Source organism: Spodoptera frugiperda, chromosome 25 (genome assembly GCF_023101765.2).
Source record: "Spodoptera frugiperda isolate SF20-4 chromosome 25, AGI-APGP_CSIRO_Sfru_2.0, whole genome shotgun sequence".
Classification (NCBI taxonomy): Eukaryota; Metazoa; Arthropoda; class Insecta; order Lepidoptera; family Noctuidae; genus Spodoptera; species Spodoptera frugiperda.
Window position 1 is genome coordinate 7,505,908 of NC_064236.1, and position 60,948 is coordinate 7,566,855.

Consider the following 60,948-nt stretch of genomic DNA (forward strand, 5'->3'; position numbering starts at 1 on the left):
GAAACTCTTTCATTCTTTGTAAAGTTATTTACAGTTTGCACATTCTGACGTATCGAAGCTTTTAATGTTGTTAAAATATTATGTTCTAAAGTTTTCAAATACATAAATAACAAAAAAAAAATACCTGTTCTGTTTTTCTATCACATTTTTGTTATATAAAAAATAATCCTGCAAATTAACAACGATAATGCTAACAATTACCTGTTTTTTTTATATATTTTTGTTCCACTCATACAAAACCTACATTGGTTTTGTATGAGTGGAAGCCTCCGCTTACGGTACCCTAATATTAAGTAGGCACAGCCGATAACTTCTACCTGAGCCGCAGTTTTTTGGTTGCCTTATTCCTGGCTACAATATTAATGTTGTTTATATTTCGGTAACAAAGATTCGTTCATGAGTCGATAATTATTATTTAATTGTCACCTGCCCTTACTGAAGCCTTTTAAAAGTATATCGTATATGCCAAAAAAGTATGTTAATACATAACTACCTACTTATTAAAATAATATTAAGTTACTGATGATATTAAGACACAGTTTTATTTCTGAGTATTAAAAGAGAATGTAAATGTCGTTTGCTACGTTTATGTGCATTTTAATAGGTCGAATATTTTTAAAACAATAGTTTTAATTATGATAGGGTTTTTAAGGGGGGAAAATCATCCAATGACTTCTCTCGGCAGGGCGAGGCGAAAAGGAGTGTCAGACTCTTACTGACTAAAAACCACCGCGTTTCTACTCCTGCTTTTCGAGCCGGAGCCCCGGTACCCCCACTAAGTAGTCCGCAGCTCCGGTAATTATGATACCCTATCATAGACGACAATTTTTTACAACCTACAAGACGGACTTGTAGGTTTTTTTAACATACTAGACACGTGTTTTTAAGTCTCTTACGGACACAATTACTCGTCGAATCCAGGTACATTTTAAACGTAAAAAACAGCGTAATTGCTCCCAATGCTTAACTTTGATTCGTGGTATCTAAGAATAGTTATTTTTTCATTACCTAACTGACGGACTAAATAGATTTTAATTTCCATACCCTGTCATCATTCTCATAGTGGTTATTACGTCCCTACTTTAATTTCTATCACAGCTCCTCAGCAGAACTTGCTGTGCTACAACGAGTGCAGATAAAAATACAGGAACGGGATAATTACGGAGCTCCATGTAATTAAACCATAAAAGTTATACGTGGCAGTAATTAACATAGAGCTAAAACTATTAAGAAAACTCTTATATTACTGCATTACATCTATGTGTCTTCTAATAGTGGCCATACACGTTAGGTTTTGCATGACGGGTTCGCCCTTACATGTAAAAGTGTGCATGCAAACCCTAGAGGGTATGGGGGAAAACTGAACAAAATAGGTCGGTTATGCCTGTAGAGTATTGCATGTAGGGGCAAAAGCATGCAAAACCACTATTACAACAAGAAACCTTTTAATCTGCACTCACTAATTTGACACCCATTTTTCGTTAGTTGTGTTTAGCATCCATGTAAGAGACGGAGCCTATTGCAATACGTGAGCATTAATTCCAAACACCGTACTTAATATATTAATGCAAAAAAATCTTAAGTCACATAATCTTAACTAGGATAGAATTTGTAAACCCTTGCGCAGCATACTCGGCGACACCGCATTAGAGCTTACTATCAATCGACGACGCTATTTTTTGAGGTGGTATAATCATCTTATGACTACCTACTTGTACGTTGGGTGCGGCGAGAGGGAGAGTTTAAATGTATGTCGTTCACTATCTGTTCGGATAATTAAAAAATAAACTTCAAAATAAATTTGAATCAAAAGGAACATATTGCATCAAGCAAACTAGTTTGTAGCCACCTTGACGGGACGGAGTGTCGACAAATCCGAGCTCTGTATAGACACAACTGTTTGACGGCGGCGGGGTGGGAGTGGTGAGCGTCCGGCGGGGTGCGCGAGCGCATATGCCGCGCCGCATCTGTCCTATCTCGTGCACGGTACCATAGTACCGCACGGGCCGACCCTACAGGCTGTTACACTTTCGTTGTTATAGCACGTGGTGATTTTATATTTACCTGGCGTCACCTTTCGTTATAAACCTTGAGATCGAGATTTTATGTGCTTTACTGATACTTTTATTTTTACAGTGACTCTTACTTAGTCTTCAAAATATTTAAATAGGATAATTACTGAATGCTCCGGTTTTGATTTGATTTTAATATCTATCAATAACAGCAAGTAACATGAGAGTAATAAGATTACATATAATAACAAGTCAAGAAAGACGATCAATCTAAATCAACCTGTATATCGATATCGGCTGAGATCGCGGGGACACCTGCGCGCGCACCTGCTCGCCTCTGATTCGCCAAAAACGAACACGACGCATCACCTGCTGCGGCTCATCGATACTCCTGCGCAACCACTATCGATACTTTACATTCTTATTTCAAATATTAAATGAGGTTTTTAAAAAAACATGCACATGTTAATTGCCTAAATACGCAATTTTCTGATATAAAATCATTCATCTGTTCCAAATGAGTAATATAAGTTCATCAAATAATACTACTGACTGCCGTTTTGGTGGAGTGGTTAGAGTTCTCGATTGATCACTTGTTAGCGCAAGATTGTTATAATTTTTATCGATTTTTAAATTAAATATCTGTCCATAATATTCTAATGTGTTTGGCAAAAGGGTTGGCCGATCGCGATGTTGCAATGTGTTGTCCATAAGTATTATTAGTTATTGCATTCACAGATAAAACATTATAATAGCTATTTATTTATCTTCCGGACCTACGGACTACCTAGCGGGATTACCGGGGCTCCGCCTCGAAAAGCAGGAGTAGGAACGGGGTGGTTTTTAGTCAGTAAGAGTGTGACACACTCCTTCACGCCTCGCCCAAGGCGGGAGAAGTGATTGGATAATGTTCCACCTTAAAAAAAAGGTACCGTATCGATTTATTTAGGTAAACTTCTGCCTTTTTCCCTTAGCCAAAAGGACCAACGTAGAAAGTCAGGCAGAATATTAATTTGGTACTAAATTATTTTGAACGGTCAAATAAATATAATTGTTATGTCAACACCTCAATCATCATTTATTTGTAGCTGAAGCACAATAAAAGTATGCAGATGCTTTTATAATTAAATAAAATTGTATTACTGAAATGATAAATCACCTTTACATGTATTCTTATGCCATAATTTTAGGTCGCTGGGCCGTAATTTAATAATTTTATAAATTGTCTTTAGCCGGAATGCCAAAATATTTTTTCCTTATATTTAGCCATTGGGTTTTAGGATAGGCAGTTGTAGAATAGATCATTTAAAATTATAAATAAAAGCTTTTTTGGCTAAATATAGGTATTTCGTGTCATGGTCAATTAAGTCCAATTCGATTATTTTTAAAGGATTATATAAGTTTTTTTATTTTATTTTGGATGAGGTTATCAAAAATCCTAGGTTTAGGTTTCCCAGTAGGCACTAATGCCTACAACATTATTATATTACCACTTACATATAATAAGCATAGTTTATCAACATAATTCGAACTTGAATGGTTTATTATTAATCGTTATTCCAGATGCGTTTGCCGTGAGAACGATGACCTAAAAAAAGAACAAGTCACTACCAGGGCAAACGGGTCTAGTCCACTTGGTACCACTTGGTCCTTCAACTGCGTCAGCGGTCCATCTGGCATAGCAGATAAGTATTTACGAGTGTCCAGTAATTGAATATATAATTTCAAAATTGATATTAAAGTTTCCAAAGGGGCATATTTTCATTAAAAATAGCCACATGCTGTATAAGTGTATTTTTTTTTGCTATAATTTTTTTATTCTTCTCGTATTCATCTGCAAATGTAAATTTTGTTAAAGATAAATAAATATGTCCGTAGGTACTGCCTTTTTAGGTGCAGTTAGATGTATATTAAAAACTGTTAATTATGAAAGATCAAGTAAAATAGAGTAAAAAACCTAACCATCTTGGCAAAATGAACCCCGAAGGGCCGACAAGATAATTTATTTCGTGGTGACTACCACATTTCAACAGTTCTCATATACCTAGCTCTCTTGTCAAATAATATAAAAACACTATTATTTACCTTTAGGCGACCATATAATTTTTATAGTAATAATTTCATGAAATATGAGAGACCAACTTAATGAAATAAAAAATAATTAACACAACCATTATCAGATGTTATTTCCAGTAGCAAAACGAATGAAAGTTACAACTTTTCAGGGATCAGGGGGCCTACTCTAATTCAACGAACGAACGAAAAAACTTCGCAGATTGCATACTACAATTCTATTTATTGCGAACTTTCGTGAATAAAAATTAACGAATTAAATGAAGATAAATAAATAGGTTTTGATATGAAATTAAAAATAAAACGTTATTTCAAGTAATTCTATTAGTAAATCAATAAAACCTACGGCCGAAGATTAAACGAAACTTCGGATTCCAGAACCTAAGTAGGCCCCCAGGTTGCTACTGGTTAGTAACACAGATCCATTGCTAACATAATTACACCTTTATACAATAACAATGTTCAAGTAATTACTAATACAAGGTTGAGCAAGCGAACTGTGTGTTTCAATATAATAATCCTAGCAGCTACCCAAACACAACTAACTAGTAACTATGTACAATAGACCAAAACTAGAATAAATAGTAGGTAACTGCTTTCGATAACTGATATTAGGTATACTAATCTGTGTTTGATTGACTAAGAGGTAATTTGCATATTGCTTAGCATTCGGTTTCTGATTAGCTATAAAGGTTAAAGTATCACATCTAAACACACACATATCAACAGCCTATAAGTGACCAAAGACTCTTCTCGCACGGAGAGCATTAGGTAATCACCACACTTGGAAGGCAATTTGCAAGTTGACTTGTACCTAATTAGAAATTATAATCCTAGGTTTCCTCGTGACGTTTTTCCCTTCACTGGTTATTATCAGTGGTGTCTTATTTAGGCATCTTAGAAAGTATATTTCGTAAAATGTAATATTTGTTTTGTACAAGCTTAAAGTTATATAAATAAACAAACATTACATACTTACATGCATACGGTCCCTACCTATATTAGGTAGGTACAAGGTTATTTTGACAAAAATCTTTATTGCACTCTTACTGGTTATAAGCTGCAATGCAAGCGATAAAAAGATGTCATTTAGATAGTAGCAGTGGCGTAGCGTGAGTGTCGGCCGCCCGGGGCGGAAGACAATTTTGCCGCCCTCTTTATAGGTATTTTAATTGAATGTATACTATACATTCATCATCATCAGCCGAGAGACGTCCACTGCTGAACGAAGGCCTCCCCTTAGTCCTCCACGTAGAGCGACAAGCCGCCACCTGCATCCACTGGCTCCCCGCCACTCTGACGATGTCGTCGGTCCACCTAGTGGGAGGTCTGCCCACGCTGCGTCTTCCGGTCCGCGGTCGCCACTCAGTCACCTTCCTGGCCCAGCGGCCATCAGTCCTCCGAGCGACGTGGCCTGCCCATTGCCACTTCAGCCTGCATATTTTGAGAGCTATGTCTGAAACTCTTGTTCTTTGGCGAATTTCCATATTTCGGATTTTGTCGCGCAAAGATACTCCGAGCATAGCTCTCTCCATCGCGCGCTGGGCGACTCTGAGCCTTTCTAAAAGGCCAGCAGTTAGGGACCATGTCTCGGTACCGTACGTCATCACTGGCAACACACACTGGTTGTACATCCTGGTCTTCAGACACTGCGGGATTTTTGATGAGAAGACTTCATGTAACTTCCCAAACGCTGCCCATCCGAGTTGGATTCTTCGGGCGACCTCTTTCTCGAAGTTGGACCTACCTAGCTGGATGATCTGACCCAGGTATGTGTAGTGGTCTACAACTTCGAGTATATCGTTCCCAACGATAACCGGTACAGGTGCATCATGGACATTTGACATGATTTTTGTCTTGTCTATGTTCCTTTTAAGGCCCACCTGTTGGGAAACGGTATTGAGGTCGCTGAGCATGGTGTTCAGGTCTTCCAGCGACTCTGCCATTACGACTATCTCATCGGCGAAACGGAGATGAGTGATGTATTAATGTTGATGCCGTGTCCGCTCCAGTTCAAGTACTTAAAAACGTCCTCCAGTGCGTTCGTGAACAGTTTCGGAGATATCACGTCTCCCTGTCTCACGCCCTTCCGCAACTGGATTGGCCCCGTAGTCTCTTCCTGGAGTCGGATACGGATTCATAATAGAGACCTTTTCGGCAAGAACAGTCATAAATCAGAGCACTCCCTGTGATATAGGTGATAGAAAATGCACAACGAAGCTACATATCTACGCATTGCCAAAGTGTTAAGTCGGTTTTAAATTTCCTGACACTCAACAATCCGATTCGCACGCCGCTGAACGCGGTCCAGAAGATGAACCTGGTACTGGGGTGCCCTCGCCCACAGATGAGTAGTATTCCATATGGGGCCGAATATAATGTGATAGGTGTGGGACTTCTAACCCGTTAAGGCTGAGTACTACATCTAATTTTATCGACAAAAATAATAATTTGGGGGTTGAACCCCTAATTGAAAATATTGAAAAATAGTGATTTTTTCGGTAAAAATAATTCACAAATGATTTTTTTTCTCACCAAAACATTATCAAACATATGAAAAAAGTAATGAATTTGTTAGCCAAGGTTAATTAGCTACCGTTTGTCGTTTTTTTTTTGTTCTACGACGCATACAACCTTTGATATCAAAAAAAGTAAAAAAAATATTTAGCCATAATTTTTAGGGGGAGGGGATTCGACCCATTCGACTCCCGACTTTTGTCCATAAAATTAGATGTAGTACTCAGCCTTAACGGGTTAGAAGTCTCACCCCTATCACCTTGTATAGAAGCAGGCGATGGGCTGGAGCGAAATACTGCCTTGATCCGTTGAGCACACCAAGCTTTTTCGAGGCTAATTTAACCTTATCCGCTAGATGGCCACGGAACTGGACGTCGCTCTAAATGTTGATGCCAAGTATCCCAAATATCCGGCTCGAAAAGCAGGAGTAGAAACGGGGTGGTTTTTAGTCAGTAGGTAAGAGTCTGACACTCCCTCTCGCCTCGCCAAAGGCGGGAAAAGTCATAGGACGATTTCCAATACCGGCTCAAGTCAGGGGAGTACTTTGAAACTGATGAGACGACCAACGGCAGTTTACCGGCAGTCTTAACGGTAAATTAAAAATTAATACAATAAAAATTTAAGTTCACCCCAATCTGAGATTCTCCGCAAAGAAGTCTCGATTTCAGACACAAGTCTGTTTCGGTTCTCGTTGAATTTCTCGGGTAGCCTATAGGAAGAAAGCTTCGAAAGAAACGCTATATGCCAAACCCGGGCGAAGGCTTTCGCCACGTCCAAGCTTCCCCCTTAGATTCGATCGCCTGTGCCCAACGGTGTGTTAGGTAAACCAGAAGATCCCCAGCCCATCGACCTTTACGAAAACCGTGTTGTTGGTCACTGAGTAGCTGGTGATCCTCTAGGTACCGCAAGAGCTGGCAGTTAATAATGGACTCCATTATTTTCGAGAAGAGGGAAGTTATGGCTATCGGATTTGTTCGATCGCCTTTTTTAGGAACCAAGGCTCGACTCTGTCTAGAAGTTCTCGGGGCAGGACCACTCGTTTAAGGTTCCATCCCCACTATCACCACTTTCTCCGATCTGTAGTTGCGAAAAAAATATAAAATGGTTGAAATATTTACAAAAAAAAATATATTTATTGTTTAATTTTGCCGCCCCCTTAAAAGTGCCGCCCGGGGCGGGCCCTGCCGCCCTACTACGCTACGCCACTGGATAGTAGGCAAGCTCTGCCAAAGACTAAGTGCAGACTACACGATTAAAAAGAATGGGTCAGAAAACAAGAATCGACCTTTGAAACAACAGATCACTGCTAACTTCCTACGGCTTTCTATCGTTTTCAGTAGACGACGGAACAAGATGAATAGCTAATATGTAAACTACTTATTAAATTTTATAATGAAAAACTTGCCATCATCGAAAATAAAAAAAATGTTAAAGGGTACTTGTATTCTTCCATCGAATGATATAATTATTATTTAATTAATTTTAATATGACATTAAATTATTAATACTAAAAGCCCTTCCTCTCTCCTACGAATTTAATATTTTGCTGTGCCCGACAGGGTCCATAATTGTGACTAAATACTGTATTTTCTAATAATTCAAGTAAGTATTTATTGCATCCATAATGTACAGAGACATTATGGATGCAATAAATACTTGAATACTTGATACAGAAATTTTTCGACGAAAATGAAGTTGCCTAAAAGAGAATCCTTGTTGCTTATAATACAGATTTTGTGAATACCTAGGTACTTGAGATTTCATACAAATCATAGTCGCCATCGAAAACAATAGAGCTTCAAATCCTGGATCCTTGTCCAATTACTATTCGTTATTTCCACATTCATCAAACTCTTGGTGCAATAATCAATAGCAAATGAGTACATAGGTACCTAACTAGTTCCTAATTTGATCTTTTGTCCAAATACAATAGAAGCTCAACCACTCATAACCAGAAATAAAATATGACGAATCTATAAAGGGTTCGGTTTTGTGCCATTCGGTTTTTGGCTACGGAACCCTAAAAATGATAACAAGTTTCGATATGAGAGGATTCAACCGATTATAAGCACATTAATATTGTCGATAGAGTTGAAATTCCTAGATGAGTATAGTTGTGACTTCGCTGCTATTGTTATTGCAATTAGCAATGGTCATAATATGCTTGAAGTTATGTATAGAACAGCCAGTCTTAACTAGGTAGCTGTAAAATCAACCTATACATTTATAAGTTAGGTAAGATCTAAATATGTTGTGCATTATAGGATTAGCATATTCTCTTCTATTTTTTTTTCTTTGTACTATATTTTTATTTGATTTAAAAATTATCGATCCTAGCCTATTACATAAATGTGTTAGATATTATCTACGTGTGGTGTGTATTATGATGTCTAATGTGGCACTACTTACTTAATCATTTTGTGTTATTTTTTTATATGACCCGGTAAACGAGCAAAGCAATCCCGATAATATCACCTGATGGTAAGTTATTAGCTCCACTCATAGACTCCCGAAACACCATAGGTACGAGCCTAGTTGGCCTTTTAGAGTGGGGTTAGGAATTTAATGATCACAAGAGAGATTGCAAAATAGGTACGGTTTCGAGAGAGTTTCTGGGAGAGAATACCCTAACAATTTGGGGATTTTTCACAAACTATCGGTAGTAGAATAAAGGTATATGTAATGTATAAGATACATAGGGTATGGCAATATATACAAGTGAAACGGTAACGCTGTGATATGTGTGAAAAATCAATAGCCAAAAATATAATGTAGTATTAATATTCTGTTACATATCTTACGCTCTATTTACCTACCGTTGAAAGCGAACTTAAGTTAAACAACTCTCATACGTGTCTCGATACCTAAGTTCTAAGAAGTAATTTTAGTTAGGCTAGGTACCTACTTTACTTGAAGTAAGTAGGTGGAGCTACCTACTTATGTATGGCAAAAGGGAACACGATGTTAAATTAGGATTTTCTAGAAACTCACACGTAGCCTTAGCCTTTACTGAATTTCGGGGAATCGGAGTTAGATAAAGTTATAAAATTGATATGAAATTGTTTAACCCATTCTCGATTGATGTGCCAATTTGAGGCCCCTGATAATTTAGGGTAGAAACGTTGTATTCTATAGTATATAAATAAACACATGTAAAGACAAAACATTTTCTTCTTTTTGGCCATTAATGGGTTAAAATGCTTTTATGTAACTTATTGAGCCAAGCCAGGGTGGGTACAACAAGTACTCTTAGAGTAGGACTTTGCTTTACGTTTTAAGAAATCGAAACTCTCGTTTCAATTAAGTACTTTAAACGTAAAGCAAACTCGCACTAATGGTACTGAATATTATAATTATTTACTTAAATTCTTAAGAAAAATTACGTAATATATATGTATTACGTAATTTTTCTATATTTATTGGAATAGATTCAAGCCCAGCCAAAATAAACATGTTGACTTTGCCTCTCCTCTCTCCTAGTATTATTTTGACTAACAGCACTTCCTAGTAATGTATTTTCTACCTAATTATGTATTTACTAATGTTGTCAATCATTCAATTTGAATATTATATTACTTAACTCATGAATGCCTCTCTTAAAACATACCTAATGTACAATTATGAATTATTAATTCCTTACTCAGTAGCTAGTAATGTTACACATTAGTTTCATAAACAGTCCGTTGTCGAATACAATAATGGAATACTTATATAAAATGCATGTGTTTTAAACAATTACAGGCCTGAGTAATATTGAATTTACACAGGAATTGTAATTATGAGGTTTTGTTTGCGAGTTGTTCGGAACATTTTAGGTCTCTTTTATGAACGAATGTGATGACATATTCCCAAGTAGGCCTTAGACTGGAATAACCAAGGTAAAAGGAAGCGTGGTCGTCCTCGACAAATCTGACGGCGTACAGTGATAGCAGAACCGGCGGGCATCGGCAAACTCAAGACTGATCGAGATGGAGAACCTCTGTGGACGCCCTCTGCCCCATCTAGGGGACATAGACATAGGACTTCAAGTCAAGTCAAGTTTATGAACTCGTTGAAGAGCGGCGCGTTTCAACTCTCTCTGCCATAGACTGAGAATCATCTCTGGGCTTTACGAAGGCATTAACAATGTGTCAAGCTGCAGTGTACAATCTCTTTTTTCCTGAATAGATTTAACACACGTTAGGGGAGGGAGGAGGTCGACGAAGTGTCACTTTATGAGACAAGGGGGTGGGAGAGGTCTTGCATTTTGTGACGTCATATTTTAATTATTAAAATTTAATTGTTATATTATGTTAATTATACAGAAAAATATTTTAAATTCAAATAAAAACAACTTCGGAACAGCTGTTACTGTACTGTACTGTACTGTGTAAAATTATAAAATGTGACGTTACACTAGGGAGGGGGTGGTCTCAGAAATTTGACCAATTGTGACAAGGACGGGGTAGAGGGGTCAAAAATCATGAAGTTAGTGTGACGTAATTTATGGATGGCCCCGTAGGCCTCTTGGGCTGCCCGCAGGCTTCGTAAACGGGTGTGCACGCCGCTCGCCACGGGGTTCGTAAATGAGGCCTTAATTAAGTACCTATATTGCTTCACATATACAATACAGTTACATAATTTGTATTGCAAGTATGTATATCTATATATTTTTTTTAAATATTCAACAAGGTACCTACATTAAAGTTGATACATACCTACACTAAGACTGGAGTAGTATAAATAGATAAATATGTATCGTAGATACGAATGTAGCAACCTATAATAAACTAAGATTTGTTTTAACTTAAAGAGATTCAAAAGCCTTCAGTGGCTAGGGTACCTAGGGGGTGTTGAGGATTAGCGATCAAAAAATGCACGCGTAGCTACCTAACCCTATTTAAAAGGTGCGGCAAGCATGAGGTCTCTAGAGAACATTACCTTTTTTTTTGTTGACGGGGGGATACCTTAAAAAGGCGCCTAGCTTTTTGGGGACAAAACTAGGGAGTGTGGGATTTTTACCGCACTAAAACCTCCCCGGTGGCCACCATCTGCACCTAAGGAAGGCGCCAGGCCCTCTTAGTAGACCAACCCCATAGAGAACATTACCTACAATAACTAGAGGCACCTATAGACGGCAAAATACTACTGGCTGATCTATTCAACGGCGTACGTAACAAAGTGCACGTGTAACCATTTTTAGAAGTTGCAGAAAGCATGAAAGTAGCAAGGTGGTACATCAACTATACACGCACATAGACGCCTGTAAGCGACACGTAGCGAAAAAGTTGCGTCTATTTCTAATACATAGTTTGCTTCCCTCCCGAAGAGTCAATCTAGAGTAGGTACTACTCGACGGAGCTGCGGACTACCTGGCGGGTTTACCGAAGCTCTGGCTCGACAAGCAGGAGTAGGAACGGGGTGGTTTTTAGTCAGTAAGAGTCTGACATCGCTCTCACCTCGCCCAGGGTGGGAGAAATCATTGGATGACTTTCTCTCCTCAAAAAAAAAGTACTACCCGAGTTTAGACTCATTTTGCGATCAGATATCCACTAAGTATTTAGATAGAACACCAGTTTCAAGTAAATAATATTATTTCTCGAGCTGTATTAGCCTATGTCGGATACCTAGTAATAGTATGTATTTTGTAAGTTAGTAATTAAAACATTATATTTACATTAAGAAAGTAAACTTTACGAGTTAGTTACGATTAGAACGGACCAATATAAAAAAGGGACTGCGAGCGCCATCTAGTTTGCTTTTCACACAATAACGTAGCTCGATGTTAGGCTACATTGAATGGTTTGAAATTGGAACAACATAGAGGTAAGTATTGTTTAATTACTGTAATTTTATTCAATACTAGTGGTCGCCTAGTGGTTGAAATTCAACCATATACAATACCACTTAACATACGTTCAAGGATAATTTTTATTTAACTCAAACTCAAACAAACTCTTTTATAAAACTCTATTCATATGAGACGTCAATATCATCGCAATGTCTATCGATTTTGACGTTTTGTCAAATACGATCAGATACTATGCATGTGTGTGTAATGTTTTATTTATTGATTTAATGTACTTTATAAGCATTATTTTTAAAAAATATTAGCGTGCTGCACTTCTCCTACACATAAACTATAAGTGTACCAAATTTTATGCTCCTACGTCCGCGCAATTTTCGTAAAAAGTGGTCCAAAGTTTTTGCATCACGTATTAATATATAGATAAATAATTAATTTTTAAAACAACTGCCTATTGATTCTTGACACAAAAATCTATTGTAATGGGCTGCTCTCATTCAAAGAGTTAATTGACAAAAGGTGGGTGCATAATAATTAGTACCTATACCTCTACCAACGTCACGTGGGAACAACAGGAATCGACACTATTGTCACAAAATATTCGAAGAGAACAAAGCAACTGCTTCCTATTGTCACATATTTACTTTTTTGTGCATAAATACTCGCGGTACCTAGCTCTGAATACAAGTCACGAATCTTGAATACTACCTATAATTTTCTCGAAGGAGACATACTGAGTATTACAAAGCACTAATTACCTCAGGCTATAAGAACAGGTATGACATATGGCAGTTTCCTTACAAAAAAAAAAACAAACTGCTCTGCTCGCAAGATGCATAACAGGTGTCATTACCACAGGTTGGCAGGTTGCTTTTAAACTGAAATCAGTGCTTGGGGGGTTATAAAATAAACGATTGTTGATATTTACATTTCTTTATTTTATTCTACAGGCGTTGGGACCATTTCATTTATCACAAAATAATGTCTTCAATTCAATAACGCTATCGTTACAAAGAGATCATTTACTTAAGTATAGGTTATACTAAAATAACATTAACTCTATTCATATTAACATAAAACTAACCCATAAATTATTTACAACTTAAACCTAAATTCAAAAAACAAACACTATTTGCTTAATTTTACCTTTATTGGTAGTTTTGTATAATATTCTAATTATAATATTACTCAAGCTTAACCGCTTATAAGACAAGAGAACATAAGCCTAAAAGACTGGCAGCATTGCCACGTTGAATAACAGGTTGACATTTTTGTATTTATATGGGAAATTATACAGGTGATTTTTATTAAAGCAAAACCTCGTATGAAATGTGAACATAGAACAAATAATTTCCAACATCTTAGTCGTACGAAGGGATAGGCGGAAACTAGTACATATTAAATATTTTATTATCTAGCTTTAATACAATAATTTCTTATGACATTATGAACACTAGATCAACTAGAACTATTTAAAATACTAAGGTACGTTATCTTAGATTGTAGTCTGTTAATATAAATTGTCAAAATACATTTAATGTTATTAATAGGTACATGAAGTTTATTCACGCAATGGACGGAGCAACTATCACATTTGATTTTACATTCCTTGTATTTACCATAAACGACAAATACGTTATAATCGAAAAACAACAATATCTACACTTACAAATAAAATAAAAATTAACATTTATCTTAAAAATACATATTAAAATTATTATTTATAAGTACATAAAGGTAAGGTTTCGTGACAGTCGCTAGAATTCCATCGGTAGTATTCGGTCTATCACTAATGCCTTGTTCGTATTACACTAGTATTTTACTCAAGTAGCGAAGTATAGTAGCTCTCTCTCTCTCATTTCTGTCCCTAAATCGAAGCATGAGAGAGATACTAAATACTCGCTACTTGACTAAAATACTAGCGTAGTGCGAACAAGCCATAACATCGACACAATAAAATTACGAATGGCAAGGTTGTGGAAATTACCATTACCCAAATGAACCTATACTGAATTTATTAGTACAATGTAAAAAACACTATAAAGATCTGGAATCTTAACCTCGAGGGCCTTTATGCCCACAATTAAGTCGGAGACTGTAATGTAATTATGTCTACGAAGAAGTTGGCCTGTTTCAAACAATTAGTGTAGTCAAAACAAATTATATTTCAATGGAAATTTTCGCAGTCGTACGCTCACGCTCAACTTGATACTATTTATAAATTAAGTCTATTAGAACGTAGACAAAACATCGAAATTGTTTAATGAAGAAAAGCAACGTGTTAAATAAGGAAATATGTTTATTAGCTTTGTGACAAAAATACACATGAAAATAATATAATAATAATTAGCTTATAATAGCAATTTTGAGAGGCCGTTAACTGCTTAAATGCATTAATCGTTACGGGGGTCACTAGTAACCGACTTCAGCGGAGGGTTTGCCTTCAACAGTTTTCTATTGACAGTCACAGGCGCCACGCACCGGCAGCGTCTGCGCAACCACGGCCAAAAAGTAAAAAACTAGTATAATCTCTATTTAAAAACGTTTGCAAACGAGTAGACAAGTCACCGAATGGTAAGCGATCAGGCCCATGGACACCCGCAACACCAGAGGAGTCACAGGTGCGTTGCCGGCATTTTATAAAGGAGTATGTTTCTTGAATGTTTGAAGATCGACACGTCACCGCCCAACTCAACCATATTGCAGGAAACCGAGCGATTCAATTAATTTATTTATATATTATGTTAACACACAACCAATTTCATTAACACATGCAAAATAAAGAATTATAAAATCGGAAAATCAAAAACAATCAACTATATACAACATTACACAATACACAGACGTAGAGCAACAAAAAGAAAGAATATTTATACAGACTAGAGGCTTATATACAAGCTTAGGTAAGGGCAAATAGCTTTAAGCTTTTAAAATATATTTATTAATAATAGATTATTATAATAGAGTCATATCTTAGGTTGAGGTTACCAAGCCACTCGTCGCGTTTAGCCTAGTGCCTACTACCTAGTGGGCTATTACTAAAGATAATATTAGAACAGAGCAGAGTGGTCACCGGGGTAGTTGAATGGGGTAAGACTCTCCCACAGTGAACTTTTCTCCTCATCAATTAATACATAAAAAATATATTTTTATGCTAAATGGTTTTAGTGAACTATTCTCCCGATCAAAATACAAAAAATACAAAATATTTATTGCTTTATCAGGTTTATATAAGAAACATAGTGTTTGGAGCTTCCCTTTAAGCAAATACTTACATGCCTGTGTTGGGAAGCACATCAGGCCCTTTCATTTGATATCCATAATGAAGCATGTGCCAAAATTTACTCGATCTGTCGTCAAAACGACGACAAGGGAGGTAAGGGGAGAACGGAATATGACATCTGTCCGACCCTAATGTCAATCTCAGCCGGCTCCGATGTCAGCCTCACCAGCTCGCGCTGTCAATTCTTTAGAAATTGACTAGCGGCGCCAGCGCACCGTGTAGTCGCGGTGTGCAGTCCAGCAGGGGGCTGGATAACGAACGAGACTCCAGCGACCGAGCAGTGGCATTACACACCCATCCAGGAAACTGGATGGAAGAGAATTCAGTAACCTAAACTTTTAAAAGGTCTGGTGCTGAAAAAATTCACTGCACTATTATTCCCTAGTAGTCAACTTCATTGAAAACCAAGGCCCTGATTTCCTAGCGTCCCTTCCGCACAGGGGAGAAAATACTTAGAAGACGTACTAAGAAAAAGCGCAAGGTAGAATATCTTCTTCTCTATCACGCACAGAGACATGACAAACACATGCTGCTTCGTCTAATAAATCTTTAAAAGATCTGGTGCAGAAGGCAACGTGAAACCACTGCACATTATTCCCTAGTAGTCAACTTCATTGAAGAAGTCCATGAAAACCAGGGCCCCGACTTCCCAGCGTCCCTTCCGCACAGGGGAGAAAACACATTGAATACGTACAAGGAAAAGCGCAAGATAGAATATCTTCTATCTCTATCACGCACAGAGACATGCTGCTTCATCTTATAATGCTGGGAAAGGTGGAAGGCAAGCAGCTCTGGGCGAAGGAAAATGGAACAAAATGCAAGACAGAAGATATGCAAGATAGAATATCTTCTATCTCTATCACGCACAGAGACATGACAAACACATGCTGCTTCGTCTTCTAATGGTAGGAAAGGTGGAAGGTAAGAAGCTCTAAACAAAAACTCGTGGCTACGCAATATTCGGGAGTGGACCGGTATCAACTGGGACTTGGTACCCTACACTTAGCATTGTTGGCTATCAACGTCGCAACACCGAATATGATGCTTTGCCATTATGTGGATGAGAGTCCGTGCGGTGAGCTAATCTTGGTGTTCACGAATCAGTTGTACGTTGGTAATTTTTTACCCATGTTAATTTACTACACCTACTTATTCGATATAAGTCGCAAACTATATTCATTTGTATTTGGGTCACCACAACGCCTTTGACGTGTGGTGCTTAAAAATGCTGTTACAAAGACTTATATCTGCAAATAAACATTAACTTGCACTACTTATAAGGCGAGGTGTAACACTACACTGAATACCGTACTCAAAATCGCGAGTTTTTTTTAATATAAATTAATCTCCACGGACTCGAGTCCGTGCCCTTGTTATTATAAAATAAATAATCGCGAGAGTTTAAACACGCATGACTGACACTATAGTTTTACTAGGGATAGCTAGCATTCCCAAGCCGCTTCTTGTCCATCGACTGGAGAGATGGCACCGCATGTAGGTATTCATATAGTCGCACTTACAACCGACGAGGCAGTCAGAATAACGATGCAGTGATGATTCTGACGGACCCTAGTGGGTTACGAATAGCATTATAGAATCCTCAACTCAAGGCAAGTAGTGCAATTTTGACCTGTGATATTGTGAATTCAAGGACCAGGTGCAACATCATTTGTATTACACCCGGTGTGCGAATAGTTAAAACTACTTAATCGATTTGATTTAATTTGAACAAATATAAAATCAATCAACCAATCCATCAAATCAACAACAATCAATGGTCGTGTTTCCGAGAAATAAGGGATAAGAATAAAACAAGGAGTTCGAAGCAATAAGGGCGGTACTCGTTGTGCACTCATCTTGATAGCTTTGAGTGCAGTGCGATGCGCGCTCGAGCACCGACGTGTCGCAGTTGTACGCAAAGGTCGCAGCACAAGTTTCTGCCCCATATTTCGCAATGAGTTCACAACAACGTAGGAGCTACATAAAAGCTATGTAGGAGCAACAAGGGCGGTTGTGCACTCATCTTGATAGCGACTTGCACCGGGACAAATTATGCCTCGACTGCAGTGTTCGTAATCTAGATAAAATTGGTCACCTGGACTTGGACCGCGAGGAAAATAACCGCCCTTGGGTGCATTTCATAGTCCGGCCATTCGTGCAGAAGCATAGCTCTCCCACACTGCTTATCAATTGCACATATGGACATGCTGTACATCACCGACGATAGCAGAGCGCAGCGCACACTGCAATGACAGCTTGAAATTAAGTGACTTGGTAACCGGCCAGTAGCATTTTTAACACTTACAGCCGTACTTAGAAGATGAGACGGCGCAAGCGTGTTTATTGTGTATTTTAGTTTAAGATGACCCACTGACCTAGGTTTTAGCATATAAATGTCTTTAGTAGCCTACCAAAAACTGTTGAAGGCAAATCCTCTACTAGCATCAGTGTGTTAACTAGTCGCGCTACATTTAACGAAAACGCCATAAAATATGGTGTCACAAAACGACTTCTTCGCATACATACTGATGTACAGTTATTATTCAGTAGGTTGAGAACATATTAGACATGTTCTCAGTGTATAAACCAGATAATGATACCAGTTACATTAAAATACTAACAATTGTTTACTACATTCATTGTGACATGTATTACAAAGCCCTAAATACTGATTTACCTTATCAGACTTTCAGACGGTGAATGAAGCATAGGACTTCATTTTAACAACAACCTATCAACATCGTGGTATTTAATACATATTGTATACACACTAATACTATCAACCTATTTCAATTTCTAAAGTTTTGCACAGATTTCCAACCTTATGCCGTTAGACAATAGTTGAAAATCATTTAACAAATTTTCATAGAGATTATTTGAAAATATAACTAAACATATCACCAAGATCCGCGATCATTGCTGGGACTAGTCGGAGTGGGGCTGGAGTCGTTCAGCAACGAGTCTTCGGCTTCTTCTTCATCAGGCCGAGGTTCCTCTGCAGGATGGCGGCAGAACGGGCAATGACCTTTTGTTACCAACTGGATCTCAAAGTCTTCTAAGTAGAACAGCTGTGGACAATATAAAGTGGTAATTAGTTTGTATTCTTTATTAACTCACTGGGAGAGTACGGTTGGTGAAAAATCCACTGTATCGGGTATAGTAATAGGGTGTATAATAAGTTACCTTATGGCAATGCTGACAGGCAGTGGCTTTTTCACTAACCCAATTCTCCCTGGTGAGAAGGGTTAGTGAAAAATCGACTATGCCGCATATAACAATAAGGTGTATAATAAGTTACCTTATGGCAATGCTGACAGGCAGTGGCTGGCAGTTCAGGTAACATGTTGCGGTACATGACGGGTCGTAGTGGCGGCCGGTTGATGACTATCACGCTCGCTGGACTCAGTTGCAGCAACGCTCCTCGACTGCATATAACTACTCCGACATCATCGTCCTGTGAACAATCATTATGTTAAAAATTTGCAGTCAACTAGCTTGACTGTTGAAGTAATAGTTTGACGAAAACATGTCTTAAGATCTTTCTCATAAAATAAATATTATACTTATTCCGAGAAAATGTGATATGATTATGCTACAAGGCGATTCCAATAATTCATAATTCGTTAAAAATATGGGTATGAATAATTTAAGAAAATAAGATTATAGAGCTAAAGCGGTACATTGAAAAATAATTTAAACAAGAGTGTCCACTAATGTATCATGAAATAAATGACAACACACGAATATCGTTCGACCCACCGACAATTCGTCGACCCATAAGGTCCTATAGTTTCGTAAGACATTTAGTACATAATGAAGGTAGAAGTTGTTAGGCTTTACTGAATCAATGAATTTTATGGAGAACAAAGGAAATCCAAAAATAACGAAATTAGTCGGTAGTCTCTGCAAAGCGCAGCAGTATAGGCCTTAATTCGTTATGAAGGTAGTTCTCGGCTGATAATTCCTCGAATTCAAATAATGAACGAAATGGGCGTACACACAAACGCGCATGCGCGATCACCCGGTTTATGCTAAATGCCGATTTCAACAGCCTATTCTAATTAACAATCAAAATATTTCGATCAATCTTGATTTTCGATTTGATTGAAGGAGAAGCAATGTATGTCATATTTAAATAAGTAGGTAGGCAGTGTTAATATTGCCTTCATCGTTCTATTAATGACAAGTAGAAAGAATGAAAAACTTTTTTAACCAGCCCCGAAACATATGTATTTAGCACCAGCCACGGTGCAGCAAAAAGAACGCAATGCCAAAAAAATCAAAAATACACAAAACACAAAATAAAAATGTAAAACAAAAGGAAAATCAACTCATGATGTATATTCGATTGTACTTACCTCATCAACTTTATCTAGGAACGGGTCGGTGCTGTCCACATCATGGTCTATTCGCAGCACTTCAGCTCCGTACTCCGTGTTGTCTGCGAGGGTAGACTCAGGGAGTGGAGCGCGTTCTATGAGATCCAACGCTTCTTCAAAGGTTATCCCTTCCGCAGGCTCGAATTGTACTAGAGGCAGGACTTCTGCAAAAATTAAAAAAAATACTAGTATATATGTCGAAGATACACAAAGGTTTTCCGGCTCGGTGTCCATTACAACAGCGAAAACAGACAAAGCCATGATACTGTCGCACGAATTCCAACAAAATGAGTTTCGTTCACACCGCTACTGATATTTATACAATTCAACTTATGTTTTATACCCCCAACCTTCAAAACAATTTGATGCTTCGTTTAAATTTTAAATTTAAAATAAAGAATAGGCTAGTTTCTAACTAGTCAAATTCAATACTTTTAATGAAAGGTCTAAAACGATATTTTCTGTGAATAATGTAAGAGATCAAGGTTCAAAGTACAAAAAATTATGAAATATAGTAATTCTAAATTCGAAATTACCATTAGAATGAATTTTGAATTTTACATGGTTGCAAAGAAGTAATTTCATATTTATTTTAGTATATTGACTATTTTTTTGTAAGTGCTGATGCCAACAGATGGCACCACTAATAGGATGCACGTAGAATTAAGCTTTATTTAATTAACAAAATAATGTAATAAGTCAGATTAATTCCCATAATTCCTATTTAAATGTTTTCTGCAATAATAATAATATTTAAGCGACAAATTAGTGTTTTTAAATATGTATGAAGTAACACAAATAATATAATCAGATTGTCAAAACAATGTCCATAAAAGACGAGATAAATAAATAAATAACAGATTTGTTATGGCGCATTTACATTAGTCGGTTAGACCGTATTCGGCTGCAGGCCGTATTCGGTCACCAACTAATATAAACAGGTATTCGTTTGGCCGTATTAAGTTTGGCCGTATTAATTCGGTTTCTGTTAAACCGAATGCGGCCGCCGCCTTCGGTGACCGACCTACGACCGACCTAATGTAAACGCGCCATTATTATGGTCTGATCATTTGGGTGGAAATATAAGGATTGTATACTTGCAGATCTCCTCATTTCTGATTCCATCACGAAAACTATAAACAAAGTACTAACCATGTGTAGCGAGTGAGTGGGCAAGCGCATGTCTACAGAAGGGACATCGGGTGGCACAGAGAGGCGGCGTGTGACGTCGACACCGCCAACACAGTGGCGCCACCTCGTCGTCTCGAGACACTCCCCCAGTACTAGCGCGAGTCTTCAAGATTAGTAGCTCTACACTTTCCTATACAAACATGACCAACATACACAATAATCAATGTTTTATATTTTGCTTTCCACGATTAAAGTTATTTAGATTTCACTGTCGTTGGCGCCAGAATGGTGTATGGTATCTTACGACCAAAGATTAAAGACAGTTTATTAAAACGTGTGTTTAGTGTTAGCCAATAGAATGGATTATTATTTATTTATTTACTTAATAAAAGATTCAAGGTATGATATATGATACTTATAAACTAGAGTTATGTCAAATAAAACTAAAACTAAACATAAATATTGTTTGCCTGTTTTATCTTATGCCTTAACACAAAGTTAGATAGCAACAGTAATTAGATAGACAGTAGGACTTTATAACTCAGTGGCGCCTTTTAGAGAGCACTAAAATGGCAATTTACATAAAATTTTATTCAACCTGTGATTCTGGTGTGCATTGATACAAACCTGAAACTTGTGTGGTATCTGCAATCCCAATATTTTGTCCAACATTTGACGAGCCAGCGTGTTCGCGTTCAATGCTTTCGCTTGTTTCGATAGACAAAGATACAAACAACTACATTCGTTGTTAAGGAATATTTATATACATATGACATCTATAATATAAAAATAAGTCGGATTTTCCTTCCTGACGCTATAACTCCAGAACGCACGAACTGATTTACACAGTTTGCATTCGTTGGAAAGGTTCGAGTGGTTTATAGCAAAGAAAATTCAAGGTAATGTTAAAAATAAATGCAGGAAAACAGGGTGAATATCATTCATTGGTGGAGAAACGGAGTTCACCGGGTTTGCTAGTTAATTATAATAATAGTATTGTAGATTGGGGATTGTATCTCCGGTAAAGGACTTTAATCTTTTTCAAAATATTACACTTACTATTCTTATACTAAACTAATTTGACTGACTTAGTGATGCACTCAGAGAAGGCATTTCCAGCAAAATTCACTGGGCAAGTCATGAATTTCTTCAACAGATTTTGAACTTCATCGTTTTGTAAATAAAGTTGAAAATCTGTCAATTGCTTTCATAATAATTTTAGACCTTTAATACCATTAACAAAGGATACAACATAGAAACTCCAGTAGGCGGTTCAACGTCTAATAACGCCAAGATGTACCGCGCCGCGTTCAGTAAAGCTTCTGGTTGGCTTAGAGAAAATGGTTCGTGAACGCAGCGGTGTACGACGTCATATGCGTGGTAGATACGGGCCAGCCGGTCGTTGTGTGCGTAGTCACGCAGCGATCTATTGCGTTCTCTGTGGAAAAAAAGGAATTATATCTTATTAGTCATTTGTGTCTATAAAAGCTTGTTTTAAAATTAATTTACTTTATGCTAGCATTACAGCCTGAAATGTTTAAAAGATTTTTAAATCTTTTATGCATGACTGCACGGTTGGCGTGGTTGGGCTGCCGTACAACGTTTTGCGGGTTCGATTTCCACATGGAACAACTCTTTGTGCGTTCCAAAGATTGTCATTTAAAAGTGAAATTGTACCCGTGGGTGTTGTAAGCTTATTGATAATGAATGCGATTACTTACTTATCAGTAATAGCAGCCGCAGCAGTTTCTAAGCATTGCATAGCCAGTAAGTGGTGAAGGTAGCCTGCATCGGAAAACCGCTCTTCGGCCACAGCGTTACCGACCAGTATCGTGAACACACGCATCGCCGTTGTTGTTTCACCGGCCATGTGGTATGCTGCAATAAACATGCATTCATTTTGCAGAGATATTACAAAACTGATTGTTTTTTTTAATAATATTTTTAGGCGCAACCTATAATAGTATGTACGTACGTATGAATCCAATAGCTGATTGGTTCCGTTATAATTTTAAACATGGAAACAATGTTTATATTCAAACTTATACAAAATTTGATTTTGTCGACAAACTTAAGGTTATGGTTCTCATATAGGTTAAGATTCTCATATAGCATAAGCTTTGTAAGTTTTAAATTAACTTTCAAAATTGTACATCACAATGAAGTTAATTCGAACTTTGAAATATAGAAAGGAGCTGCCATTTCGTGTCTTCATTACCTAAAAGCATTCTCAAGAAACAGAATCTAACCTTTCTGTGCTTCAACGAACTTGTTCTCTTGCGCCATTCTGTGGGCATACGGCAAGTATACTTCGCGTTTACACTCAGCATGCTCCCGCGCCAATGTGAATGCTCGTGACCATTCTCCTGCAGCTACTGCCAACTGCGCCACTTTACTGTGAATTAGCAAAACATATATTCACAAAATAGAAATAACAAGAAATCTACTCTAAGTTGGATGGTGTGTCGTGTTTTCGTATCTCATGACATTTTGATTTTCACCAAATTAGTGGCATCTAACAGTACAGTACCCTTACTATGAGTTTGCTTTCTGATTAGCAGGCTCGAATAAACCAACCTATCAGAGCGCGGAACGCGCTGCACGCTGTCGTTTCGATTACTTTTAACGTAAAGCAAACTCGTACTAAGGGTACAGGTTATACGTTAGTTTTGGTGCTACGTTACACTAAGTCCGTTTTAGTGATGGTTGGTAGAAACGGCTATTATTGCACTATAATAGTATACGAGATGGCGAACCACTGATTGGTAAACAACATTAACAAATATTTTACCAATTTATTTTGGGCACGTCACAGTGATTTAAAACTTGCACTTTTGTAAAAGGTTCACTATCCAGACTGTTGCCTGATATCTATTTATTGATACAAGTATGTGCAAGTACACGAAGATATACGTACGTATAGTCTCCAAGCCGTTGGTACACATCAGCGGCAGTCGCTGGCTCCCCAGCCTTCACTAGCGCCTCGGCCACGTAGCGGAGAGACCCACTCGAACCCTTGTCCAGTTTGCGTGCCAATTCTATTAACCTGTTTTAAAATGAAAGATTTTATTTCCAAGAAAAGCGGATCTTAGTTGTAGCTATACTTAAGTACAAGTAATGGGGATAGGAAGATTAATAGAAGTAATAAAATCGGGGGGGTGTGTTACCAGAGACGGCGCTTTTATAAATACTTTTCATTATTTTACTTCCATCTATCATTTCAAAATGCATATGGCGATCAATTATGAGTGCGGCCATAGATAACACTAGTAACGCGACGATCCGTACTTCGTGTAAGTAAAGTTCGCGCATTAATACCGTTATTATTGATACAAGTTCCCAACGTATAACTGTTAGGCTATAACTTGATAGACGGAGGGCCTTACTAACTTAGGAAACATCACACCCTTTTCCTTTAAATGCTCAAACCATCTTAACATAGCTTTCTTGTTTAATTATTATATGAGTAACTAAACTTTATTCATTAACTAAAAATCACGGTTTACTCAAGTAAATTAACGGTTTACGACGTCACGCAGCCTACAGCCAGTAGACTCTCAGACGTCGCCGCGTCTGCACACGCTAATGATGAAGGCTCCCGTAGTAGAGTTTTTCTCCATTAATTTACGTGAGTAAACCGTGAGTTTTATTTAATTTAGTATGGTCTCACGAATAGTTATTATAAAAATATATTATTATACTACATAATATTTCTCACTTACATGTCTCGTCTACCAGTCTCCGCCATAAGTTCTGCAGCTCGTTTCACGTCACCGGCCGCGAGGTACATCTCAGCGGCCGCTCGGGGCTCGTTCACATGTCTAGCCCACTCGGCTCTACGTCGAGCAAGCGCCGCTAAGCCTTCGCCCTCGCCTACATATTCCTGAGAAGTTTCACAATAATATTGTATTTTGAATGTACCATTGCGGGAGAGCCATGCTTCGGCACGAATTGGCCGGCTTGACCGGAGTGATACCACGGCCTCACCGAAAACCGACGTGAAACAACGCTTGCGTTGTGTTTCGTTGTGTGATTAAGGTTACCGGAAGCCCAATTCCCCCTTCCCAATCTTCCTAATCCCCGATTCTCCAACAACCCTTAAATTCCTAACGCCCAAAAGGCCGGCAACGCACTTGTAACGCCTCTGGTGTTTCAAGTGTCCATGGGCGGCGGCGATTGCTCAGCATTAGGTGGTACGTCTGCTCGTTTACCGGCATTCCAAAAATATATATATAGCACTTTCATGTAAATATATTACCCGAATCTAAGAATCTGATAGTTTTAATTTTATAATTTCAGAAGTTGTAGCATTAACAACGTACAAGGTTACCCCTATAGGTCGTTATTTAATGTATAGGTATATGTTGTTGTTTAATGTATGGTATGAGCTGACTTTTTATATACTTTTTATCCTACAGAAACGCGAGCGAAGCCGCTGGTAGAAGCTAGTATACTCTAAAAATTAACACATACTTGTGCTTTGTTGAACATTCGGAGGTCGACGTATAAGTTGAGTGCCTTCTCATCTCGGCCTACACTTCTGTAAGAGCGCGCTGCATCAGCATACCGGCCTCGGTAAGCCATCACTTCGCCCAGAACCACTGCCCGTTTCTCACCAGCCTCGAACCGTTCCTGTTGGTAAAGAGAGTGATAATGAACCATTACAAATCTATGCTTAATTAATCTTATACTTCACACTAACATTATAAGTGTGAAAGTGTGTTAGGATGTTTGAACGTCAATTACGATGAAACTACTGAACGGATTTTGATGAAATTTAGTATACAGACAGGATATGAGCTGATTTGGGCGGATATGAGCTGATTTGGGCGATAGAACACTTTTTGGAAGGCTTTTCTAGCCACGCGAACGCGGCTCCCAGTCTAATGACGTCACGCCTAGGCACGCTACTGAGTATGCTTCACTGGAATTTAGAGCATAAATTGATAATACTTCTTTGTACAAATGTGAAGTTATTGAGCACAATTTCATTTGTTTTTTAACTATTTATTAGTAGTAAAAAGGTACCGGTAAACTATGGCAACTTTACCGGGCCCTTGGCAACTTTACCATACTATAGGTATTCGGTATAAACTCATTTATCTAAAAATCTACCCACTAGAATTCAGTTTTGTAATAGAAGTATTTTTAAGACATTAAAAGGAAATATTTACTATATTTTGCGTAGACGTAAGACTGCTATTATGCCAGTAATGGCCGTCACAATGTATGCGTGAAAATGAGCTAAAAGTTAGTTGTTCCTAAATTGTGCTTACAGAGCCTTAACTATTTGTCACAGGTGAGTGAAATTTTGATCTTGTATGTATATTATAGTTGGGATTACTGTTGTAATGTCAGCAATTGCTTTTTCTTTAATTTATTGATAAATAATCGCTTCGGTAATGTTGACACAGGTTAGGTAAAGTTGCCACGGCCTGCTTTGTGGCAACTTTACCTACAGTTAGGGTTGGCAATAAATGTTTTTTTCTTGTTTGTGTGTATGTAACCATTTTCGAATACCTAAATTTCACAGCATAATAGTGAATATCCTGGATGATAAGATATAATGTATTTAATAATATCTTTTGTTTTACAGCCAAAATGGCTCCCATGAAACAAAACCGCAGAAAACTCGGAGCTAGACACTATAAAAATTATACGGAAGTGATGTTATAATTAGCTATGGAGATAGTGAAGTCATAAAATTAAAAAGTCAAGGATTAAACATTATTTTGTAGCCTTTTTTACAATTTTAAACATAAATACTTAAAATTTTAGAACTTAATTTAGTTGAAAAGGGAATAATATTTATGTTAGAAATTTGTGCGTTTTTTTACTTTAGGTTTAAGGTTTATTAATTTTTTTTTAAATATACATGTCATAAAAAAGTTCCTCCTTTTTTGACAACCCCGAGCGTAACAAATTATTTGTATGTAAATTACGATGAAACCCGTGGCAACTTTCCCTAATGTCTGTGTAGCCGTTATCTTTATAGATTTCCTCATATTGTTTGCATTATAATACGAAGAGGTCCTAGATGAAGCCCTCTGTACCTCAACAACTCTTTAATATGCAATACACGATGAATACGGCGCGTAGGTAAAGTTGCCAAAAATTTGGTATCTTTACCCATGTTGTTTTTTCTTTACTACGGCTAAAATAAGTATTTGTATTTAATGACGATTACGGTAAAGTGAGCCAGATAGACTACAATTCTAAATATATAGTTTTGGTTTCTATGCGTCTTATGGTTAAAAATATATTTCGTGTTTTGTTCTAAAATATGGTAAAGTTGCCATGTTTTACGGTACCTGAAATTATAATTATGATTTATTTGCCGTAAGTAATATTTTCCAGTGGTCAGCATTCTATGAGATTTAACACTTAAAAGTATGTATTGGATTCAGTGCCTAGTTCTTCAGTGTTCTTATTTCAAATTCAATTTTATTTGTCGTCAGTTACTATTTGCAGCATTAGTCCAGTCATTTGGTAGATAAAAAGGGGGTTGGGGGGGGGTGTATTGATTTATCAATACATAAATTGTAGGAATTTTTTTCTAGTTTAATTTTGTAGATAAATATTTTTTCGTAAAATGCGTCGGAACGGAGATATTAATAAAAAACGTCAGATAGATTCGTCATGTCTGTCTGTCCATCCGTCTGTCCGTATGTCACAGCCATTTATTTCCGAAACTGTTGGGCCTACATATTTGAAACTCTGTAGGTTGATGAATTTCGATAACCGCTATTCGAATTTTGAATAAAAATTATTAAATTTAAAAATTAAAGGGGGGCACATCATACATGGAACTGATTCAAAAAAAATTTTTTTTCAGCTAACATATCCGTTATGGGTGTCTATGGATAGGTCTTTAAAAAAGACATTAAGGTTCCTAAAACTATTTTTCGTCGAAATCAACCGTTTAAAAGTTAGACGCTTCCAAAGAGGAATAACCCCCCCTCTAACTTTTAAAATAAGAGAGTGAGAAAACTAAAAAATATATATGCTGTAGATTTTAATAGAAACTAACAACGAAAATTGGTTTGAACGAGATATCATTATTAGTTTTTAAGAAATAAAACATTTTCATAAACCGCAAATATAACTTTGTCGTTCATACAAACACTATGTAAAACCAAGTTATTTTGTAACTTTTATAATATGTCATCTACTTGCTGTTACTTCATGGGCGAGCCCAACTCGCACTTGGCCGGTTTTTTCAATATGGCGGCGCGAGCGGCGGGTGTACGAGGTGGCAATGTTGAAATTCGAAAAAAGCATACCCAAATCTATAAATTCACCAATTTTCAAAACTCCCGGAAAACTTTCCAGGTAAAACTACCAAATGACTGGACTACATATTGAGCAAAAGATTTATAAATCTTTGGAAGATCTCTATCATTAGTCTGTCTTTGTCAATAAATTATTAAATTTAATCATTTTAAATAATATATTCTTCACAATTTACAAATTTTCTAGCATATTTTAATAATATCCTTTTTGTATATTGGTTTGTTAGATCCTTTTAGTAAACTTTATTGGTTTGTTAGATCCTTTTAGTAAACTTTAGTCATGTGTTAGATCCTTTTACGGCGCATTCCAATAAACTACCGATCGGTAAATTTGCTTACGAGCCGTAGAATTTTGACATAAGCTCCATACAAAATGTGTCAAAATTCTACGGCTCGTAAGCAAATTTACCGATCGGTAGTTTATTGGAATGCGCCGTTAGTAAACTTTATTGGATTGTTAGATCCTTTTAGCAAACTTTAACGACGTGTTGGATCATTTTAGCAAAGTTTTATGATTTGTTGGATCCGTTTAGCAAACTTTATTAACTTGTTGGATGCTTTTAGCAAATTTTAACGACTTGTTAGATCCGTTTAGTAAAGTTAGTGGATTGTTGGATGCTTTTAGTCAACTATGATATATTGAATCCTTTAAGCAAACTTAATGATACGTTGGATCCTTTTAGCAAACTTTATTGAGTTGTTAAATGTTTTTACCAAATTTTAATGATTTTGCTCGATCCTTTTAGTAAGTTTCAATGGTTTGTTAGATATTTTTAGCAAACTTTAACGATTATCTGGGATATTTTACTAAAGCTTAATGCTTTGTTCGATCATTTTAACAAACTTTAATGATTTGCTGGATCCCTTTTAGTAAACTTTAATAATATGTTGGATCAATTCAGTACTTTAACCAGTTGCGCGATTGGCTCCTGCAACAAACTGTCCTATGTACCGACTTCGACAGGGGCTTATAATGACTCGTTGAATCCAGCGGCGTCGATGGGATTCTGATTTCAAAATGATACTTTTTTTGGACGTTATGTAAGACACATAGGAAAATGGTATATGGAATATTCCGGAGAGGGAAGGGTAGGTCTCGAAATAAAACATGAATTAGAAAGCCAAACGTTTATTAAATGCCAAAATGCCAAAATGCTACCACTCGTTGGTCATTGAAATCGTTACACACACAATCAGAAAAATAAAACGATCGCATAGAATTTCAAAGTAAATAAAAGATCAAAACCAATATTTTATATCAATTTTAAAACAAGATTTTCAATCAAAAGCCAATTTTAGAGATACATGTTCACATTTTTGCTTTGCATCATGTTTTCCATAGATCTTTGGACGGTGTACAATTTACTTCGTTTCGAAAGATATCACATTAATCATAATTTTTGATAGAGCCTAATTTAATCTCTTAAAGTCATTTTTGTCGAGTCAGATTACTGTCAGTACACTGGAAAATGGGTTTTGATACCATATACATAGAATACAAGTTGGCCAAACATTCAAACAATTTTATGGTGGTAGACAAAGAAGTCCAAATTATCGTTTCTACAATGACCACTGCGATCGATCCTTACATCTAAAACACTACAAAAGTCAAAAGTCACACGATTACACACACTTAGTCTAAGAGAATAGATATGATGGAAATGTTATACAACGTCGGTCTGCTGGTATGTAAGTGGAAGAGTTGTTTAGATCCCGCAATATTATGAGTGTTAATTCTAAGTAAAACTATGAAAACACACACTTATATACTAATAACTTAGAGAATGGTATCCTCACCTGTTTACATTTGATATTATGTGCCTTATACAATTATCAATAAGAAAGACATCGTACCAGAAAGTCCAGTACAAAACTTACATCTAACACATGTTATTAATTATAATGTGATGAAAGATTATTAGATTGTTTGCCTCTTATCCTAATATTTTTTTCATTTTTATATTTTTTAATTTTTTTTTTAGTTATTTTTATATCTTTTTAATTTTTTATTTATTTTTACATTTTTAATTTTTTTTTTAGTTTTACATTTTTAATTTTTTTTTGTTTTATATTTTTAATTTTTTTTTTGTTTTATATTTTTAATTTTTTTTTTAGTTTTTATATTTTTAATTTTTTTTTTGTTTTTTATTTTTAATTTTTTTTGTTTATTTTTATACTTTTTAATTTTTTTTATTAATTTTTACTTTTTCAATTTTTTTTCATTTTTTATTTCTGTTAATTTTTTTGTTCATTTTTACTTTTTTATTTTTTTTATTCGTTTTTAAATTTTTATTTTTTTATTAGTTTTATATTTTTTATTTTTTTTTATTACATTTTTATGTTTTCTGTTACATACGTTAAAAAATATTGAAAATGTACTTTTTGTCTCTCGGCGTTTATGCCTCGATAAACTTATATCTGACACAATTATTACATTGATTCAAATAGAAACGTCATTGAAGCCTTAACTATCTTACATCTAACACATGAATATATTGTATTTACAAATATAATAGAGCTGATGCCAGGTATTAACTGTTACAATACACGCACAATCCTAACAATTTACAAAAAAATTACATGCAATATGGGTATAACAAGCTGTCGTAGTCTTAAGTGTTTATGATACTAGGTGTCGATATAAAAGGTTGTCCTATTTTATTGAAGGTGGAAAGGTCAGACTGTCTGACTAAAAACCACCCCGTTCCTTTTCCTGTTTAGAGCCGGAACACTATCCTAAGTACATAATGTAACCTCGTGTGTTGCGTACATTATAAGTGCCTTGTATACTAGGTATATTGACTGTAAACACGCCAAGCTACCTCGAACTTGGTAATATGTACATATAAAAATATTACTAAACTATCTCCACTGCCAGTGTTGACTTAAACAAAATACTACATAATATCAAAGTGTAGCGATTACGAATGGGCGACTGTCGGTTGATGATACTATGACTTACGAGCACTCTCAATAACCTATTTAGCTTAGATACTAGAAATAGAACAGCGTAGTTAAATAAATTCTATTCCTAGTAGCTAAACCATCCAAGGGATAGATTATTGTGACTGCTATTACTGATCTTATATCTAACATAAACTTATTATTACTATACATATGTTAAGTGTTGCACGTATTCTTATTAATACGAAAGTAAATGGAAGGATACAATGTATCTTTCGAGTCCGATCCCTGAAATACCGCGTACTGCTCCTGACTTTCCCCCCTGATTCTGATATAGGACGGAAAGTGATGTTATGAAATGACAGTTACATAATTTACCTTATCTTAATAACTTATGCGCAAATAGAGCACAAGAAAAAGTCTATTGTAAAGTCCTCATTCTTGAAATATTTTGTCAATATATCATAATATTTCCTCTAAAAATGTATGATACCTTGACGAATTATAGCATTAATGAAGAAGAGTAAAGCATTTCAGCTGCACTACCTGAAACTATAGACTGTCTCTTTTACTCTTTGTTGGAAAATGTAAATAAATATCTTTAGAAAATTTGCTAAAAAAACTAACGAAGACAATGTTGGTATCTCTGCTGTTGTTCAGTGGGCCAATATGTAAAAAATTTTTTGAAGTTCAAAAATTGAAAATTGGATTTTTTGCATCGAAACTGCCCAACTATTTAAACTAAATATCAATAAACACACTTATCCTATGTATACCTAGGTTATTCCCTGTTCGTACCACGTTGAAAGTTATGATGTTAGCGAAATATTATTATTGTACAAAGCGTTGACTTAAAACCTGTTATTGCTTGGGCCCGCGGAACTATTGTTAAGTATTATTATACGTTTGCAAATGCAAACAATCAGCGATGTCAATCTGTTGTTCTCATTCGTACTATTACGGGTATTTGTAATATTTGATGGATAGGTTGTATTAATAGGCGGAATGGTGGAAAAAGTGTGTTGTGTAGATGTTGTTCAAATTAAGCTTATGTACCTATATCTACCTTAGTTTCCTACGTATTACCGAAAGAATTTAATTTTGTCACAATGGTCGCGTACTTTCTGGTGAAAGGATTTCCAAAATTCATAAAAAAGGGAATTTATTGTTACAAACTATGTTAACCTAACCGTAACCTAACAGCCGTACTCAGAGATATTTAATGATTACTTAAACTATTCCTTAGTAACGCTACTCTACCCTAAAACATGACTAAAGACTGGGTTAAGCAAAATTAAACATCTTTGAGCACGGCGGTTAGTTACAATAGCGTAAAAGCGATAAAATAGCTGTACAAATAAAAAAAATGATGAAAGCTAATATTGGATTGCTAAGGCACAAGGGATGCCATGAGAGAACTTTTAAAATTAAATAAAGTACCTACTAGATATGAAAATTGAACGATACAAAACTTTCTATAGTTTCGAGAGAACAAAATGTGTTTTTGAATTTTAATTAAACTTGGAGTTTTGAAGTCTTTCTTTAATATGCTTTTTGTTATTTTGAGTGTTTTAAAAATCGAGCCAATTCAAATTTGGTTTCGGTGCCGAACTATTATCTTTTTTAATTATTTTGTACGAATATTGAAGCAGAAAAAGCGAAAATAATAAAAATTACCCAAAATGATATATATAATACAATATAATACTTAAATAGCACCATAAAATAATTTTGTTTGAAATTAAATGGGTATTACACAATCGATAGGAAAATATAAGTTTTTAAACTGACATGGTCACTAACACTATTATTAGAACTTATGACGGGATATTTACCATGTTTATTAATTTTCATGAGTTTCCGATATTTCGGCACTGTTGCAAGCGCCATGATCACGGATTGACTGGAGTACGATTTGTCTGCTTGTAAACACCCATCCGCATTTACTCCAGTTAATCCGTGATCATGGCGCTTGCAACAGTGCCGAAATATCGGAAACTCATGAAAATTAATAAACATGGTAAATATCCCGTCATAAGTTCTAATAATAGAGATAGGAAAATGTTTGAATGCGGTAGTTTCCATCTAGTCAAATTCAATACTGAAATGTTTCATTTCTATGAATTTTGTAGGAGATCGCTTACAATGTCATTATTTTTTTTATGTCAAATAGCATACATATTCCTCTAAAGTTTACTATAAATTCTGAAAATATATATATCGTCAAATGAATACATTTTATTTCGATTATTTCGGGATATACGCTCGAGCTACGATTGTATTGGATTGAAAAGGCAAAATAATTTATTTTTGACCTAAGAAACTACCCAATTGGAATTCGGATCTTGTCTATTTTTTGACCTACGCCGACGGCCGGATTGCGTTTATGCCTATTGTTTTTGAGTTCACCAGATGGCGCCAATATAAAGTTAGGTCCTGTTTATCTAATTACAGTGAGTTCAAAACTTAATGTAGAAATACGTCTGTACGACACTGCCAGCTGTAGAGAACATAGTTAACAGAAATCTTTATGCTGAGAAAGCACGTCTTGCTGAAAACTTTATTGGTAGAATATATTGTTCGTAGATATCTCGGTTCAAAGAAAGCGCTGTTGATAGATAGCATTTTTTACATAAAGTTCAAAATCACTTTTTCAGAGTGTTTAGTTCACGGAAAGCGCCATTAATTGAAACAATACACATAAACATTTACCAGACCCAGAAAAGTTATTACAAATGGAATATGTATACATAAAAATTAAGTTCATGTAAAAGATATGGGGATTCTTTGTCCTATTTTTCGGTGCCCAGGATGAAATTTATTTATGCCAGTTTCTGATACAATCGGATCAAGTCCTTCTGGTTCTGGTAAAAGACCATGTGTACTGTTTCTATTGAAGTACTAGTAGTCATCATTTAGTCTGCATCTAGTAGCGTCGCACAAACGTATTACTATATTACGTTCCACAACCAATCACAGTAGCTGCAAAACTGAATGTCGAAATTGATTCAAGAAAATTTTGCCCATTTAAAAATATATGCAGCGGCGAATTTCAAACGGGGATATTAGAAAAGGCTATTACTGTAGTCTTTATATATAAAAAACAATTGCTGTTCTTTAGTCTCGCTAAAACTCGAGAACGGCTGGACCTATTTGGTTAATTTTGGTCTTGAATAATTTGTGGAAGTCTAGGGCAGGTCTAAAGGTTGAGCAAAAAATGTTTGAGGTGGTACGAAATTTGCCGGGTCAGCTAGCATCCAATACGTTTTTTGGCGATTTTGTTTCAAATTTACCTTTCACATTTTCGGTACGAATAATATTTGATTTATAATATAATTTGGTCCTTGTGATTGTGTATAAACACCCGAAAATAATAAAGTGGCAAAAAACATAATAATGTGATAAACGCAAAGCGTAAGTGACATCAGATCTTAAGTTGTTGTTATTTGGCCTGACTGGGTAAAAGCATTGTAGCACCATATGATTCATTAAGGAAATATGTAGTGAAATAAGATTATATCTTAAGATTGAAGCAAGACTAGTCTTGCATATTATGAAGCAAAAATATTAATTGTTTGGAATCTTTTCAATTTTATGGAGCCAAACTATTAATTTATGGGAATCTTTCCACAATATGGAGCGGAAAGTATTAATTTATGGGAATCTTTCCACAATATGGAGCGAATCTATTAATTTATGGGAATCTTTTCATTGTATGAAGCCAAACTATTAATTTATGGGATTTTTTTCATATTTATTTATTTATTTAATTAATTCTTCATGCACATGAGTGTATATATGAGGTGGGCTTCATGCCGTAGGCATTCTCTACCAGCCAAACCTTCAGGTGATGCAATGAAGAACCAATGGTAGGTGCATGGAGCAAGCAAATTAAGAAAAGCTCAATATTATGGGGCAATCCTATTAATTTTTGGGAATCTTTTAGTATCATGGAATGAAACTTTAATTTTATGGGACTTTTTATATTATAGGGCGAAACTATGAATTTTTGGGAATAGTTTTGTATCATGGAGCGAAACTATTATCTTATGGGATTTGTTCATATTATAGGGCGAAACTATAATTTTTTGGGAATCTTTTGTATCTTGGAGCGAAACTATTAATTTTTGGGAATAGTTTTGTATCATGGAGCGAAACTATTAATTTTTGGGAATAGTTTTGTATCAGGAGCGAAACTATTAATTTTTGGGAATATTTTCTATCATGGAGAGAAACTATTAATTTTTGGAAATATTTTGTATCATGGAACGAAACTATAAATTTTTGGGAATAGTTTTGTATCATGGAGCGAAACTATTAATTTTTAGGAATATTTTGTAGCATGGAGCGAACCTATTAATTTTTGGGAATATTTTGTATCATGAAGAGAAACTATTAATTTTGGGTACAGTTTTGTATGATGGAACGAAACTATTAATTTTTGGGAATATTTTGTATCATGGAGAGAAACTATAAATTTTTGGGAATATTTTGTATCATGGAGCGAAACTATTAATTTTTGGGAATATTTTGTATCATGGAGCGAAACTATTAATTTTTGGGAATATTTTGTATCATGGAACGAAACTATTAATTTTGGGTACAGTTTTGTATGATGGAACGAAACTATTAATTTTTGGGAATATTTTGTATCATGGAGCGAAACTATTAATTTTTGGGAATATTTTGTATCATGGAGCGAAACTATTAATTATTGGGAATATTTTGTATCATGGAATAAAACTATTAATTTTTGAGAATATTTTGTATCATGGAACGGAACTATTAATTTTGGGTACAGTTTTGTATGATGGAACGAAACTATTAATTTTTGGGAATCTTTTGTATCATGGAGCGAAACTATTAATTTTGGGTACAGTTTTGTATGATGGAACGAAACTATTAATTTTAGGGAATCTTTTGTATGATGGAGCGAAACTATTAATTTTTGGGAATAGTTTTGTATCATGGAGCGAAACTATAAATTTTTGGGAATAGTTTTGTATCATGGAGCGACACTATTAATTTTTGGGAAAAGATTTGTATCATAGAGAGAAACTATTAATTTTTGGGAATAGTTTTGTATCATAGAGAGAAACTATTAATTTTTGGGAATATTTTGTATCATGAAACGAAACTATTAATTTTGGTTACAGTTTTGTATCATGGAACGAAACTATTAATTTTTGGGAATCTTTTATATCATGGAGCGAAACTATTAATTTTGGGTACAGTTTTGTATGATGGAACGAAACTATTAATTTTAGGGAATCTTTTGTATGATGGAGCGAAACTATTAATTTTTGGGAATAGTTTTGTATCATGGAGCGAAACTATAAATTTTTGGGAATAGTTTTGTATCATGGAGCGACACTATTAATTTTTGGGAAAAGATTTGTATCATGGAGAGAAACTATTAATTTTTGGGAATAGTTTTGTATCATAGAGAGAAACTATTAATTTTTGGGAATATTTTGTATCATGAAACGAAACTACTAATTTTGGTTACAGTTTTGTATGATGGAACGAAACTATTAATTTTTGGGAATAGTTTTGTATCATGGAGCGAAACTATTAATTTTGGTTACAGTTTTGTGTGATGGAACGAAACTATACATTTTTGGTACAGCTTTGTATGATGCAGCGAAACTATTAATTTTTGGGAAAAGATTTGTATCATGGAGAGAAACTATAAATTTTTGGGAACAGTTTTGTATCATGGAGAGAAACTATTAATTTTGGGTACAGTTTTGTATGATGGAACGAAACCATTAATTTTTGGGTATAGTTTTGTATCATGGAGAGAAACTATTAATTTTTGGGAACAGTTTTGTATCATGGAGCGAAACTATTAATTTTTGAGAAAAGATTTGTATCTGGGAGAGAAACTATTAATTTTTGGAAACAGTGTTGTATCATGGAGCGAAACTATTAATTTTAGGGAATATTTTTGTATCATGGAGCGAAACTATAAATTTTTGGGAATAATTTTGTAATATGGAGCGAAACTATTAATTTTTGGGAAAAGATTTGTATCATGAAGAGAAACTATTAATTTTTGAGAACAGTTTTGTATCATGGACCGAAACTATAATTTTTTGGGTTTTTTTTGTATCATGAAACGAAACTATTATTTTATAGGATTTTATCATATAATGGGGCGAAACTACTAATTTATGGGAATCTTGTTATATTATGGAGCAAAACTATTATTTTTTGGGAATCTTTTTGTACCATGGAACGAAACTATTAATTTATGGGAATCTTTCGATATTATCGAGCAAATCTATTAATTTTTAGGATACTTTCCATATTATGGAGCAAACCTATTATTTTTTGGGAATCTTTTTGTATCATGGAATGAAACTATTATTTTATGGATTTTTTCATATTAGTAAAACTATAATTTTTTGGGATTTTTTTGTATCATAGTGCGCACCTATTAATTTTTGGTAATATTTTTGTATCATGGAGCGAATATGAATTTTTGGGAATATTTTTGTTTCATGGAACGAAACTATTAATTAATGGGAATGTTATTAAATCATGGACATGAATGACATATTTCATTTTTCCTGTATGAATATTATTTGTTGAAGAAGGATAATTTGATTTCTGCGCGATATAATAATTATATAAGTATTAAGCTATAAAAAGCATAATATTTATAAACCATGATGCCATGATGGAATTTCTTTATGATTAAGACGCAAGGAAACTGTGTTATAAATCTATTTTTATATTTAGTATTGCATTTACCCGACTTATAATATTAAAATATTATAGAACAGATAGGTATGCGACTTTGTGACCCGTGATGTTAGTCCTACCAATCTAATATATTTATCTCTTTCAAATATGTTAACGTGGTACTTTTTGTAACTTTTTTTAAGAACTAATATGATTCTATTTGTTTGTATTTTTTTGATTTTAAACCAAACTGTCATACCTTCAAGCCTAAAGATGAAAATACTTTGAAAATTTCAATGTGTCCAGAAATATTAATAAGTAAAATTATTTTTTGAACTTTGCGTTTTTTAATAAAATTTGTTCGAATAGTCATTAGTCATTTTAGTCATGTCAGGTCTAAAATTATTGATGGTTGGATTTTAATAATCTGACGTCGAAACAAAAAGAGCGCGTAGCCGAAAATAACGCAAAGCATAAAAAACCGCGAAGCTGCTTAAAAATTAGAGATATTCAGATTGGTTCCCATATTGAACAGTAGCGCAAACGGTATAATGATGGATCGAATTTACATAACATGTATCCTGAGTCGCCAATACAATTTTGAATTCTATTTCTAAGTTTCTATGTGGAACCGGATTGTCTGGATTACAAATCCGCATAATATAAATCCTTATAAAAATACGCATAATTTGCATGAGCATAAAACACTTGGGAAAGTTGGAATACTGAACAACTATAAAATTAGACTTCATAGTCAAAAATACATTTCACGAACAATTACATTTTTGGATTAAAAATGCCGAAAATAGCGCCAAAGATATATTACCAAAAAGACCGAGTCGCATGTCTAGCCAAATATTAAAACACATTTTTATGGAAACTCTATGAAATCTAGAATTACGTAGGAGACAAAATGATGAATTTCTGAAAATTCTATCATTAGAAACTGCAAATGTTATGCACACTTAAATTATACTTAGTCTATTATGCGGATTAATAATTATGACAACGGTTACCTTGAATTTTGGGCCTACGCATGTACATTTTAGCTGTGGTGACTCGGTGGTGGTTCAGCACTGCATACCAGGATCATTTCTTCAGCAGTCAGCAAGCGGCCAGTTTTCATGTTAAGAGGAGTTGAACACCGGAACCAACAGGAATCCGCTCGAACTTTCAAACGTGTAATCTTACATTATCTGTAAAAAAAATAAAAACTTTAGTAAAAATGTCCTAAAAGTACTTACATTTATAGAATATAAACTGTTTTAATTTACAAGGAAAATTGTTTATAGTCATTAACGTACCGTATAATCTAGGCGAGTTGATGTTGAATCGCCTTACTCATTCTCCTCCACGCCACTAATATCGGGCTCTTGCGTCAAAAATACAAAAATCTGCAATGTTCAAACAAATTAGCAACATAGAAAAAATTGACAAAAATATTCCAATACTTCAACAAAGAAAAAAATAAGAAAAAATATATTTTATAAGTTAATTATAAAAAATGTACTTACAAAAAAATATCAGGTACAACGATGTCCGTGTCCGCTGCCATCGTGAAGTTTTATCGGTATTGAAGTCTAGTTACGAAGCAAAAGTAGAAACTATTGTAAACCACTTTGCTTCGAGATAACTTTGGATTAATTTAATGACCAATAGAAACAGTAGTATTTTCCAAATTAACCACTCAATTTTGATTGCAGGAACACGAAATTTATTTAATTCGCGGCCAGTTGAATTTAATGAGAAGAACTTTGAATTAATTTGAAGAACACTGAACTTTAATTTTATTGACTTAGAAAATTTTCCAGGCAACTGGAGAACGCGGAGAATGAACACAACTGACTATGGTGGAACCTCAAGCTACTGTGACCACCGCTCGCCCCGCGCCGGCTTATATACCCACAGCCAAAGCGGAGGGGTCCCAACCCTCGCGGCAACTGCGAAGCAGGACCGGATTACGCCATTCCAATAAGAACAAAAATGTTTTGCAAAATTTTGCAGCTGTAACGGTCCATGTATTGAAAAGATTTGCCAAATAATAGATCAGACTGTATTATTTAAATACGATATTATTGTACGCTGTTGAAACGCAAATTTTATCATTTGCTTTTCAATACAACGAAATACTAGTAATACGGGGTGCTCTCATACACTTATAAGAATACAAAAGAGCTTTTATCCAGACTATTATGGGGGCACAAAATACGAACTGGACCATGGGCTGGATAATGGATATATTATTAACTGGACTGGTTAATGTTCTCATCACATTGATCTGTCGACGGCTTTAAACTGATTTTAAAGGAGCTCACAAAAAACGGCCAATGTAAAGAAGTACAAATGATTTCCCCTTTGCCCTTACAAAGTATAAAATTACAATAGTATATACTGTGCCATTTTAATGCCGTAACCAGTACACGATTTTGTGGTTCCTTAATAATAAATTTATTTCATTTCTTCTATCGTTATCGTTTAAGTTCTTAACGGTGGAAAACACATTTGACTCTAGATTTTTCTTATTAGAATTTCGATGGCACTTCCAACTTGAGCAAAATATAACCAGTCGCTGTGGTAATAATCAATCTAGTAGAATTCAGATCTATGTAGGAGTACTTACTTGAACTTTTTATGGTGAATGTATTGATGAACGGCATGCGAAAGTGGCACGTTGATAGTTTGCATCGAATTAGCTTGCAAGCAAAATACTCGTCCACCCTGAAGACAAATAGACAAATATAATAAAGGCGTCTTTGTACTTACATAGAGAAAAATACATATTATGCGTAGAACTTAAGTCGACTTGACCCATTTTGTGTTAGGAGGGTGCCTTCAATAGCGATTAGGGTCTATCAAGGTCAAGGTTTGAAAATAATAGAAGATAGGGACCTTTGTCCTTGTCTTTGATGGTATTGTATGTGCCTTTTGTATTTGTAGAATTGGGGTATTTTTCCTAAGATTATACTTCCTCATCTAGTACCTATTGCCCATTGTTATTTTTTGCTCAGTAGACCACGTGTTCTGAGGTCACCTTATGTGGGTCGACCTGATTTGGTTCCACGTGTTAGGGGCAAGTAGATGTACATGGGATAACGTAATTTGACCCAATTTCGTTCCACGTGCTCGAAGACACGTGGTATTCTTAATTTGAGTAGTTGACATTGAGTGCCACTCGACCTTTCAGAGAGAAATCTACCTTCTGCTTTATTAACTTTCATTTTATAGGAATCAGCCATACTTTTTTTATTTACAAGATTACTGAGACCGTTGGCTTTACAAGAGAAGATTACACTAGATTATTAAGAATTTAATAAAAAGTCAAACAAAATCTTTTCTAAAACCAAAAGGAGTAGTTATCCATGGCAGTCCATTTCTGTTAGAGATACTATGTAATAGAAGATAAGTATATCGCCATGTACCCAAAGACTTCCAAAGCCTCTTAACAAGATAGAATCCTGCAGATATACGAGATCCCTTGCTCGACAGTCGCATTTGGATCCGTCCGAACGTGAACAGGGCATGCCAGAAGACGACGTCAAACCGACATCAAGTGATCAGTTAAGTTATCAGATTCATCCGATTGTATGAATTATCCGGTGTCGGTTGAACATCGACTCCTGGGACATTCAGTACCTATACAAAATAACATCTTCTCACCTGGAACCCAACAACGGAGCCAGCCAGCGGTTGTGTGGCAGGAGGGAAGTGGCAGGCCTTTATAGAAAGTAGACCACCACCAGATAAACTCAGCAGCTCGTCACACCAGGAGTTCCACGACACTGAGGATATGTTCTCCTCCTGTAATACATTTATTATCGTTATCAGGTGAATGAAAACCGTTGTCGATAGACTTCTACATGGGAAGGGTAGACTTTGAGTCTTAATTTTTGGAGATGTGTAATTCGGACCGAATGAGTACTTCGGAAGCTGGTTGTATTTTAAGAAACAAAGTGTAAAAGACCGGAGTCAACACATTGGTTTATCCTGTATTCATAACTGGATGTTCTGGCTAAAATCCTACCACCCCTTTTGACGACTGCCAAAATGTACATGATATTAAAGCATAACTAGCTTTTTAGTTCGTAGATAGCTAAATGAGAGAACCTATTAAGTAACAACTGTTAGTCTTTGAAGGGCTATCATTATGAATCCCTTATAATAGCGGGTGCCATTGTTGACATATGGCATGCACAGATAGCACGTGCCGAGCCACGTGCTCTTTTACTGCACTAGCGAATAAATATTAAAACTAGGTCTTTTGATCTTTGAGCCTGAAAAGCTGGTCATTATTTTGGGCACTAATTAGTGACATGTATTATGGTCAATATGCTAGTCTCTAGGGTAAATGAGATACTTCCGCAACATAACATTAAGAGATTCATGTTATTCTGAAACTAAAAATGCTGCTCACCGTAAATAGCAGTTCACTGGTAGCTAGTTTATACACTCTGCAGACTGAGGACTCGTCGACGACGGCGAGGTAGGCGCGGGAAGCGCTCACGTCTAGGCATCGCACTGATGCTGGAGTGTGAAGCACCATCTTAGCACTGCCTTGCCAGGGCTCGACCTGCCATATCTGGAATCAAAACAGGGAGTTTTTAAGTCACTAACATAGCATGTCTAACCTCTAATGTTGGCTAACTAAATAGAAACATAATAATATGTTCTTTTCCAATTAGATTTATGGAGTCGGTTTACGGATTGCTCAGTAGACTAAATGTTCTTCTGGGGAAGAATTTTGCACATAAATAGTATCAATCTTCAACAGCCAATCAGATGCACATAAAAGCTACTGTACATGGAGTTTTTTATTCTCAACGGGACCCAAGAAAGGTATATAATTAAGCAGTTGAGTACATAGTCATGATCGAGGGTAGCACAATAAATAGCCACGATTACGGGTACACGTGGACTCTGATTTCTCATGGGAAATGGCTGGACAAAGGACACGTGGCGCTATTCATGCAATCAATGTGTTTTATTTGATCGTCCATTGTATTAAATCTAGATACTGGGCGCCAGCTGCGGACTAGCCCGCACACCTGGACCTCACCAAGGCCAGCAAACAACAGTAGCTAATTGTGACAGACCCCTCGAAATTTCAAGTTCATGCGCGAACAAATCTTTTATTAATCCTCTCTCAATATACTTTGCAAAACTAGATTTCTATCAACATGTAACTGGACGCTGAACGACAGATGTGTCCACAACCCTTCTGCTGGGTCCATCTGGTCAGTTTTCAAGGCTACGCCAGTCAGAATTAGGACCCTTGCAGTTTCCAATCAGATGCATGAGCAACTCTTTTATTACTTAGCCGTATCTCGTTTCATTCCCATTGGACTGTGTTGCTAAATGCAAATACTTGAGGATTTTTATTTGAATATTATTATGTAGCCCAGTGCTTGTGAAGGCAGGAAAGCGTGTTGTGTACCCATTGTGTAGTGTAGCACCAGATGGCAGATGTGAGTACAATTTTAGTTATTGAAATGTCGTACATTATTATGCGGGTACTGTATTTCCATTAAATTACTAGTTACCGATACGAATTGATTGAAGATAAGGTAGTAGGAACATTGGACATAATTGACTTATTTTAATTCAGTACATAATTTAGCATTTGGCGTTCAGTTTGTGGCTGTGTTGAACTAACAAGATTCTGTTACAACATTTAGCCTGTTTTTCCGTCTGTATCTTTTCTATGTAATTGTTTTACCTGTCCATTCATTAATCCTAACAGCAGAACTTCTTCAAAGTATAGCGTGGTCACTTTCACATAACGTATTGGGGCAGGAACGGTCCATGATTTCGGTATTTGTCGCCCAATTATTGACAGTTTGGTATCCTGGAATGAAATAGAATATAATATAGGTGTGTAGTTAGGTAAAAAAGAATTATATGACGCCTATTTCGTGCAGAGAGACAATAGTCAAGCAATTTTATACCTTTTTAGATGGACATAAGGTCGAAATATAAAAAATGTACATAGCAATTTTAAATTACCTGACACAAAAGTAAAGCGTCGCTGGTAGCTACTAGTAGCGAGCACTCCGTCTTCTGAGGCAGTTTCTCTCTTACCCTGTACAGCATACCTTCCACATCACCCTGTTCATATACAACGACGCGTTCTGGTAATTGAACCTGGAATTTACGTAGAGTTTCATTAACTTGAGAACGTATGTGTTTATTATCTGGTATAAGACGTAAGTTAAGTAAGTTTGGAGGCTTACTCTCATAACTGTTTAACAAGGTAACTCAATTGGTTTCAAGCCACGTTTGGGGCTCATAGTTGTGAGCAGTGCGGGAATTGATACTTATAAGCAATGCGGGAATCGAACCCGCTACCCATTGCATGGCAGCAGGTTGCCCAGCTACCGCGTCAACTGTGTAGTGGAATTCATTCATTATAGTCAAAGCAGTAGTGTACATTAAAACAACATTTTTAATTAGTACCAGCCAAGATTTAGGCTTAGATCACCAGTAATTTCTAGAACATACTTACAGCAAGTCTATGTTTGTAAATAGCAATCTTCTGCACTCTATCGTGGCATTTGATGCGCACTTTGTTGCCGGTGGTGAGGTGTTGTATGATGACGTCAGTCATGTTCTCCCTGTAAGCGTACCTCTCGCGGTACAACCCGTGCACCGTGCTGAACACTATTTGATAGCACCATAATGTACCGTCTTGACATGCCACTGCCTAGAATAAGTATTTTATTTTATGTTACTTAAGACTTACATCTATTAATATAGTTTTATGTACTTATTTATTTTCATATCTAAGCTTAGATTGGTAAGAAGCAGTTATGTGTGTTCTAAAAGTACTGTAAATACTTACTTCTCTATGTTAAACTACGATTCTTACTACAGTAGAACTCCAAATATCCGAATTAATGGGGTCCGGGACCCATTCGGATAATCAAATATTCGGATAATCGGATTTTTTTTAAAAAAATTGCCATTGAAGAGAATAAAAGCTACGTTTTGATATTGCACTATTTTTTTATTGAATTAAATTGCGGGGGGAAGTCAGTGTAGGCACAACGGCAAGTTAAGACAAGTCAAGTCAAGACTTGACGCGCAAACACTGGCTTCGCGGGGGGGGGGGAGAATAATAGCGCACTTATACTTTTTTTGGACAATTTTTGTGATTCGGATAGTCGGAGTTCGGATAATTGGAGTTCTACTGTAACAATTTTGTAACCAATAAGATCATCTAAGTACATCCCTGTCCAAAATTCATTTGTACGCTTACCAATATACCTACTTATATGTATAAAAAATGTTTGTCTGCAATCTCACCAGATTATTAAACGTAGGCGAGGGTGCAATAGACCACACCCACTCCTGCGGCGTATTTAGTATTGGGACCCCCTCTGATGTCAATACAGCCCACCCACCGATGCCCCCAACCAGGACCAAAGCACCAAGCATCGTCACAGATAATGCAGATATGCCTGAAAATTTATTGTGTTTTAATTAATATATTGTTGGTATGAATCTTAATGATTTTTCCATCTCCAAGTTTGCGTGGCATACATTACTCTGCTCTTTACCCATACACATAATTTCCCATATAATATACCATCATAGTATTCAATAAACCCATGTATAAAAAGAGGAATCGTTATATTCTTAGATAGCTTAAAACTTATATTAGATGGATAATCCTGGACTAGAATACCAATTGAAGTTCTGAGAATTTGTTGACTATTTCCATTCTATAACAATACAAGTAACTGCATGGTTGGTACGGGGGGTAGGCAACCGGCTGCCAAGCAACTTTTTGACTTGTATGTTTGTAAATGCACCCATGATACAGAAGATAATCCTAGTGTAGGGCAACATAATTTAAGAAAATAAAAACAGTAAGTACAATGTTCTAGACCGACCAACCAGATCACTTTTATTAAATGTTGGTTTAGCAGAAGTTCAAATGTGGGGCTGAGTAGATTTTCTTTTCTAAAAAGGTGCATGATGCTGAGTAAACTTTTAAGTTCTCGATCATAAAACAAAACTGATGCATGTATAAATACATTATTAACATCCTGTGACTGATCTGAGACTTATTTAATCTTAGTCCATAGAACATTCTGGAAGCACGTAGGGTGGTATTGTACATAAGGGTCCTTTTATATAAAGGACTACCGTGTGATGGGGTTGTTATTAATTTTCACAGAGTGAGGGTTGATGCTTTCATTGATTTTTTGCTACGACGCAATGAGGGGTCAGATAATGACTACCGGCTCTCATACACATCAAAGAGGATAAAGTTTGCGAATGAAGGGTTGGATAATTAATGAAAACATGTGTACATGTACCATCAATAGGCAATGTTATGAAGAGGAAAGCTTTGAAGCTCTTTTATATAGAGAAGGCTCCAAAATTACTTGATTTGTTCGGTAAATTCTTTGCAATAGAGAAACTTGCTTCTGTCTTCTTACATATGTTGTATTTACTTTTAATAGTAAAAAGTAAAAGTTCTTTACCAATATTCCTGTCCTTCAAGATCTGTTGTCCCTGAGTGTTATAGAATGACAAAGTATCATTCCAATCAGTTACTACAAGTACTGATTTTGAAAACGCCACAGCCCACACTGCTGCATCACGAGATATTCGGTGTGTTTCATCACCCATCTGAAAAATATAGTTAATTGTTTTGTAAGTGTAGTTTGATATTGATATTAATTTGTCTTTGTGTTATTACGGTTTGATATTGATTCGAATGTTGAACTGTAAACTTATATAGGCTTAGATCTCCATTTATTTGTTTTAGAATTACTTTTTTATTAAGGTTGTTTGAAAAAGCCTTCAATATTACAATAAACACAAATTGCTGAAGCTGTGTCTTTGTTATATACTTATCATCAATAAAAAAAATATTTAGAATGATTACTTCAAGGCAAACATTTGAAACAAAAACCTAATTCTTCTTATTGATTTCTCGGATGATTATTGTTAATCATATATCCGATTTTATAACAATCAGTATTTAAACTTACCTTATCTCTGATAGATACCGCGCCAATAGCCAGACCTATGGCCAGGTACTGACCATTAGTAGACCAGGCACAACTGGTGATTCGTCCAGACACCCTGTACTTCTGGACAGCTTTGACATCCATAGACCAAAATGCAAAATCGGTGAGAGCACATGATGCCAAGTGGTATGTCACTGGGTTGTAAGCAAGGCACTGGATTGGCTCGCTGTGGCTGTTTCAAAATATAATATTAGACAGAGTTACATTTGGAAAAAGGATGTATATGTATAATAAAGACGCTAAGCACATATTGAAGTCTTATTAGTATTGAGATGAGACAGAGCAATGACGCCAGCATAGTATTTGACACACAACTTACGAATATTTTAATATCCCTTCCATTTTGGAAGTCCAAATGATAACATTTTTATCAGCACTGCCACTTGCAAACTTCTTGCCATCACCGCAATAAGCAACTGCATGGACAGCTCCTTTGTGGGCCTGGAGTAACTGGACGAGAGCTCCATCCCTAGGGTCATAGACCATAACCTTCTCACCAGCACCCACTACTAGCTGGCTACCATCTGGACTAAAGCATATTGTGTGGACACTGGAAAAATAAGTAAATAATTACGGAATGAGTATGAGTGAAGTCCAATAAGTTAAGTAATAGAATTTCAAATGTAATGCTATTTTTGTTAAATAAAGCTTGCTAAGTCGTAATATTCGAACTTTTGCTAAAGTTGTGACTGTTACTTTGAAATCAATAACCTATTAAACGGGCAGAGCCGAAAATATTACAACTATATGAGTAATAAATGACCGTCTTGACCGCATGGGCATGCTTATTTTACATCCAATACGTATTTACCTGGAAAATTCAACTTTGTCGGCTTCATGAATTTTGTTCACCCACTTTGGAACTGTTCTCATCTTGATTTATACGTATTGCTGGGCTTTCGTAAAACAATAATTTAATCAATCGTTACACGTGTAATGTAATTAAGTCAATCATTCTACAGTTTCATACAGCAATCGTCAATGTTTGATAAAATTGTGTTGGTTGACAACGGCGTCTCAAAAAATGTAAACAAACGGTAAATAGGAAGTTGAAGAAGCAACATTTACGTCATTCTTCCTGTACTAAATGTCAAAAATAATCACAGATTAAAATTAGAAATATGCTTCCCATTCATACCGATTATTTATACTATTTTATTCCTAGAGCTGCACTGTATTGTAGAATAATTACAAAAAAAAAACATAATTTCTTTTTATATTTGAAAATCAAACTAAAAAACAACAATGATGTATCAAAAGTCTGAAAAGAAGTAAAATTTTTAGGAATGACTTTATCAATATTTTGAATAAACAATATTATGACCATTTCAAAATCAATTATAAATATAAGTATTCGAAAAAGAAACGATAATAAGAGGGCAACATTACTCTTTTCTCCTACTGTACTTAATACGCCTACTGCAGGAACCCTCCTGCTATTTACTCAGTCATAACAAAATTGCTGTCCAGTCATAATCATTTGGACAACAGATGAAAGCAAATCGTCCATCACCATACTCCACCAGCGTCTGCCACATAGTATGCTTTTCATGGCGTTACATGGATAAGCAGCAAGTTATACCTACTCGCGAGCTAGATATATTTAGTAGTACTGGGTGGGTCATCTCAATGTTGAACCCAATATGGGTATAAAAATCTGTTCCCTCGTTTCTTCATCAGGACTTGACAAAGTTCCAATGGGGGTGATCCTGATGGGGGCGTTGCATTGTAACTAATAAATTTCTATGAGTACCTATACATCGAGCTCTAAAGCGGTAGTCTAATTAGTACACATAAGACATCGTGGATGTGATCCTAACGGTCCTCTAACTTATGCCCTCCAAATAAATTTGTGCTCTAGGCACTGCAGGCCCCAAGCCCCAAACCCAAGTACTTCATGGTGGGATCGATGGCTATTTGAACCACCCTGATTACGATTATGTGATTGTATTAATTTATAGGGGATTATAAAAAAGAATATCATTCGACTTCCCGAAAGATACTTACACCGAAGCGCGGACTTCTGTTGTAATAATTACATTATTTTTTGATTTGTCAGTATGACAGTAAACTAATTTTTTGTGATTGAAAATTTCGAGCATTTTATTATAATTAAAGGGGCACAAACTCCTCACAGTAAAATTACGTATAAGAACGTGAAAAGTTTCAAATTTTGCACAATTTTTACTCTTTTTGTGTATTGTGTTATTCTTTTTGTGATTGTGTTATTAGATAGGAAAGTAAATAAACGATTTTGGTAATTGGTTTTGAAAAAAGAAAGTTGGGTCCAGTACTTTCCAAATTATTTTAATTGCTATTGTTTACTAAATCTATTATTAAAAAAAATTATGCCGGAAAATACACTTGTTGACTCTTACTTTTGCCCTTAAGAGACTTTCTTTGAGAGATAAGTTGAAAACATGAAATACATAAGAAACGGTAGCGGCCGGCGGTGGCTAGCGGGAGCGGGCGGCGGCCGACGGCCGACGGCCGACGGCAGTGACGCGCAGTTCTGAAAATAATCATTCTTGATTTACAACTCTTTTTCATAAAATACCTTATACTCTGTTAGTGTAGAAAATAATATTAAGACCATATCAACATAAACAGTTCCATAAACTTATTTATGAAATTCTGTTCTGATTAAAAATAAACGTAATTGTTATTATAATCGAAAAAAAATTAAATAAAAGTAGAACTAGCATGAATAGGTTACTTTAAAGTATGCGATTATTATTCGATTACTAGTTATAATTAGTACGTTATTTGTGAGGTTTATCACACAATAGCAACACTGAACATAAAAAATATGAATTTAAATCAATAAATAAATAATATTATACAATGTAAATGCAATAATTACTAAAAATTAAACATAAATATTCGATTTATTAATGTTTCTGTCATACTACTAAAATCGACTATTACTTGTTTGAGTTTCTGGTGCACACCACTATTTTCGAGGTTATGCGATGATTGGGACACGTCAATAGGATATTTCACTTCAACAAATCGCTCACACAGTAACAAATGTGATGAAACCTTGTATATTTCCGTAATATTGTGTTTATCAAATAATTTTGTTTTTAAAATTGTGTTCAACGAAGTCTTTGTAAGTATTTATAAAAAATACCATTACAGTGTTATTTAATTTTTTTTATTGCTAGTAAGTAGTTACAGTTATAATTATTTATTGATAATTTATGTTTGGTTGGTTTATTTAATGATTTTTAAACATAAATCAAAAATATTAAATTAACATTTTGTTTCAAAAATATATTTACTTATGTAATAACATGAGTAAATAAAGGGCTTGACACTTATTAACTACATTGAAAAGAAATTCACCACTATTTTATGGTAATTTCTTACTCACCATAGATGCTACATTTTGTCATCATTATTATATTATTTATTAAAAAGATAGATAAGATTATTGATTCACAGAATAAATAATTGCTTGATTAATTTTTCTGTCATTAAGTGCTAAGATAACAATTTGTTGATCAATTAGTTAGATAATGAATTTGTTTTAGGCAAAATGAAGTTGCTGTCAAGTTTATTGTTTGTGCTGATGATACTCCACTGTTCATATGCACCGCCTGTGACTCCAGATAAGTCTACTGAGCAGGACAGCGAAGTCAAGGATGACCTGGTATGTATCTGTAAATTTTTCCTTACTAATGTACTTAACCAGGTAATTCCCAGTTGTACTGTACATACTTGCCCAAGCTTGCTCTGTTCTCTTTGCCTTCAAAAGGTTACAAGTTTAAAAATAGAAGCAACTGGCCTTCTACATATCTGCTTGTAAAAGTAATGTCATTGACTCTGTGGTTACCATACAGCTTGTGTTTGTATGTACACATGTTATACATTATGTTGTTTTTTCTATTCTGCCAATGATTTTGTTGCATTAATTTTATATGTATTTTTCATTTAATTTAATGAATCAGACTATTAATGTTTAATTTCCTTAAAATGAAATGATGATGTTGTGCACTAAGGAGTTTTCACTTGTGTACACATAAAATGTTTTAACAGTAATCAGTATGTGTAATAAAATCCAATATAGTTAATGGAAGTAAAAGAAATAAAGAAAAATTATAATACCATACAAAAATAGGTATCCAGTTTAAAAAATGCCACATGTTACAGCTGTAAACAATAGTTAGCATCTATCCCAGTTATTCATTTGTGAAAATGCAGTAATTGTTATGTCTTTATCAATCACACAAAGGTATTGTTGTGCTTCATTTCAGGTCTGTATTTATGAATCTCTGTAAACATGTTTACAGACCTACTTTTGCTAACAATGCAATCTTTCATTATGATTATAGGCAATGGGAATGTGCTTACATGAACTATTATTATTGTTCTTAATTTGTGATTGTGCACAGCGAAGTTTTTTGAGTAATATTGAACATAAAAAAGTATTATTAATGACACAGCTGTACAAAGTGAATATTTAAGCATAACTCCATACTCAAACTTTGATTGCATCTAAAAATAGGTCGGAAATGAAATAAAATAATATTAGGTTTTACGTACATAATAAAAATCACACCCTTTAATTTTTAAATGGGGAGGCAGATACATCTGTTTGCATTAACCAATGTCACCAATTGTGTTATGATTCCCCTGTAATAGGGGGTGAGTCTGATGACAAAAATTCAGACCAACTGATGAATTATTCGAAAACCGAATTGTCCTAAGTTATGTTTTATCTCACAACAGAATCAAATACAGAACAAATTTACTAGTTATATTTATTAATAATAAAAAATACCAGCTCTATTCATAATTATTGCTGTCTGTTTAAGAATAGGCAAACTATAGCTTATTGAAATGAAACTTGTCATATCAAAAGCGAAATTTTGTGAGTAATAAATGTTGTTTACATTTTTGGGGAATTACAATAGATAGGGTGATGAATAATTTAACACATTAATGTATAAGGCTGACTAGGAAAAACCCACTGGGTATTTCTTTCTTACAGCTGTGATTGATTAACATTGAATACCTATAAACAAGTGTGGAATTTTACATTTTTGGCATAGAAACAGGCATAACATGTAGTCATGTATTGTGTTATTGTTTGTATAATGCCACATTCAGTTGTGGGCAAAGGAAGTGTCGGATTAATTAAACATTTCTGTTATGACTACTGATACTACTTTACTAACAAGAGTAACAGCTAAGCGATAATTTATGTTCTCTTGAATTTGCTTGCGTAAAAAAAGAGATTATTTAACTCTAAAAGGAGGCTCATTGTTGTAACATAATGGTGCTGTGGATTTGGTAGTCACAGTGGTCAACGAATTTCAGATTCAACTTCCGATCTAAAAATTTATTGGTTTTTCTATTGGGGCTGGGGCCTGGAGATCGAACGGCGAGGGGCGTATAGTTATATGTATTTATTTAATGGCGCCCAAAATGTAGAAGTTGCGATCAACGAATACCTACGTCTTGGACTCTGTATATCTCCTTTTGCAAATAAAAATCGCGATATTAGTTATGTAATATAACATTATAAAGAATATAATGAACACATGACAAGGAAGCTCACTTTCGCTTTCACAATATTTTTTGCGACACTTTGAATTCGATACAAGTCTGAACTCTGAATCATTTGGCTGTGACTAAGTTGCTTAGTACAAAATATGAGCGAACCATGAAATCCAAGGCGATTACACCTATTAAAGGCAAACAAATGCAAAATTATGCACAGCGATTTGTTTTATGGTCTAAGCTAGAAAACCTGTTTTCAACCGTGATTTAGAAAGTGTACCAAGTAACACTAACAAAACACACTTCGTTACATAAACTGTTTATAAACATTGCTTTGCGTAATGTAACTGGAAGCTTCTATTAAATACTATTCCTTTTTTTTTTATAAAAATCTAACTAGTAATATGTCTCAACTGTTAAGCATTCGTTTCGTAAATAACTCTATAATATGTATAGCTAATTAAGCCTAAGTTTTCTAACAATAAAACCTTATTTTACCCATAGGAGGAGTACATGGAATACCACAGGTACCTAAAGGAGGTTGTTCAAGCTCTTGAAAGTGATCCTGACTTCAGGGAGCGATTGGAAAAGGCTAACGAAGATGATGTTCGGGTGAGATTATTATTACAACAATTTTGAAGCTTATTTCCCATTAAAATGTTTCATTACGAGAAAATAAGAAGACGTATCTAGCATATTACATAAAATTCCACGACATAATGCAACAATCGTATCTTTAATGCTATTACACAATCAAATGCCTTATTACATAGCTTGTATCACGTTTGAAATCAATAATTACACGTATCAAGTTGCGTAAACCTCATTTCCATTGTTACTCCATAGTCTGGAAAAATAGCTGAACAACTGGACTTCGTTAATCACAATGTGAGGACAAAATTGGACGAAATAAAACGACGCGAGTTGGACAGACTACGTCATTTGGCTACTAAGGTAAATGCACATTTAAGTATTTGTTTCCTCAATGCCGGGCCTTTTGTACGATAACTTGTTTGAATTATTGCGAAACTCTTTGATTAACTACTAGGTACTTGGTAGTTAATCAATTGTTTACTGTTTATATCAGAGTTTGTTTACTTTCTTATTCTTGGAGTAGGGGTTTTAGAAAGAGTATTTTCCTTGATTGCGATAAAGAAATTGGTGTTTTGACTTCTTGGGAAATTGTACTAAAAATACCTAGTGCTCTTCATTATCAATTGTATAATTATCAGATGAATGATGAATGTGAAGAATAAAGGTCGCAATCAAGCTATCTGTTCTATCTTCTTTTGAAACTTTATCTAGGTTTTTAGTTACTAAAATAATTTTGTTTATCAACAGCAATTCGAATTGACGAATAATTTGGAACAACACCCAGGACAGGTCGCTACTAATGAACATTTAGATCACAATAACCCACACACATTTGAGATTGAGGATTTGAAAAAACTTATTAAGAAGACTACTGCTGACTTAGAAGCTGCTGACAAAAAACGGAAAGAAGAATTTAAGGTACAAAACTAATATGAAGACATAATAGATGGCTTTACATTCACACGTTTTGTATACAATTTGTTCGTCTAGTCTGTAATACGAAACCTACTGACTGTTTTAATTTCAATTTCAAAAACAATCGAACTCTCTTGCCGCACTTTACGACATTTTTAATGCACCGACTTATTTTACGATCAAAACACTTTTGATATCCAATTTTTTCTCAATGTCGTTTTGCAATATCATATCAGTGATGTAAATAAATCGATTTTCAGGAATATGAAATGCAAAAGAAGTTTGAGGAACACCAGAAAGTAGAGGGTATGGAGGAGGCTCAGAAGAAGGAGTACTTGGAGAAGGTTAAGCAAGAAGAGGAGGCTATTAAACACCACAAGCCGGTAAGTTACTGTCCCGCGAATAACATTTACTTGATAAACTGTAATGACGTGTTTTAAGATAAAAGATTCGTTAATATAATAGTCGAATTCCCCCCCAATACTTGATGTTGTTGTAATATATTCAAAAACATCGACGTTGTAATACCTAGCTGCTGATAAGGCCGACTGATTGTTTCAAGTAATTCGATATGGACTCGACTTTACTAATTTCAAATTACATTATTACCCCTACGATTATTTCTCACTCAAAATTTGACAAAATGACGTTGATGAAATACAGCTTCACCACCCCGGTTCTAAGCAACAACTGGAGGAAGTGTGGGAGAAACAAGATCATATGGAACAACAACAATTTGATCCCAAAGCATTCTTCATGATGCATGGTGAGTGCTAACTTGAATTTGTTATTAATTTTTAATTATTTGTAACAGCTTCATCACCCCGTGACAAAGGATCAGTTGTTAGAGATATGGAAAAACGCCGACAAAATGGATTCTAAAGATTTCAATGCAAAGGTGTTTTTCATGATGCATGGTAAGATCCATAGCGTGCAAGTCAAGTATAAAGTTAGAACATCAATTAGTAAGTAATCGTTCTCGGTAGGTAACTCGATCGAACACAATGAAAAATAAATGAGTTTCAACGGTTACCGCACGCTACTTTGGATTTTACATACCTGCATGTAGTTTTGAGTTTTTATAACATTTATTTTGCTTTCATTTTATTGATTAATTAATAGTTTTTACAACTGTTTGAAGTAATTTTCATTATCATACAGAGTTGTGTTTAAAATAATATGCCTTGCATGAAAATTATGTAGATTTGTGCATGATAGTGTGTCCATTTCGTTTGCGTTTGTTTGTTGTTAAGTATTTATTTTGATTTGGTTTTTGGTTTTGGTAATTGTTATTTGAGTTTTGTTTGCTCATTCCCCGATTTATTCTCGATAATATACTACTATCCATTGTTTACACAAAACAATTCATAAATGGCAATAGCACTATTAGACAATTAGTACATTTTTATATTAAACCACATGAATTTCACACATTCTTCTGTGCAGTTAGCGTCGAAAGGAATTGTTTTACTATAGGAAAGAATTTAATTTCACATTAATTAGGTAGTACAGAGTGTACAATACCAATGAAAACTAGTCATCGGTCGCGTAACGCCAGAACAGACAAATGTATAGAAAAACGATTGACACTTAAAGTACCTACTGACGTATCATCGATTAACGCGGAACGCAGATCTACGCGAGACACAATATATATTGTATTGTTTTTTAACTGGCATGGTCACTAACAATATCATTCGATTTTGATTCGCCATATTTACCATGTTTGTTAAGGTCTGTGAGTTTCCGATATTTCGGCACTGTTGCAAGCGCCGAGATCACGGATGAACTCAGTTCATCATTAATGAACATGGTAAATATCCTAAAATAGTAAATATCTTCTCAAGTTCTAATGATGTTTTCTATTGTGTCTTAAATACCGACAGACAAGAGGTTAATGGTTACTTATTTCAAAGTTTTCGTTCCGTTATAAGTACCTACGAGATAAAGTTAAAGCAAAATTATTTCATGAGCCAGTTTGTGTCGTGCACATTAAATGCCTGCTGACACGAATATGCTCTACTTAAGTTTGTAGGTGAAAACCTGATAATAAACATTAATATGAAAATGTTTAGCTGACAACATTATTATGATAAAACATAGAGCTGCTGCACGCTTTGTTATCGTGTAGAAATCTTATAGCTTTTCTGCCATTATAGAGAAATTCATACAAACACTTTTTATGGAGTAGAGGGCAAACAGACTTGTCACCTAATGGTAAGCGATCAGCGCCGCGCTTGAAAACACGCAACACAGGAGTAGTTACAGGCGCGTTGCCTTTTAAAAAGGAATACGTGCTTTTCTTGAAAGTCTTCCAAATGTTCGACATTAGTTTATACATTACCTACCAGTCTACCAGTACTGAAACCACTCATTTACTTATTACTAATTAACAGAACAATAAATTACTTTTTTATTATTAATTAATTAAATTAATCTATTCACATTTGTTACGGTCATACTTTAATCTTGTTATAAACAGATGTTGACGGTAATGGCGTTTGGGACGCTGACGAGGTGAAGGCTCTGTTCATCAAGGAACTAGACAAGTTGTATGGCCCCGGAGGACCGAACAAGGACTTGCATGAGAGGGCAGAGGAAATGGAGAGGATGCGCGAACACGTCTTCAAGGAAAATGACAAGAACCGCGACGGTTTGATCGACTTCAACGAATTTATGACTGAGACGCAGAAGGCGGAGTTCAACCAGGATGAAGGTGCGTACTTTTAAAGTGAATATTTTTATCACCCTCACCCTTTACTACATGGGACTATAACCTTAACAGTGAAAAGTGGGTGTACATTGTACAGTGGCGCGTGCCGTAATGTACATCTCTGCCTGCCCCTTCGGGCTTCGTTATTTTTATAGTCAACACAATCAGTCTGTGAAGGTTTACTGCAGCTGGACTATACACGACGTATAATATACTTTTAAACCGAATCGTTTACTACAGAATATTACCTGTCCATGATAGTTTACTGTTGGACAATAGACAGCTTTACCTAAGAAGGTATACAATACTTTTCACGTTCCATAATGCAATTTTAATCTACATAAATACAGTTTTATATATAGAAGAATTTATGTATAGAAGCTAAACTAAGCTTGTTATAAACATGTAATTTCTAATTCATAAATCAACTATACCCATACCAAGATTTTAAATGGGTCACATTCACATTTATGACTTCAACAACAAGGTAGTGTTACCTCTATATTTGTACTTCTCGAAAGAATAATCTCGAACCATCTTCAACAATTACGTACTTTGTAAACATTCTACAATGCCACTGCAACCCGCCTCAAGGTGCAACTCTTTCGCAATAGGATAATAGGTGTGGGTCAAAAATAGACCAAGGGATCTCCGGTTACAGTGCAATTTGCATCTGCTAACAGCTTAAGTGATTACTTCTGATTGTCGGTACGTGCATAGCCATATGCGACACAATTGAATGATTATTGTATAATTCCCTTGATCGCTGCATAGGTGGTTGTTTTCCTGTATTTTTCTCACTATATATGGATAAGGACTTCTGTACGTTTCAATACGTGTTAGAGTAACGAAGGAGTTTCTTGTTCATTGTGTCCCATATGAATTACATTTTGGGCCGAGCACCTAATAAATTATAGTATACCTTCATATTTGTGTTGTCTTTCGTAAATATTATTGGGATGCTGAACATAACAACATTCATGCGTGATCCATCACAATATTCTGAAACACTCTTGTAGAATAAGAAAGACAACAACATACTTGTATCGATATAAAGTAAACAGAAAATTAATAGGTAACGTTATAATAATAAACGTTTTTCCCAACATAATAACTATATTATGTATTATTAAGCCATAAACAATGAAATTTATTTATACATCTCTCAAATAATATATTTCTCACATATAAGTATTTCGTCCATAATTCTAAAATGTGGTTTATTTACCTTCCAGGATGGAAGACCCTGGAAGAGAATCAGGTCTACACTCAAGCTGAGTACGAAGAGTACGAGAGAAGGAGGATGGATGAGATGAGGTACCTGCAGCAGCGTGGATTGGTAAGCATTGTTTTTACAAGTATTTAATAAGCACTAACTGGCCCGGCAAACTTCGTACTGCCTGAAACATCTTTTTCCCACCTTTTAAATTTTCTTTCCTTTTAAATTTTGACTTCCACAAATAATTAAAGACTGCGGCAAACAACAAATCGATCCTGCTGTTCTCAAAGTTTTGGCGAGACTAACGAATAGCAATAGATTTTTATGTATAGATACTCTTAAAAACTAGTTAGTTAGTTTAGTATTTTGTAACCATTAGTAATGATGTAGGTCCATTGCCTAAATAATAATCTATCTTGTTGATACCTGGATGTGAACTGAAATACTACGTTATATTAACAAACAAACGCTGAACACACGATTTTTCATAAATGAGTAGATACAACCTTGAAGAATATTTGTGAGAGCTAAATACATATTTCAATTATGTATTCACATCGTTGTTACAATATTATGTACGAGTAATTATGAATCTCATTAGTATTCATGAAGCGTATTTTTATTCGTATTCGTATGCATACTAAAGCAAAGTAATTCGTTTGTTTAGTCGTAGATAAATAGGTGTATATTTAGTTTGGACGCGGACGTATATAAAATTTAGTAGACATATTTTGTGGAATTACTCTCATAATATGAATCGCTTACATTCAAGGTCACAGTATTGAAAAAATATTATAATGGTAATTGTCTTCTTTACAGGTTGATGCCCACGGCCAACCGATCCCCGGCGCTCAGCATCAAATCCACCAGGCGCTCCAACAATACCGTGCTTACCAACACCAACAGGCTTACCAACAGCAGGCACACCAGCAACAGTTCCAAGGCCAACAGCAGTACTACCCACCCGGACCTCAAGGCCAGATGCCTCCAGGACAGGTGCCTCCCTACCAACAACATCCCTCGCAATACCAACAAGGACAACCGCAATACCAGCAGGGACAGGGACAATACCAACAACCGCCTCAAGGCCAATACCAGCAGGTACCTCAGGGCCAATACCAACAAGCCCCCCAGGGACAGTACCAGCAGCCACAACAAGCGCAATACCAACAGCCACCCCAAGCACAATACCAACAACCGCCGCAGGGGCAGTACCAACAACCACCCCAAGCTCAATACCAAGGCCAGCCGCCCCAGGGACAAGCTCCCGTAGCGCAAGGACAAGCGCCGCCACAGGCTAACTTGAATCAAGCTCAAGCGCCATCCGCTCAGCCGGTTCAGGCTCAAGGACAAGCGCAGCCCAGCCAAGGCCAGGCCCAGCAGGTGCCAGTGCAAGCTCAACAGGCCCAACCTCAGGCCCCTGCACAGGCCACCCACCAAGCCTCCCAACAAGCCCCGCAAGGACAAGCCCCACCAGTACCAGCACAAAATGTAGGAGCTAATCATTAGATATAATAATATAATGCGTACATGTTATTGATGTGATTTTTTTTATCTCAATTGAGAGTGACTATTTATTTAATTTTTTTATATATTTCACTAAGGAGTGCCAAATTCTCTCACGCTTTTTTATTTCATTTTTTTCCCCACGATGCTCGTTTTTTAAATTATTTATAGCTGTTCTGACTTAGGCGGAATTATGTAAATTAGATAATATTTAAGTAGTTAAATAAATACATAATAGCAAACCTGTGAAATAGTTTCAATTAACTGAATTCAATTAACCCAACATCAATAATTTCAGTTTTGGAATTAGAGTACTTGGATGAAATAATATCATTGTAATCCTTAACTATTTTCACAAAACGTTAATTTTTGAAGTAGGTAAATTTATTAACGTTAGTTGCAAAGCTTAGGAGTCAGATTTGTATTATTCTAATACTATGATCAATTAGTGGGGACACTTTCGGCTTTGCGGTCATGCACTGCGAATTAAAAGAAATATTACAAAATTGAACAGCTTGAAAAAATATCCGATAAATGCCTACTCGAATGTCTTTCCACCTCAGAAATTTATGAAACTGTTAGTGATTTTACCCAAATTATATTGAATAACACGAAAACGCATTGCACGCTATGCAAATATATCTTTATTTTTTAAGGTATATGCCGTAAACGAGCTTACGGATGACCTGATGGTAAGCAATCGACGCTGCCCATGGATATCCGAAACACCAGAGGTGTTATCGGCCTTGTGGGGTTAGTAATTTAACTATTTAAGGGTTGTATTGGAATCGCGGATTGAAAAGGAGCATAGTTGGGGCTCCGGTAACCTCACTCATACAACGAAACAACGCAAGCGTTTTTCTGTGTGGCCGTGGTATCACTCCGGTTGAGTCGGCCCATTCGGGCCGAAGCATGGTTCTCCCACACTTTCATATCTAGAAAGCAAGTAATCTAAAAACGTTGAAATTATTTTTATTAATTATGTTACGCCATTATATTGCACCTAGTAAACCAGCGCCCTCTGTTACAATAAAATATCAGCGCCATCTTTCATATAAATGCATAAGTTTCGCGTATTGGCTCCGTATTCTTACGACAGATGGCCCTAAAATCCACTATTGTTATGAAAAGGTCCGATTCCCGAAAATAGTAGTTCTAACAGTAGCAGAGGATTGTACCTAAATAGAAATGATTTAAGCTTGAGTCTTGCTAATTACTGAATACAAAAATACTTACTATTAAGTGGTTACCTTACACGAATAGTTTTATTATAGGTAAGTAAGTAATAGGTACCGACTATTGAGTTTTGCTATAACTAAACAGGCTATAACGGGCTCTATTGTCATCATCTAGGTACCCGAAGTCCTAGAAAATGATGATTAGGTAGGT

At 35.5% G+C, this 60,948-nt stretch overlaps 2 protein-coding genes and 1 long non-coding RNA gene across 4 annotated transcripts; 1 reads left to right on the forward strand and 2 right to left on the reverse strand.

Annotated features, from left to right (window-relative positions):
- Window positions 1-17,708: 17,708 nt before the first annotated feature.
- On the reverse strand, window positions 17,709-48,177 carry LOC118263389 (intraflagellar transport protein 122 homolog). Its single transcript, XM_050704460.1, is given in 24 exon segments — window positions 17,709-18,738; window positions 18,969-19,124; window positions 20,029-20,213; window positions 21,202-21,370; window positions 21,808-21,916; window positions 22,430-22,618; window positions 22,902-23,058; window positions 23,430-23,575; window positions 24,098-24,226; window positions 24,903-25,063; window positions 25,654-25,854; window positions 26,022-26,055; window positions 26,057-26,104; window positions 40,687-40,784; window positions 41,724-41,864; window positions 42,478-42,642; window positions 43,780-43,908; window positions 44,067-44,204; window positions 44,566-44,763; window positions 45,366-45,520; window positions 46,553-46,700; window positions 47,066-47,276; window positions 47,424-47,654; window positions 47,916-48,177. Coding segments are annotated over 24 exon segments (3,531 nt in total). The 5' UTR covers window positions 47,978-48,177; the 3' UTR covers window positions 17,709-18,567.
- Window positions 29,586-40,030, reverse strand: LOC118263398 (uncharacterized). The gene is made up of 3 exons (XR_007707148.1): window positions 39,581-40,030; window positions 39,371-39,460; window positions 29,586-39,262 (listed from the first exon to the last, which is right to left on the reverse strand). It is a non-coding gene; the product is annotated as an uncharacterized LOC118263398 (long non-coding RNA).
- Window positions 48,178-50,049: 1,872 nt separating the features above from the next.
- On the forward strand, window positions 50,050-59,810 carry LOC118282307 (nucleobindin-2). Of its 2 annotated transcripts, none has more exons than XM_035603331.2 (10): window positions 50,050-50,216; window positions 50,641-50,759; window positions 53,117-53,224; window positions 53,459-53,566; window positions 53,954-54,124; window positions 54,382-54,504; window positions 54,785-54,887; window positions 56,604-56,837; window positions 58,070-58,173; window positions 58,873-59,810. In XM_035603331.2, exons 2-10 carry the CDS (start codon window positions 50,646-50,648, stop codon window positions 59,560-59,562), a joined length of 1,755 nt encoding a protein of 584 aa, XP_035459224.2. In that variant the 5' UTR covers window positions 50,050-50,216; window positions 50,641-50,645; the 3' UTR covers window positions 59,563-59,810. The 2 variants fall into 2 exon arrangements, with proteins under 2 accessions (XP_035459224.2, XP_035459232.2); XM_035603339.2 differs by lacking the exon at window positions 54,785-54,887 and adding an exon at window positions 54,936-55,038.
- The last annotated feature ends 1,138 nt before the right edge of the window (window positions 59,811-60,948 follow it).

Coding starts and splice junctions, on each gene's coding strand:
- LOC118282307 (XM_035603331.2), top strand. CDS start 50,646: ATGAAGTTGCTGTCAAGTTTATTGTTTGTGCTGATGATACTCCACTGT. Junction 53,225..53,458: donor CTAACGAAGATGATGTTCGG/GTGAGATTATTA, acceptor GTTACTCCATAG/TCTGGAAAAATAGCTGAACA. Junction 56,838..58,069: donor GGAGTTCAACCAGGATGAAG/GTGCGTACTTTT, acceptor TTTACCTTCCAG/GATGGAAGACCCTGGAAGAG.